Source organism: Vitis riparia, chromosome 19 (genome assembly GCF_004353265.1).
Source record: "Vitis riparia cultivar Riparia Gloire de Montpellier isolate 1030 chromosome 19, EGFV_Vit.rip_1.0, whole genome shotgun sequence".
Classification (NCBI taxonomy): Eukaryota; Viridiplantae; Streptophyta; class Magnoliopsida; order Vitales; family Vitaceae; genus Vitis; species Vitis riparia.
Genome location: NC_048449.1, coordinates 19,401,151 through 19,473,239, shown reverse-complemented (window position 1 = coordinate 19,473,239; position 72,089 = coordinate 19,401,151). Strand labels below are relative to the sequence as shown.

Genomic DNA, 72,089 nt, shown 5'->3' with positions numbered 1-72,089 from the left:
GGAAGAGGGGGATTAGGGAAAAAATCAGTAGTCGTTGTCCACAGCTGTGGCCTGTGGGGTGTAAGTATGAGGAGTGAATATGACCCCATCACTCTCCTCCTTCCCCCCTCCAGTCCTTACTCCTGAGTCCTGAATCCTGACTCTGAGCATGCCATCCTAATAATAAGATTACTATTTGGCCCTTCCAATAAACAATATATATATATAACCCTCTAGGCTCTAACCCACTCTCTCTCTCTTTCTATATCTGACTCTGCTTCTTGTCATTTGTCGTTTAGATACCGCAGCTGCCACCCCTTCCTATGTCCTTTCCTTCAGATTCTTCAGCTTTTCCTCTCTCCCTCCCCCCTCCTTTCTTATTCTTTTTTAACAGCTTAAAAAAGCTATTACAAAATGTTAAAACAATGTCTAGGGTATAAAATTTTTGGGCATGTGATTATTTTTGATCTTTGAAAATGTCACCTCAAGTGTATAAAGACGTGACATTGAATTGATGTGATAGGTCAATTACATGATTTTAATGAAACAATGTACTTATTATTTTTTATATTAAAAAAAGAAAAAGATAAAAAATAAGAAAAAAAAAAAAAGGAGGGAGAGAAAGAACATGTGAAGGTGTCTTGGAAATGAAATGATGCGTGGTTTGACCAGGGTCACGCCGACCTTGGGTTGGGGCCAATCCTTTTTTGTCCCTTTTAGGTTTTTTCCCAACATCTCCCTTCAATCATATACTCAGCTTTCACCAAGTTTAGTCCTATAGGATTATTCAACCAAAAAAAAGGGGATTGCCTAACCCCATGGATACACATTGGTGTTCTTTTTTATAATATTTTATTGATTTAAATTAATGAAAAATTAAAAGTAAGGCTATAACTTGGTGGGGTAGAAGGTTAACTTATGCCAAACAGGTCCCATGTGTTCATATCGATTGTCAAATAGAAAACAATTATTTGAGCTTATAAAATATAAGTCTTATTATGAAATAAAAAATTAAAAACCAAATACCTTAAAATCATAAAATAAATTATTAGACTACTTTAACATAAATAATTATTTATGAACTTAAAATTAAACTATCAAAGATACTTCAACAATTAAGAAAAAAATGATAAACTCAGTAGTCTAATATAATTAAAAACTAAAAACGATAAAGTTTTTTCTTGTAAATTTTATGTTTTTATATTTTAATAAAACAATATATAATACAATTAAAAATAAATAATATACAAATTTAGGTTTCGATCAATTGCTTAAACCTTCAACCTATGCAAACCCTAATATTCTCGAGTTGGTATTTTGTAATCCAAACTTGAGTCTAATCCATTCAAACCTTGCCCATGTCTAAGTTACATCTCTATGATTTACACAAAGGTTTTTTTTTTTATATTTAATAAAACTTTTTTAATATTAATATTATCTTTTATAAATTATGAATTTAGGTTTAATTTCAATTTGTATTTAAGCTTTGGCCCATACTCCAAACAATAAATAAGGTCTTGTTTAGAAATTATTTCTAAAAATAGTTTTCTATCTTTAAAAAACATATTTGTCAAATTTTTTATTAGAAACATTTTTTTTAAGAATTTGTTTGAAAATAATTTTTTTTTTTAGAAAGATTAGAAATATTTTCTATTTTTTTATAAAATATTTTAAGTGGATAGTATTTCAGTTAAAAATAATATATTGATTTCAATCAATATAACTAAATTAAATTTATAAAGAATAAATTCACTTTAATTATATTGATCCATATTACTTTTAGTTGAAAAAAAAAAAGATAAAATATTTTGACTTTTTCTGTTCAAGTAAAAAAGAAACATCACTTAAAAAAAATATTTTTTTTTATATTTAAGTTATCAAACAATGTTTTATTTCTAAAAATAATTAAATTATTTTATAAAACCGGTTTTCAGACCAGACATGGAAATAAAAATAAATTATATAAGTGGAAGAAGAAGATTAAATATTAAGAATTGGAGTGGCATTTGAAAAACTTCTTCCTTTTTTCCTTTTATTTTATTATAAAGGTGTCAAAAACAAAAATGATATTAAAATATTACTAAAAAAAGAAAAATGATAGGCAGCTTTGTCTGGTAAAGGGGATGAAGATGGAGAATGAAAAGTGTGAAGAGAGATTCCCCACTCAGCCATTATATAATCTTCACAACTCATCATATGCTCTATTTCCTGACTATGGATAAATATTCCTGTCCTCATCTTCTCACCCAACCCCACCTTTCTATGCATTTTTTGGTGCCTCTTCCCCCCATTAGCTGGATTGTATGTCTCTTCTTGTTTCCATTGATTACACCAACAAGGTTTGAGTGTTTCTATTATTTTTTAATATTATTACACCAACAAGTTAAAAAATATGCACAAGAAAGAATGTAGATATCCTGCCCCATAAGATGATATGTTTGCAGAATATGTAAGGTATGTTTTGAAAATTTTCTTTGAATGGTAATTTTTTTGTACAAATTTTGATAATTTTAGAATTATTTTTTTATTATGTTTTCCAATTTTTTTTTTTTAAAATAAAATGTCAGTGTCAATGGGCCAAAAGATTTCCTCCTTAAAAAATACCTCAATGTTTTGAAATTATAAATATAAAATCAAATGCACTATTTATGGTATAAATGTTTGAATGAGGGGTTTTTTTTTTTTTTTTTTTTAATCTAAAATAAGTTATTTTTCTTATTTTTAAAAAATGGGGTTATTTTTGTAATATAGAATCATATTTTAATCTTTTTGATCAAATATCCTTTTTAAAAGTGCATGTTATGAGAAAAACTTTCCCAAGTCAGTTGCCACTTGACTTTATAGCGGAGTGTATTTTCAAATTTTAATTTTATTTTGGGCATTATAGCCATTATTTAGAAGAAAAATTGGTCTTTCATTTCTTTTTATTTTTAATCGAGGTCCTAATAAGAGAATTGATTTGATGGAGTTTGAATGAACTTTTTGAGAAATGTTAGATCGTTGTTGGTAACCATTATCTCATCCACAAGTACTAATAGATAGATAATTTTAGATTGTGTTTGATAGTATTTTTATTTGAAGTGTTTTTTGAAAATGTTTTTAGGATAATTATTTATTGAGTATTTTTCTAAAAAACAATAAAAATGGTTTTTTAACACTAAATGTAATTTTAAAAAATTTTAAAAGTATTTTTAAAATTTTGTTAAATATCTGATTTTTTTTTCTAAAATATTTTTTAAATTAAAAACACTTTTTATAATCAATGTCAAATGGACTTGTAGTGTATCTTGAAAAGATGATAATCAAGTATCTGATTTGGAGTTTTAGAAGCCCAAGTGAGAAAGGAAACCTTGAAGATCTAGAAGCCTCTTGAAAACCATAGATTGCTTTTCATAGCCCATAGACATATTTGGGGGATTATACATCAACAAATTTGGGTGGTTGCACCATGAACACTTTTTTCAAAAAGGGTGCCTTGAAGAAAATCATTGTTAACATTAAGTCCATGAAGTGGGTAGTTTTTAGACATGGTAAGAAAGAATATCAAACTGATTATGGTAGCTTTGATCATTGGACTAAAGGTTCTATGAAAATTTATTATTAATTGTTGGTGATTGCCATTAGCAACTAGTCTTTTTATTTTATTTATTTTTATAGTATTAATAGTTGGTGCCATTATAGTTTCCCCTTGTACGAAATATCAATGTTTTCATAATCGGGTATGTCATTGAATTGGAAAAGTTACCTGTTTATGGTTCATTAGTCATATCGACGGTCGAATCGTGGTCGCACCGGTAATTTCATAAATATATATTTTATATATTATTAAAATTTAAAAAATTAAAAAAATTAAAAATTAAAAAATAAAAATAAAATTATATCTAAATTTTGACAGCATCTACTTTGTTTGTTGAGTTTTTTTCACAAAAGTTTTTACTTGTAAAAGTCATTAATCATCATATATCATATCTATAACACAAAATAAGATGTTATACATTCATAATGTCAATAAACTCAATATTTATTAAATAATCAAACCATTGCTATCCTACATTCAAATATGAGTAATAAACCAAGAATGACCAAATTATCAAAGAGTTGTTAACACATTATCCATAATAGATAATACAAATGTCAACCACAACACTTAAATTGTTACTCAAAATATAACATGTAAATGTTTGGGTATTCATGAAGATTTTTTCATACTAATATATATACAATTCATGTCTTCATTCATTTTGGAAATTTGAATATGGAGATTGGAAATGTGCATCCGGAAAACCAAAGTTCTCCACATCAAACCCTTCTATAGCCACACCACCTCATGGAAGGTTGAGCTCCTTGAGTATTTCTTGGTGTAACGTACTTATCCATTGTTGATTTTTTTTCTTTTCTCACTACTAGTTGCCATAGGATTTTGCATTTCTTGAACCTCTTATTCACCTTCTGCCATATCCCTTTCAAATTGTGACACATTAAGACCATAAAGATTTCTATATTTATACGCTTCTTGGGTTGTTTTCTTGGAATTCACAAACTCTTGCAAAGAATTTTCCGTTCAAAATCTAACACAAGGAGGAACCGATTTACATGAACCAATATCTTTTTTCACTTCAGCAAAGTGTTGCTTCATTTAATGAATACCTCCACCTTTTGCAACCTTTTTACAATACAAACAAATAAGAACTTTCATTTCATTTGTATATCTTTCTTTAGAAACATGCTCCTATGTAAGGTCAGTCTTGTTTCTAGTTGTTTGTGAATTGGTAGTTGAATATTGACCAAATGATGGGGTTAAGTTTGATTCAATTTTTATTTATTTCTCTATCAAATTGTAAAACAAAAATTACAATTTTAATCATAAAATTAAAGAATCAAGTCATCAACAATTTATAAAAACACCACATTAATTTAAAGAATCAAATAATTAAAAAATTTGCAATTTATTAAAGAAAAATTTTTCAAAATGAGAAATTTACTTTCAAATCAAATATTTATTTAAAATATAAAAATTAAAATTTTATTTGAAAATGAACAAATTATTTTAATCCTTAATGCTTTAACTTTTCAAAAATTTCAATAAATTAAAAATTCAATGTGCAATAAATAAAAAAAATTAAAAAATTAAATATTAAACATAACATCAAAATTATAATAAAAAAAGACATTAAATATAAAACATAAAAACTAAATTTTAAAAAATAAAAATGAAACCTTTTGGAGTCGTTGTTGCCACGCAAGGAAGGAAGAAAGGGGGGAGAGGGGGAAGGGGAGAGAGGGAGAGAGAGAGAGAGAGAGAGAGAGAGAGAGAGAGAGAATGAGGTTTTATACTTATCAAAACGACATCATTTTGTTGCTAGGAAAAAAAAATAGTTGGACCGTTAGCTCACCTAGTTTGATTTCAGTTCAACCACTTTTTGACCCAATTCACCGGGTCGGATCAGAATCGTGACTAGTCGGATTGGCTGGTCCAATCTGATTTTTAAAACCATGTGAAATATGACTTGAAGTCAACTATATTTTAAGATGAATATGAGGGAATAAGTTTTCATAGACCATTTTGTGCTAGATAATTAAACTTATTGTACATTACAATGCACTAGTGTGGTTGTATGAGAGCTTGAGAGGCATAAGTAGGTTTTCATGAGTTAAGAATTGGATGAACTGAGGTAAAGTTGAGATTCTTTGGCTTAAAAATGTTGTTGTAAGACTTAATGATCGTTGGATGTAACTTCGAAGATGGATTGGAAGCTAGTGGAGGAATAGAGGTTAAAGGCATATTATTGAAAATAGTTGGCTCCAAATCTTGGGCAACCATTGTCAGAGTTGATATGTTGGTAATGTCATGAAGTGGCAACAATTGGTTGGGGAGGCTTGCATTTGAAATTGATTAATATGGGATAGATACAAAAAATGTTAGATATGTGAAAGCTTTGATAACAATTTGTTGAAGTAATAGAGTTGAAAGAAAGATACACGCAATTACAAAGGAAGATAAAATTGAGTAGAATTAAACTTTATTTTATTCTACCACTCTATCTTATTTAAATATTACTTAATATCTTATTTATAGATACTTACACTTAACAAAATAAAAACTACTACTAATAATATATAAAATATTCTCCTTAACTTTTTAGAAACTAGATCTAATTGTAATATTTAGAAAGTTTCTAACTTAAGTTTACTTTCCAACACAAAAAGTGTGGCTTATGAGAGTGTAATGATCCGCACTAATAGGGGCCATCTAGGAGACAATGAGTGATTCGAGCCAAAATATGTGCTCTAATGGCACATATTCAATATGATTTGTGCACCAAAGGACATTCAAATCACCCAACTTGACCTAAATTGATGCTAAGGCCCTAGTCATGAGTTTAAGTTGTATTTTGGGGATTTATCTCATGTTAAAGGGAAGAAAAGGGTTCAAGTTGAATCATTTTAGATTTTGAAAGATTAAGAAAGGTAAAATGAGGAAATAAGTGAGTCAAGACTTATGGACCATGAGGAAAGGCAAGATGAGGATATTCTGAGTTTGGAAGATGAGAAATTACCATTATGGAGTAAGAAAGAAGGCAAGAAAATATGCCAAATAAGGCATGAAGCAAGATTCGGCTGCGTGGAAATTTACAACTCAAAATCTAGTAGTAACATCTACTTTGACTTTGAGGACAAATTTTGAAAACTTTTCGAAGTCCATTTTAGACATACTATATATCATTTTGACACTTGGGAAGTCAGAAGTCCAATAATTCAAATAATATGCAAATTGGATTTGAAATGAAGAAGTTATGACTATTTGAAGACAACTACATAAAGTTGAAGGACCATTTCGAAATTCAACTTATGAATTTGAAATCCAATTTGAAATGACCCCAATTAAATTCACCAACTGCCACTTTGATGTTTTGCCTCCTTTACCTCGGGAATTGCATATAGCTCCATCTGCCCTAAGTGGACCCCACACGACTAGAAATCACAATTTTATTATTTTTTAAAAATCATTTTTAGGTAATTTTTTTGTAATAAGTGGAAAATGAGAGTATGCCACATGTTAGGTAATTGATGATATTACATAAACTCTCTTAGTTTTAGGTTTTAGAGATCTTGGATTTTTTTTTCCAAAGACTTTGATATTGAAGGTGTAAGAAGACAAGAACTTTGGTTTGTTTTCTTTTTCTTCTTTATTAAATATTTTGTTTTTAGTTTCTTTTGATTAAAATTATATAAACTCTCTTAGTTCTAGGTTTTAGAGATCTTGGATTTTTTTTCCAGAGAGTTTGATATTGAAGGTGTAAGAAGACGAGAACTTTGGTTTGTTTTCTTTTTCTTCTTTATTAAATATTTTGTTTTTAGTTTCTTTTGATTCAAATTATGAATTTTTACCCTATTATGGATTGTGAATGTGACATCACCCTCATGAATCCAACTTGGGGCTTGAAGCATGAAAACCTAAGTCCTAGGAAACCTGTGGGGATAATAGGTAAATTATTATAACAATGAGATTAATTATTTGTTGGGTGACAATTTATTAATTTTTTTATCCTATCTTTGTGAGTTAGTTTAGGGAATGATACGATAGCTTATTATCCAATACTAGTGATTCTTGGTAATTCTTGATCATTAGTTATCCTCATATTCTCTATTGTTATTTGCCCCAAAACAAAGCTATAAAGAGTAGGAAGGATTAAAAAACCAAATCTTAAACTAGTAATCTATCTCATTCATTTGATGATTTTAGGAATCTGTTTTAAAGAGGAAAAATTAGGTTTTAGATCTAATTTTGAAAGTTGATCACAAGCGGTCAAGGATCCCAAAACCTTAAAACCACTTTACTTAAGAATCCCTTGTTCTCTCTATTTTTATACCTTAAGTTAGATTGTGGAAAGTTCCAAACTTGAATTGATTGAATTAAAAATCAATATTCACTTTGTTATTAATTTAGTTTCATTCACTCAATCCCATTTTATAAAAGATAATTCCCAAATTGTTTTTCACTTTAGGATTTAAACAAAAACAATTCATTTATTCTAGTATTGAAAATTTTCATAAGTCAGTCCCTGAGGACGGTACTCGAAGTACTACAAAAGTTGTAGTGACTCTTTCTCTAGTTTTTCTTGACTAAAGTTGTTACGTAAAAATGCAAAGTATTTTGGTACAACAGAGAAGTTTGATCAGTGAGCCCACTTTGAATTGGAATCTAAGGTGGAATTACCATCCTAACAGATATATGGAGTATAAAAAAAAAAATAAAACACAATTAGATAATACTAATAAAACAATGATTAAAAACAACTATAGTTCAATCAAGGTTTGTAAGATGAGTCACATGGTTGAGAATAACCAAAATGAACTAAAATACAGAATGAAAATAAACTAGCTATTCGATAGGTTTAACAAGGAAAGCATTAGAACCAGATGCCCTTTGAAGTTGATTTTATATCCTTAATAAGAATATGAAAGTCCTCACCTGAAAAACATTAAATCTACGAGGTGAATGCAAGGTCCAGTGAATAGTCACTATACACAAGTGTTAAGACAGTTAGTCCATATTAAAGATAATTCTAAAACATATTTATATATATTTTTTTGTAGTTGGAAACTATCATAAAATAATCATATTAGAATTTAAAGAATGTATGAGATGTAAAAAATGCAATAATAGGTTTGGATATATCTATGGTCAATCGATCGACTATACAAAAACCTACTGTTGCTTTGGGCTCTACCCTCTACCTTGACATCAAAACTCACAATCCTATTTTAAGGTCTCCCCTTAGCTATATAAGTGGTGTGAAGTCTCAAAACAAGATTGCACGAAACACCTTATTGGTGTATGTGTTATCATGCCCATTAGATATTAATGTCCAAAAAAATCTAACAATTTATTATATCGTAATAGGGTACATAATGTTCTTGGTTGTAAACATGTGTATGATATTAAATAATTTCTCAAAGTAAGGTAACATTCATTTTTGCAACTCAACATAAAATCATGTGCATTTTTAACCAAATCAAAATTCAACATATATCTCATGTCTTTAGAAAAATTAAACAAGTAGTATATATAACATATGCAAAAGATATTTATTTTATGAAAAGCTTAGCAAAGGTATGCATATCATACCTACTTATAAAAATTCTTGCAATCAAAATTATAGCAAAACTCACAGTATGATGGTTACATGAAGTCCTCCATTGACAAAAGAAAATTTAAGTGGAATAAGAGAATTGAAAATCTCATAAAAATAATAACTATAATTTTAAGGTTCTACTAACTTTTTCTTAATCAAACAACAATTTAACTAAAACATGTAATTTTCCTAAAAATGAATGGTTAGACAAATGGAGTTCAATTCAACTAAAACTTCAGCCAAAGAGTTTGTTGATAAGTCTAGAAACTTTAGAAATTAATTTTTAAGTAAAATTATCCTTAAAATACTATCTATTAAGCCTCAACATAAATCGGTTCTAAATTTGCCCAAAACTAATTATGTTGCAATGCTACTCACTTTCTTTATTTTTCTCACCAACCAAATAAGTTCCAAAAATTGTAGAAATATTTAGATCTAATATGTAATGAGTCTAGAAAATTTTAAAAATAATTTATATTAATAATACCAAAACTCTCAAAAATAAAAAGTGTCTTAGCATACCTAACTAAAATATTCATTAACATTTCCTTAATTTTTTCCCTATGAAAATGAATTTGGAATTACATGAAATTAGAGTCTATAGTTTCCTTTTAGATTCTAATAACATATAAAAATTATTAAGAATCATGATAATTAGCCAAAATATCCCAGAACTTTAAGAAACCTAAGTGGTTCAAAATTGTCTTAGTTGAACCACTCTATTTTCTTACCAATTTCTTTGGAATTTTTGTACTAAGCCATCAATGTCCAAATGGAGTCAAATTTATAGGACTATAATATTCTTTAGAAATAATTTAAAACATTTTGGAAAATATAATTGGTCCAAATTATACTTTTGAACCTCTTCTTTGTATTTCCTAATCTATTTGGAATTTTCTCATGGGGCAAATGTGGTCCAAATATAGCAAAACTTGAGTGATTAGACTCATTATTGAGTCTATTATTTGTAAAAAGTTTTGGGGTTTGAATACTTTACCATAAATTCCCAAAAACTCAAAAATACCGATTAGTTCAAACTTAATCTATTATACTAGATTGTTTGAGCCTAATTTGGGTCCTTCCAATGTTGAAACAAATTGAGGTTCACCCATTGTAGATTGAAAGATATCATCAAATTTCCCTTGAATAGTAGTATCATAGGATGTCATTCCCACACACTTTCCAACAATTTTTATGTGAATCAAACTTAAAATCACTTTCTTGGCAACCAAATGGTTCAAGAAGCAAGGAAAACTGATTTAAAATATTAAAAACTTAGTTTCTAACAACACTTTCTCAAAGAGTTGAAAAAAAAAGAAGAAAAAGGAAAGAATGAAAAATATAAGATGAAAATGTTTTACACTTAAAGAAAAAAAATCTCCACTCCTTGATGTTTTGTATCCAATTTCTACACCATTTTCTCTCAACAAATTTTTAAGAGAAGAGAAAGAAGGAGGAGGAACAACCCTAGGCAAATGAAGAAATGATGATTTTCTTTTGATTTTCCCTCCTTTTTTTCTTTTTAAATATGAGTTAACATATATAACTTTATTTACATTAGAATATAACCAAACTACCTTTAATTGCCACCAAAATTTCAGGTACATGTCTTGTAGTGACCATTCTTCATGTCTCTAAGTATGACATGTGGCAACCTTTAAGGGTGACTTGTTACACTTCTAATACATTCCCAATTTAATTATACTTATATATATATATATATATATATATATATATATATATATAGATATATATATATATAGTTTAATTAAGGTAATTATTTTCTATTTTGTTTGTACAAGTTTGAGGTTATTAACTTTTCTAATTGTTTTTAATTTAATTATTCCAAAAAATAAAATAAAATTCCTATATAAAAATTCGGGATGTTGTAGAAAGAGACATGTTTGCATGAGATAGCCATTGGGAAAGAGTTGCATTATGCATAATAGCGTTTTGGTAAAAACTTAAGATTGCACTAGATCTTATGAATTGACTTTTTGGAATGGACTAATGAATTAATTAGAGTACATTAAGATTAATTAATTAATTAGGACCTAAGTGGGTTGGATTAGGCGACCCAAGCTCAATTAAAACTCAAGGGAATGTAAAGATACTTTTGGCAAAGGCTAAGCAAAGACACACATATCAAACTAGAAAACATGGTGAAATTGCATGGGCAATGGGTGAGTTTGAAATTCGTAGTGAATTTTGACCTCACCTCCTAAATTTCAAAATTGACTATTTCTCTCACTTATGAGTTCAAACTTAATTTCAAACTGACTCCAATTTCGAACTCAACCATTTGAGATCCAAAACATGTCAAAAGGAGTTTCAAATGCCTTCATCCAAGTCGAAATGCGTGAAGTTCATTTAGAACTTATAATATTTTGTGTCTTTTAAGTTGTTTTTGGATTTTATTTGAATTGAGTGGTCAATGGAAGTGTGTCACATGTTAGGTTATATAAACTCTTTTAGTTCTAGGTTTTAAGGGGATGAAGGACGATGGAATGAAGAGAAGGAGATTGATCTCTTCTTTTGAAAGTCTTTAATAATGTTTTAGGGGTTTTTTTTTTCATCTTTCTATTTTATATTCTTAGCAACCAAACATGGGCTGTGAGGAGAAATCCTTCACCATATTTGGCTAACTTGATTGATTCATAGATGCAAACATGAAGTTAAAAAATATAATGGAGGAGTTGTAAGAAACAATAACATATTGAATGGTTTGATTATGTTTTCAAGTTTGAATGGGTAGGAATAAATCCTCTATGTTAGTTCCCCCTAAATAAATTATAGAGGATTTTTATCATACCAACAATTTTTGTGAAAATCTTGATGACTAGTTACTATAATTCGATCATACTATTAACGAATTTAAGGGCTGAATTTTCAAAGATGGATATGAGCTTTTGATTGAATAAAACTGAAATCAGAATTAACCATCATATTTAATTGGTTTAAGAGAGTTAGGTTACAATTTATGAATATTTGGGTCTATTATTGTGAGTTATATTAGGGAATGATACGATAGATTATTACTTGATACTAGTGATTCTTAGTGACTCTTGATTATTAGTTGTCCTGATCTTCTCTGTCGTTATTTGCCAAAGACAAAGCTATTAGGGGTAGGAAGGATTAAAAAGTCAAACCTTAAACCGATAATCAATTTTATTCACTTGATGGTTTTAAGAATCTATTTTTGTTTTAAATCTAAGTCTTGGATGTAATATGGGTCGTAGGATTCAATTTGGTCTTAGATTGACTTTGATCCTAAGCCTTATATTTTATAATGATCTTTCTTCAAGGATTTGGCACTAGATTGTAAAACTCTGCTGAACATTCCCCTTTATTTGATTTATTTCATTTAATATTTTAGGAAATTTCCATTTGTTTTTTATCTTTATTTATTTGATTTAAAGTTTGATTAACTTTAGTAAATAATTAATTCTTCAAATCCAAAAACAATTGAACATATTAGACATCATCCCAAAGGATGACAACCTAGAATATTACAAAGTCTTGACAACTTTATCTCTAATTTGTCCTAGTCACAATTATCACATATTTAGTCTTTAATATTTTAATTACAATAGAGATTTGTTATCGATATGCTTTGCTAATGGTTTTGTATTGGGAAATGTGTTGATTGTTTTGTCATACATTTTTGCTAACTCAAGCTTCCTCAAAACATCGTTCCCATTTAACTTCACTAAAATCCTTCAAGCACATAGTAGAATGAACAAATATCATATCTGTTTGTTAATCATAGTTTTAAATTGGGTTATGGCTTCTTTTGACTAATTTTATTACATAATTCTTTATTAGAAAGGAAAAATTATAAAGCTTTAGAGAGACCTAGGAAGTAATAAGATTTTGCACATTTTGTTATTTGTAATAAATGAAATAAAAGGGTTGTATTTTAGATATGTGCTAAGAATATCTCCTAAAATGAAAATATCAATTTTTGAGTTTTTTCATGTCACTTTCACTTTGCATCATATCATTTGCTTTAAGAGCATCTACTTGATTCTTGAAGAGTTGGCTTGTCCTAATCCTTTCCTTCTTGTAAATGTGAATTGTTATGTCTAGATGCTATTTGACCCTCTTACTTAGATATGAAAATATCAATTTCTTTATGTTTTTTAAAGAATTTAAAATAAATAATTTCTCTACTTTTGAGACATTTAATGAATTAAATTTAACAAATTTAAAATAAAATCTATTCATTTTTAAAAAAAATTTAAATTCATAATTTTATAAATTTAAAATAAAAAAACTAACTTTTAAGAATCAAATTTAATGATTTAAATTATAAAAATAAGAAACACTTAAACACGTAAAAACAATCACATTTAAACACATTAAATCCTTTTTTTTGTTAATTAATTAATTTGGGAGACGAAAATAAAATGTATATTAGGTATAATAATTTTTTTTAAATTGATATATTAATTTTTTTGAAATTTAAAGCTATATTTGGTTTTCAAAAAAAAAAAAAAAAAAAAATCACCAAAAAAAAAAAAAATTAAAATCAATAAATTATTTTCTATACTATTTCAAACTCCTCTCTCACTTATTATAACACTTAATATAAAAATTAAATAATTAAAAATTTTCACTATATATATATACAAATTCCCTTCGTTTGCTTCCGGGGGAGGGAAAAAAGAGGAGGTAAAAAAAAGTGTTCGGAAAGCAAGAAAATTGGAGAAACTAAAAAAGTGAAGAATTAGATGATACCAATCTCAGGTGAGTTTACCTTTAACTTCCCAAGCTATGATTAGTAAGATTATCAGTTAAATATTTGATAGCTGGGTAGTTGCTAGGCTTTGGATTGGTATTGTTGTTTGAATAACAGGAAAGTTTTTGGAAAAATTTTCTAAGTTCAGTTGTTCAGTGAATAGTTTGTATATAACATGCGTTTTCAATCTCTGCAATATGATTAAATTGCGTTGATGGATTAATTTAATTATGTCGTAATTTTTCATTTCTGAAAATTAGTTGGAGTTCTTGATTGATTTTTATGAGTGTGGATGATGTTTTGAAACTCGAAGTTGATTTGAATCGATGGATGGTAGCTAGTTACGAGAGAACGGTATATGTGCTGAAGAAACGCAGAGTTTGAAGCCCCGAAGTGTGAGAGCTTTTAAACGATATTCATTTTAACCTACCGTTAAGAATTATGTAATTGTTGATGTAATTAGGGTTTCCATACGGCTTTTCCTTGCAATTTCTTTGGAATATTTGTCGTTTTTTATATATAATTTCATGATTTTTGAGATGAATCGACAAAGATCAGACCTCATGTAAAATAGGCATTTTTTTATTTATTGAAAATCCCATCAGGCGATGGCTTTCAACATCACTTTTTCATTAAATTGGGGAATTGAAGTAGGCAGTTACTTACAAAACCACATAGTTTTCTACATTAATTCGGAGTTTGGTTTTGTATGAACCTCTGCCTACTAACCCCGAAGTTTTCATGAATTAGACTTGCTTAGTTAATATGCTACATTATAGGAACTGATCTTGGGTTGAATTGGGACTCCTCTTTAGCTCCTTTGCTGCCTGGTTGATTCATAATTTTGCCAAACATCTCCACTCCTTGTAGCTTGACCTACAATGTACCAGTTTTTAGTCCCCACTGGGTAGCCATAATTTCAGAATGCATTTATAGAGACTATGGGCTGTCTCTGTGATTGATGATCGTAGAGTAGTCATTCTGTTCCTCATTACCATTCTGTCTAAATGGGTGTCGGTTTGGTTGGTAGAAGTTAGTGCTGATAGAAAGACCCTTTAAGTAGAGATCACTGGCAGCAGAGGAAAGGATGGCTTTTTATGTATTTGTTTTTCTCATATAGTCTTGTTTCTTGACATACTGTTGTGACATGCATACTATCTATGTACTTGGGTTGTGTACCCATTTTCTCCACGAAGGCATCGTGGATTGTAGAGTTAGGCTATCTAACACTTAGGAGCCTTGGATGAATGGATTCCCACTTTTTAGGAACTGTCAATGATTCATTTTATGTCCTTTTCTTGAGCATCCAATCCAATCCAATTCAAAAACAATGCTAGGCTAAACTAAACTACGGTTTAGGCTTCCATAACTATGTTAGAAGGAAATTGGCCTTGGGTTCCATAAGACCACCAGCAACCCGATAAGAGTAAGGGCAGAATAATGCCTTGACTAATTCTAGGCAGCCTTGGGTAGTTACAAATTCCACAACTAGGTTTAGACCTCCTGATCAGCCATGCCAACAAGGCAGTAGAGGTAGTTACATGAGTGCTCTAAGATGGAACCAATTGTCTCAATCCCTGATGACTGGGTCTTGCTTTCAGCAATGCTGCATTGCAGCACCTGAACACCTTACTGTTTCTGCTGAACACATGGCTCATCCATTGCTTCACTTGCACCAATAGTGCTCGTGCTTGGTGGTCAACTGCCAAGATGCCAATCATTGCTTACGACTAGCTCCTGCTGCCTTATGACTTGTGCTGAACTTCTCCCATGGCATGCAGTGTCCCATGGCATGCTGCTGTTTTGCTTTAGCAGCAGAGTGCTACCCTGCAACTCCTCTCCCTGCATCTGCTGCAAAAAGAGTGTCTTGCCATCTGTCTATACTTGTATTTTTACTTTCATAGATGTTGATGTGTTCAAGTGCCTTGGAAAAATAGAATTATATCAGACTTGTACCTCCATTTGGAATCCTTAAAACTAACCATGACGTTTTTTATCTTACTGTATTGTCAATTATAATATCACACATTCTAAGAATTATATGCAAGACAATGGTTAATAACACAAGAATCTTGGAAATTATGGTACTTCCTGAATTCTACAAACTAGTCACTTCCACTGAGGTAGGCTCTTCACTTTGGACTATTTGCTGTTTTAGAGAACAACATTGTTTTAGGATGAACCCTTTATATCTAGTGTTCATTAGGATCAAAAACTCCAAGAATATGTTTGGTTCCTGGAAAATTTGAGGGAAAATGCAAGGAAAAGAAAATAGAGATGAAAAGTAAGAGGAAAGCAAAAGTGAAAATGCATAAATTCCTAACTAGTTTTAATTATATTTGATTTTCTTTGATATTTTTCATAGGACAATCAAACATGAGAAAATCATTTTCCTTAACATTTTTTTTTTCTTAATACTTTCCGGAAACCAAACATAACCCAAGAATCCTATTATTGGACTAACTAGAAAACCAAAAATTCATATTCTTAAACAGTCCATGGAATGGTTGTCAAGTCAACCATGTTTTTGGAAAAAAAAAAAAAAAGGAAAAGAAAAGAAAAGAAGAAGAAGCATTATCTGACATATATCTTCAGGCTTGGGCACAACGGTTCATCGTCTTAGTATGGTAGGATTTGTTCGATTTTACATAAAAGGATCAAAATGAGAACCCTATGTATGATTGCACTTAGTGTAGGGTGTGGGATCAAATACTTACATTAGGGGTGTGGCATTCAAATTCTGCATTTTGATATCAAATCACACAAGTATCCTTTTGGATGAAGATTTTACTCTGGACGTTCGAGATTTTGTTCTTTCAAAATTGTCTTCAATGGATGAAATAACTGTGTTGCTGACTGCAACCTTGCTCCAGAATTGTTCTATAAGGATCTAGGATTAACCCTTTACTGCCTAATAAGAAAACGTCGATGCTGTTTATCAGTGGACAAAACAACGCGTAATTGATTGTTGGAGCTGTGCTTAAGAGCTGCCAGTAGTTCAACTCCATTCTCTCTTCCCATAAAGAAGGTGCGTAAGTCCAGAGGCCAAAGTTTCCAACTGTGATAACGCTCTCCAGGCAATTTGAATGTCATAATTTTGAGGTTCTGCAAGTGGGCCATCACCAAAGACTTCGCTTCGTTTCTCCAATATATTCTTTCTTCAAAATCATCTGGCTTCAGAAACAGTTGGGGATCTGAATGTTCACAAGCCAAGAAATATCTTTAGAATTGCAATACAGATGAGTTACAATATATATGTTACCTTCGCTCCTTCACTGTTACCTGACTCTGTTTTGGGGCCATAACAAAACACAGATCCTCGATGGCAGAGCAAGCTTTGAGCATGTAGGTGACTCCTGGTAGTTCCCACCTCTGAAATGATGTATTTATTTCCAGGTTGGTACAAGAGAGGGATACCCTGCTCCTCGTCTTATCATAGACCTCAGCTTTATAAAGACTCTGCACAAAACATATAGTTTGTGAATGAAAGTTTGTATGGTACTGGAAATTCTGCAGAAAAAGCTATGATAAAATGTTTTGAAAGAAGCTGATACCTGAACACACCAATTGCAGATTCTGAGAACTCTGACGTGTTGAAAATGTGGAAGAAGATTGAGTAATACAACATGATATCTCAACGACAACAACTCCTCTCCCACTTCCTTCCACAAATACTCATGGGGCTGGTCGGATAGAGCAAAGGTAAACTCAAGGCAGTTTGATACATCCTTTACATGATATTCTCTCCTGGGTGAAGCATATAAGAAGACCAATTTTTCAACACTTGGTGCACAGATATCCATTCCAGTGGATCTAGCAAGATCAACCTTGGTCTCTATGATAGCCAGCTCTTTCAAGTTTGGACTTTCAGAGGCATCAATATTGAAATTGCGGAACCTACTGCAGTTAACCAAGCTCATTCGTTCCAGCAGTGGAGCCCTTGAAGTGATCTTTCTGATTGTCCTCCCATTTCTACTTCCAATTTCCATACGTGTGAGAGAAAGAGTATGAAGATTGGGAAGATAGATATAATCTGGTAACTCCAACACACAACCCTTGAGCGACAAAGAAACCAATGATTCACAGTTGAAAATGAATGGGGGTAGTATGTACAATGGATCATTGTCCCCTTTCATATCAAAGTCAAGTTTCAGATCTTCAACCTCCTTCTTAATAGCAAAACTCATCCATTCATTCACTTGATCTTCCTTGTTAGGCCTATACTTGAATTCTACATGGAACTTCTTTATCTTATTTCCCCGGTGAAGGGAGATAAAGTGGGTAAGAGATTCGATTTCTTTTCCTGTAGATTGCTTGAAAACCACATTGGCCAGGTATTTCCATTGATTTCTCCATTTACGGGATAAGAACCCAGCTCTAATGGCATCTTTCATTGGTAGTTCATTCAGTATATTGTGGAGATCTCTTTCATCTAGTCTCTCAAACATGTTGGTCATCTTCTTGGGATTCTTCTCAATCTCGGCCATGAATGACCAAAAAACTATGCTACTTAAAGCAAGAAATGAAAAAAAGATCAAATTATCAGAATGCTACTAAAAGCAAGGTAAGATTTACATAAAACCAATTGTTCTAATTTTTTCAGATAAATCATTATTAATGTAAATCTTTATTTAGAGTTTTGCTTGTGAATTTAGGATTATAGGCTTATGTTTTGTGGATTTTGTTTAAATTTTGAATTTCTAACTACTTTTCATGAATTTGATTTAATTTATATGCTTTGCTTGCGTTATGTGTTAGAAATTAGCAGATTGATATGTTTGGAGTCTGACAATGAATCTGCTAGTGGTATTGGGAGGGGAAATTTGAAGTAGAATGAAAATGAAATGATGTGTGTTGATTCTAATGTGCTGAAAGTTTCAGATTTGAGTTCTCAATTTTTGTTGAGCCTGCATGTTCTCCAGGTAAGTTTATCAGGTTCATTCGAGTGCCTTGATGTCTAGATTCATAAATGAGTTTCAAAGTTGTGAATTAAATTGTTTCCCTATCTTCTGGAGTTTATTTGTATTGTTCTGTGCTGCATTCTCATCAGGGTCTGTCAATAAAAATTGTTGTTGCTTTTGGGTTTTTCTAAAAATTGCAGTCGAAGCTAAAATCATTGTTTTCAAGGGGCAATCTTTGTATTATAGAAGTTGTACTAAAATCATTGTATTATAGAACAATGGCTGTTTTCCCCTGATTGAGTTTGATCAAATTTTCTTAGCATCCAAACACTACTAGGAACCCAAGTATATTCCAATGTTCAATTTGTTTAACTAAAAACCCTAATTAATCTTCATGATTTCAAGATTTGAAGTACACTAACCTCAAATGAAAGCCTCTGTGAATTCGCTTGTCACTTTCTTTCCTTTTCTTGACTTCCAAGCACTTCCTCAAATGGTGGACTCTATGCATTTGCCTGTCACTTTTTCCTTTCTCTCGTTTTCTTGAATTCCAAGAACTCCCTTTTTCCCTCCAAAAACAAAAATTAAAATTTTTAACCTAAAATATGTATTAATTAATTAAATTACAAATAGGTCCTTTTACTAGTTAAGAACTGATTAATTAACTACTTAGTCCTACTTTTACTTTAAGTAATTTATTATTATCAATAATAATACTATTCTTAATGCCGGCTTGTTATTATTATTGCTAATTAATCTATTATATTATCTATTTCTAAGATTATATTGTTAAGATATGTGGAATTTAATTATTATCTTAATAGTAACACTATTTTAAATTAGGGTATTTTGAGGATTTTACATTTGGTTATTTTATTTTTTGGGTATTGAGAAAGAAAAAAAAGGCAGAGAGACAACATTCCAACGTATATCATGTACAATCAATTAATCACTGAAGTTAATATGAAAGAAAATAAAATTTTATTAAAATTAGTTAAAAATGATATATTTTTAAATTATTTTATCAAATATAAAAATAACATTTAAAATAAATTCAAATTACATAAAATGTTTGTTTCTCCTCAAACTTTATAAAATATTGATTTCAATTCAAACAGAGAATTCCTCTATATCCCACTAAAATAACCCATTAGTAAATGAGATAAGATTTCAAATATTTGAATAAGTATTACCAATTTTCCACCTTTTTTTTTCCTTTTTTGACGAGCACCAAACGGAGAAAGGAAGGAGAGATTTTTTTGGAGATTCTATTGTTATTTTATTTGATCTTTTTTTTTTTTTCCTCTGTTGGTGGGGAGGAAGGATTTTTATTTTTTGGGAGAGGCTGCCACAAGAAAAACAAGGATCCGGAAAAGAATTGGAAGAATTTTTTACCTGAGGTATAACCTATTTATTCCTTGTATTTTATTTCTTTATTTTTTTCATTCTTATTACTATGATTTCGGTATTGTAAATGATCAGAGAGTGTTTGAAAATATGTATTCAATAGAATCACCTATCAATAATTAATGTTTTAAAATTTTAAAAGTGTTTTTTAAATTTTATCAAACAACCTTATTTTTCTTGAAGAAAAATACTTTTTAAGTTATAGCAGTTATAAATTTTATTTAAATACCTTATAATTTGTTAAATATTTTTTCAATAATGGGTTAATTTTGTTAAATAAAAAATATATCTTTGTCAAGTGATTTATATTTAATTATTTTCAAAAAAATTTTAAATTTATTAGCGAATTTATGGAAGTTTTAAAATTTAATTTTGTTATCCTTTGATAACCAATGTAAATAATTACTTCCTTTATTAAATGATATAGCTAATATTGAAAGCAATATCCATAAATATGGTATCCAAGAAGTTAAGTTCAAATTGAATTGGAGTTTCTTTTGGTCTTGAATTATATAGTGAAAGTAGGTCTATTGGATTCTTCTCTTAAATACCCCATTCTATTGATTCTACTTGGTGAATTCCTTATAGGGCAGGTCTATTGGAACAGTCATCATCTCTTTCGTTCTTGATATAAAAGAGGTAGAATGGATGATTATGGCAATGCATTGATGTGGGTAACCCACAATGAGAATGTGTTTGAAGTGGAAGAAATCCTCACCAACATTCTCTTAAGGCTTCCAGTTAAATCCCTTTTGATATGCAAGTCCGTCTGTCAATACTGGCGGAGTATAATCTCCCGTCCTAGTTTCGTGGAGTCGCATCTAATCCAATCTCAACACAATCCCACTTATGTTTTCTATCCCTATGACCCTTGGCACCACAACGTGTATTTGCTGAGAAAAACTGATGGAGAAATGACTGAAAGTTTGCCTGGTTGTGATGGAATTTACTTTAAAGGTATCATTTGTTCCTTTAATGGTTTGATCTGCTGCGTTAATTACTACAACGCCTTTCTACACGACATACGTATCTGCAACCCCGCCACTCGAGAAGTCTTATTACTCCCACAAAGCCGGGAATTAGAACATCCAGGCGAGGTTGGTGTTGCTTTTGGCCCTGGAATCAATGAATATAAAGTATTTCAGTTTTATGGGAGAACGCAATATTATGGATGTGAGGTATATTCTTCAATCACTGGATCTTGGAAATCCATAGGTAGGGTTGCACACACTCCTTATTCTTCTTTTTCTTCCAATCATGTATGCATTAATGGAATAGTGTACTGGTTCACCCGATCAGAAGAAGGCATCGGTTCCATCCTTGTAGTTAATAGAGAGGAAATTTTTAGCACAATTCGGCTTCCAAAGGAGAAAATTCTACATCCTTACTTGATCAATCTCGAAGGTTGTTTGTGTCTAGTGGTTGACAATGGACTTGAGGAATATAGATTTGATATATGGGCTTTGCAAGATAGCAAGGAGTCCCTTTGGACCAAGAAATGGAGTGATTATATGCCCTTTTGTAGCATTGTAGATATCATTAACCATGTTGTGGTTCGAAAAAATGAAATTCTTTTAGGAACTATAACTCATTTTTTTCTTTATAACATGGGGACCAGGACTTGGAGAAAATTCAACTGGGAACATGATGGTGAAGAAGTAGTGATTTGTCTTTCGGTGGCATACACAGAGAGCCTCCTCCCTTGTAAGTAACTTATGTTGTACCTTTCTTCCAAGTATGGAAGGATATTTCCTTTTTTTTTTTTAAGATTTTTTTTTAAAAAAAAAAAAACAGGCAATAGATGCGTTGATTCTTAAATCAATCAAGGACAAAACAAGTATGGTGTTGTAGTCTTTTTGGCTTGGCTCTCTAGTATTTCTTTTCATTATAGTAAAACTGTAGATGAAGTGATCAATGCTTTTGCCTCATCCTTACTATATTAAAGTTTTGCCACCTCACAAAAAACTTCCGAATTTTTTTTTGGTAAGTATGGTGTTGACCTCAATTTTTCATGGGCATCCTCACTAGGCTCACTATTACTTATGAAAAATGTATTTTTTTTTGGAAAGTTAAGAGTCACCAAAACTTGTTTAGTTTATTTTTTAAAAAGAAAGACAACTTGTGTCACTTCTTGATAAAGACATAACAAAATAAAAAAAAAAGATATTTCAAAAATTAGTTTTTCAAGAAATTCCAAAGGAATTTATGAAAAAAAAAATTTAATTAATAATTTCAATTTATTTATTTAGAAAAAGGTTTGGATTTCTTTTCAATAATTGATTTGATTTAATTTTATTTGTAAGAAAATTATTTACAGTCATTGCTCTTAAAAGAATTTATTAAAAAATTCAATTTGGTTTTTTTTTCAATAAAAATAATTTTTATTCATTTTTCTAGAAAGATAATGTATTTGTACAATTTTATTAACAAAATATTTCAATTCAAATTTTATTTGAGAAAAATATTTACACCTTATTTAGAAAAAGGAAATTATTTACTTATTTACATTCATGGTTGTTAAAAGAATCTATTAAAAATTTCAATTTGGTTTTGTTTACAATAAAAAAATATTTTTATTTATTTTGCAAAGAGAACGAACTTTTACAATTTTATTTACAAAATATTTCAATTCAACTTTTATTTAGATAAAAATTTACAAGTTATTTAGAAAAATATTTTTATAACTTTACCTATTAAAGATTTCAATTAAATAAATATGACTTTTACATTTTTATTTTAAAAAAAGTAGCAATTCAATTTTATTAATAAAAAAGTGAATTTTGTAAAAAATATTTATAAAAAATGTTTCAATCCATTTTTTTATTTACAAAAAATGATTTTTATTATTTGATTTTATTAAAAAAAGATTGATTAAAAAAATTTAGAGGAAAAATTTTGCAGTTTGATTAGGACTTAAAAATAATAATGATAATAATTCTATAATTTTTTTTTTTCAAAATTATTGCTTATCTTCAAAGATTTGGAATTTATATACAAAAAACATAAAAAAAAAAAAAAAAAACAATAATAAGTTTATCCAATTTTATTAAAAGAAAAGGTTTATCCACTTTTATTATAAAAAAATTGGATAAACTTATTATTGTTTTTTTTTTTTTTATGTTTTTTGTATATAAATTCCAAATCTTTGAAGATAAGCAATAATTTTATTATTTTTTTACAATTTTAACTAAAAGGAAAGAATCTTGATTTACATTTATTAAAAAAATAATATTTATTTACAAGTTTATTTAAAAGAAAAAGGAATTTTGCCTTTTTCTAAAAGGGATTTTTACAAATTTATCTAATAAATTTAAATTTAATTTACTTTTTAAATTTTTTTTCTTTTACAAGTTTATCTAAAAGGACATTTGCTTAAATTTTATTAAATTTTTTTTTCTTAAAAGGATATTTCAATCAAGAATTTATTATTTAAAAAATGACTTTGCAATTTTTACGAAGAGAAAGATTTTATTTTAGTTTTACATAGATTTGCTTACCAAAGATATTTCGATGCAAACTTCATTTTTAAAAAGGAATTTTACAAGAAAAGGAAAATTCTTATAGATTTATCTTGTAAAAATATTTCAAACCAAACTTTTTTCACAACTTTTTATTCAAAAAGAATTTTGCTTATTTTAAAGGAAAATCTCAACAATTATATATATATATATATATATATATATATATATATATATATATATATATATAAACAAAGTTTCATCTTTACGAACTTGTTTAGAAAAAGAATCTTTACAAAATTAATTTTATAAAAAAATAAAAAATTCTTGTTATTTTTTTTTTAGAAAAATATTTTTAAATATGATTTAAAAAAGATTTTGCACATTTATTTTTACCAAAAAAAGGAGGTAGTTCAATTTGATTTTTTTTAAGAATGATTTTTGCTTGATTTTTATAAGAAATTTACTTCCATAAAAAGTGATGTTCGATTTCTATGTACAAAAAAAATGGCTTAGATTTTATTGTTGAAAATAAATATTTTAGTCTAAAAAAGTTTGAATTTTATTTATAAATATAAAAAATTATTTGAGTTTTTTAAATAAGATAATTTTGGTTTCATAAAGTTTTCCATTTATTATTTATTTCTTTTTTTAAAAGGTAATTTATTAAAAAAAAAATGATTACTATTTAAAAAGAGCATATTTTAGGTAATAATTCTTATGAGTTTCACATCTTTTGAATAATAATTGTACCTAAAATACGCAATTAATATGTTGTTACCCTTGCAAGAGTTACTAACAAGTTTTATGAAGTTTTGGAGTCATTTCAAGGTATGATTTTAATAAATTAGTGACAAAAGAGATGAATTAAATTGAAAAAAACAAATAAAGTTGATGATGATCTAAATGAATAATGAAAGAAGTAATGTAATGCACTTCAACCAAGCTTTGGAGTTGATTTGAAGGTGGTTGAGGTGGATTCAAAAGAAATAAATGGAAGAAATGACAAAAAGGGATTGAAAAATTAAGTATTTCCATTTTGCATGATTATGCGAAAATTTCACACAGTCATGCGAAATGGATCAGAAAGCAATTTTGGCTACAACTCAAAGGGAAAATTAAAAATTGATTTGGCATGACCATGCGAAAATTTCGCACAAAATGCTCAAAAAGGTAAAATTAGTGCTGATGCATTTTCCATTTCGCACAGTCATACAAAATTGTTGGGACTCATGCGAAAATGCTGGATCTCATGCGAAATGGGCATTTTATTACTAAACTCCAAAGTTCTTGGTGAACTGGAAGACCTCTTAGATGATGCCAAGTGTCAAGTTCTTAGATGATGCCAAGTGTCCACTTGACATTGGCTTATAAATAGAAACTTGATTTTCTCATTTGAGAAGACTTTTAAACATTTTTTAATTATAGAATTTTCCAGATTTCTCTCTATAGAATTATTTATTTTCCTTCATTTTCTTACTAGTCAAACATGCCTTGTGAGACCAAATCTCCAAGCATGAGTGGCTAAATTTCGTTTTTCTCGGAGGAGGGAGGATCTAGAGGTAAGATCTAGGGTGAATTAGAGAAGTGAGCTTGAATTGCAAAGGTAATTTGATGTGAAAATCAACTAGAGTCTCAATGATATCCAACTCTTTCATATTTGAATTGGCAGAGGTTTTAATTTTAAAATAGGTTTTCCTACTACAATCAAATAAGAAAACTCGCTCCGACAGCTGGGTGCTTGAAGTGAGCTTTTTGAGCTCTTCATATTGAATTTTAATACTTGCAAGTGTTAGAGTTCGAAGAACAAGTAAATCAATAGAATCTAAAAATGTGGTCTTATAGCACTTGAGCCAGAGGAAAATCAAGTGTTGTAAGACCACATTTTTAGATTCTATTGATTTATCTATTCTTCGAACTTTAACACTCACAAGTATTGAAATTCAAGATGAAGAGCTCATAAAGCTCACTTCAAGCACCCGACTGCTGGAGCGACTTTCCTTATTTGACTGCAGTAGGAGAACCTATTTTAAAATTGAAACCTCTGCCAATTCAAATATGAAAGAGTTGGATATCCTTGAGACTCTGGTTGATTTTCAAACGAAACAATGGAGATTAATTTAATTTTATTAAAAGAAAAAGTTTATCCACTTTTATTAAAAAAAATTACATTTTTACAATTTTAACTAAAGGGAAAGAATCTTGATTTACTTTTATTAAAAAATAATATTTATTTACAAGTTTATTTAAAAGAAAAAGGAATTTTGCCTTTTTCTAAAAGGGATTTTTACAAATTTATCTAAGAAATTTAAATTTAATTTACTTTTTAAATTTTTTTCTTTTACAAGTTTATCTAAAAGGAAATTTGCTTAAATTTTATTAATTTTTTTTTCTTAAAAGGATATTTCAATCAAGAATTTATTATTTAAAAAATGACTTTGCAATTTTTATGAAAGAAAGGTTTTATTTTAGTTTTACATAGATTTGCTTACCAAAGATATTTCAATCCAAACTTCATTTTTAAAAAGGAATTTTACAACAAAAGGAAAATTCTTGTAGATTTATCTAGTAAAAATATTTCAAACCAAACTTTTTTCACAACTTTTATTCAAAAAGAATTTTGCCAATTTTAAAGGAAAATCTCAACAATTTTATAAAATAAAATAAAAAACGAATTTTGATCTTTACAAACTTGTTTAGAAAAAGAATCTTTACAAAATTAATTTTATAAAAAAAAAAAAGGAAAGAAAATTATTGTTATTTTTTTTAGAAAAATATTTTTAAATATGATTAAAAAAGATTTTACACATTTATTTTTACCAAAAAAAGGTAATTCAATTTGATTTTTTTTTAAAAATGATTTTTGCTTGATTTTTATAAGAAATTTACTTCAATAAAATTTGATGTTCGATTTCTTTTTGTCATTATACGTACAAAAAAAAGGCTTAGATTTTATTGTTGAAAAGAAATATTTTAGTCTAAAAAAGTTTGAATTTTATTTATATATATACAAAAAATTATTCGAGTTTTTCAAATAAGATAATTTTGGTTTCAAAAAATATATAAATATCTTATTCTATCTTCCAAATAGAAGATATCGTCCTTTTGATATAATTAGTTAAGGGCTAATTACCATTGCAATAAAACTATAAAGTTCTATCCAACTCTTTTTTTTTTTTTTATCTTTTCTTTCAATAATTCTTCTATTTATATAAAATTATAGATAAGAATACATTAATTTCAAAATTTAAATATTTATTTGAATATTAAATTTAAGTTTCTTATTAGTTTAAAATATACTTATTTTCACATTATGATAGGTGTCACAAAATGAAGGCCTTTTTTTTTTCTTTCCAAATATTTATAAATGCCCTTACTTTCATACTTAGTTTTGATGTATTTTAGAAGAAAATTAAATATATATATATATATATATATATATATATATATATATATATATATATATATATATATATATATATATTGTTTTATAAGAGTTAAAAATCTTATTTGAATAAGATTATTATTTTAGTTTTCAAATTTCAAAAAATAATAAAATATTATTTTTTATTAAATAATAAAAAATAAATTCAATTATGTATAATTATATTCATTATGATTAATTAATCAAATAAAAAATAATTAATTACTTTTTATTTAATATCTAATTTTTTTTTATTCAAAATATTAATATTAGAATAGACATGTCATATCCTTCTAATTTTAATATTTTCAATCAATCATTATATATTTGAGGTTACTAATAAAAAATAATAATAATAACAACAAATATATAAAATAAATAATAAATTTATTAAATTATTATAAGACTTAATTTCAATTTTCAATAAAGATAACTATTAATAAAAATAAATATAAAAAATAAATAAATAATTTATTAATTTATCATAAAACTTATTTCTAATTTTGATATGAATTGTACATCATTAAATTACAATTTATTTGAAACATTGGAATTTATAATTCAACCCGAATTTAATCATTTTAGTTCGGGTTGAGTGCTGGGTGGGTTGAGTCAGACCTCATCCAAGACTCTCAATCCGGTCCAACCCGCCGAATTGCAGCCATGCAAAACCACCAAATGGGAGGAGAGATATATCGGTATATTCAATATTTGAATTTTAAAAATAATAAATATGAATTTTGAAAGTATATAAAGTTAGAATTGAGTTAAGAAATATTTGATTTTATTGAATAAAAATAATTTATACATAAATATAATACATAAGAGATTGCAATAATCTTTAGTATTATAAGGAAGAGATCGATGTGGTTTCATTATATTGTTAGATGAAGGGAGTTCATTTTGTCGAAGACAATATTGTGGACCTCGCATTTCGGCTCATGCGTTTCCCACTCGATGGTGAGCTCGATTTTAAAATTTGAAAAATGATTTGATTTATAAAATCAAAAATGACTTGGAGTCGCCACTTATTTTTGTTTTATTTTTAAAAGGGTAAACAAAATAAGAAAGAAAAACCCTAAGTGTGACTCCTTATTTTGGAAAAGGCGGTCTGCGAGAAACCAAATCGGGTTCGGGGGTCAGGTTACTTATCGGGAAGGTACGGTACAGACTGTAACACCCCTTTAAGTCCCTAAAGTCGGGTCTCTACTATTACAATGAAACCGACGTGGCAATCAACGAGAAAGTCAATGGATACTCACCTAAATCATGCACGATATGAGAATCAAAACACGCAATAGAAATTGACTAGAATGAGAGTGGATGCGTACCTCGGCCACAAGCCACAATGCGCTATCAAGAAACGAGATTAGTACACAATTAACAAATACAAATTATAGCTCATGCATATCGGAGTGCAAAACGAAGATCAAGCAAAATATATTAAGCACAACAGTTGACAATCAACAGGGATCAAACATAGGGCCCCCCACCGAAGCCCAATTTATTATTCACGAACTAGTCTCACAAATTCCGTGTTTTAGAACTATGAAGAATTCACTATTGTTTATGTAAAATCAAGAAGATCAGAAGATTATTTAGGAACTGAAATGGAATTAAAACTATTCGAGTGAAAACTGGATTCTTGGAGTTTATTGGAAAATTGGAGATTTTGGGAATTAAATTTAAAATATTAGAGCTTCGATAATTAAAAATGAAATTTGCCAAAGGAAATGAGGAATAAACTTTTAGGAAATGGATCTGCGAGAACATGGGTTTTGAAAGTTGAATTTGTAATGATAACGATAATGAGAAATGAACTTTAGGAAATTAAACTGCGAGAATATAGATTTTTAACAATAATAATAATAATAATAAGAAATGAACTTCAGGAAATTGAACGACTAAAGTATAGATTTTTAATAATAACAGTAATAATAAGAAATAAACTTTAGGAAATTAAATTACGAGGATATGGATTTTTAATAATAATAATAATAATAACAATAAGGCTTTGAAATAATAATAATAAATAATAATAATAATAACAACAAGGCTCTGAAATAATAATGATAACAAAATTTTGAAAGTTGAATTAATAGCAATAATAATAACAATATTTTAAAAGTTTGAATTAATGATAATGATAATAACAATTATAAGATTTTGAAGGTTTGAATTAATAATGATACTAACAATAAGATTTTGAAAGTGTGAATTAATAGTAATGTTAATAATAATAAGATCTTAAAAGTTGAATTAATGATAATAATAATAATAGCAATAATAATAATAAGATTTCGAAAGTTTGAATTGATAATAATAATAATAATAATGGTAAGATTTTGAAAGCTTGAATTAATAATAACGTTAATAATAATAATAAGATTTTTTTTAAAAGTTGAATTAATGATAAAAATAATAATAAGATTTTGAAAGTTGAAATAACACTAATAACGTTAATAATAATAATAAGATTTTTTTAAAAGTTGAATTAATGATAAAAATAATAATAAGATTTTGAAAGTTGAAATAACACTAATGATAGTAACCAGATTTTGAAAGTTTGAATTAATAATAATGTTAATAATAATGGTAAGATTTTGAAAGCTTGAATTAATAATAATGTTGATAATAATAATAATAGTAACAATAAGATTTCGGAAGTTTGCATTAATAGTGATAATAATAATAAGATTTTGAGAGTTCGAATTAATAATAATAATAATAAATGGTCATAATAATAAGGATAAACAAAAGGGATTAAAGGGCTTTGAAATTAGACGGGCTTAGGGTAAGAAGGCCTTTGGAAATGGGCTTGAGACATTAGAAACGAATTGGGCTTTGGAATTAGAAGGGCCTAGGGTGATAATGATAGTGATAATAATAATAATAATAATAATAATAATAATAATAATAAGAATATTTTAATTGAATTAATAATAATAATAATAATCGTAATATTTTAAAAGTTAAATTGATAACAATAATAATAGTAAGATTTTTAAAAGTTGAGTTAATAATAATAATAATAATAATAGTGTGATTTCGAAAGATTGAATTAATAATAATAATAATAAGATTTTGAAAGTGTGAATTAATAATAATAATAATAATAATAAGATTTGGAGAGTTTGAAATAATAATAATAATAATAGGATTTTGAAAGTTTGGATTAATAATAATAATAATGATAAGGTTTTGAAAGTTTGAATTAATAAAAATGATAATAATAATAAGATTTTGAAAGATTGAATTAATAATAATAACAATAAGATTTTGAAGGTTTGAATTAATAATAACGATAATAATAATAATAATAATAAGATTAATGATAAGATTTTAAAAGGTTGGATTAATAATAAAAATAAGAATACGATTTTTGAAAGTGGAATCAATAATAATAATAATAATAATAATAATAAGATTAATGATAAGATTTTAAAAGGTTGGATTAATAAAAATAAGAATAAGATTTTGAAAGCGGAATTAATAATAATAGTAATAATAAGATTAATGATAAGATTTTAAGAGGTTGGATTAATAAAATAAGAATAAGATTTTGAAAGCGGAATTAATAATAATAGTAATAATAAGATTAATGATAAGATTTTAAAAGGTTGGATTAATAAAAATAAGAATAAGATTTTGAAAGTGGAATTAATAATAAGATTAATGATGAGATTTTAAAAGGTTGGATTAATAAGAATAGGAATAAGATTTTGAAAATGGAATTAATAATAACAATAATAATAAGATTAATGATGAGATTTTAAAAGGTTGGATTAATAAGAATAGGAATAAGATTTTGAAAGCGGAATTAATAATAATAATAATAATAAGATTAATGATAAGATTTTAAGAGCTTGGATTAATAAAAATAAGAATAAGATTTTGAAAGCGGAATTAATAATAATAGTAATAATAAGATTAATGATAAGATTTTAAAAGGTTGGATTAATAAGAATAGGAATAAGATTTTGAAAGCGGAATTAATAATAATAGTAATAATAAGATTAATGATAAGATTTTAAAAGGTTGGATTAATAAGAATAGGAATAAGATTTTGAAAGTGGAATTAATAATAACAATAATAATAAGATTAATGATGAGATTTTAAAAGGTTGGATTAATAAGAATAGGAATAAGATTTTGAAAGTGGAATTAATAATAATAATAATAATAAGATATTAATGATAAGATTTTAAAAGGTTGGATTAATAATAAAAATAAGAATAAGATTTTGAAAGTAGAATTAATGATAATAATAATAATAAGATCGATGATAAGATTTTAAAAAATTGAACAAATAATAATAATGACAAAGATAATAATAATAATAATAATAGTAATGATAATAATAATTAATAATAATAATAATAGCAATAATAATAATTAATAATGATGATATCCGTTAATAATAATAATAATAATATTTTGAAATAATAATAATATTTTAAAAGTAGAACTAATTAATAATAATAATAACAATGTTTTAAAAGTTGAATTAATAATAATAATAATAGCAATATTTTAAAAGTCGAAATAACGAAAGATAATAATAATAAGATTTTGAAATAATAATAATAATAATAAGGTTTTGAAAATTTGAATTAATACTAATAATGACAATGATAATAATAATAATAATGGTAATAATAATAACAATTGATAATAATGATAGCAGTAGCAATAATAATAATTAATAATGATGATATCCGTTAATAATAATAGTAATAATATCCGCTAACAATAATAATAATAATATCAGCTAACAATAATAATAATAATATCAGTTAATAATAATAATAATGGTAATAATAATATCCGCTAACAATAATAATAATATTCGTTAATTATAATAATATCCGTTAACAATAATAATAATAATACTTTAAAAGTTGAATTAATAATAATAATAATAATCATAATATTTTAAAAGTTGAATTAATAATAACAATAATAATAATATTTTAAAAGTTGAATTAATAATGATAATAATAATAATAATAATAATAATAATAATAATAATAATAATAATAATAATAATAATAATAATAATAATAATAATAATAATAATAATAATAATAATAATAATAATAATAATAATAATAATAATAATAACGATAAGATTTTTGAAATAATAATGATAATGATAAGGTTTTGAAAGTTGAATTAATAATAATAATAATAATAATACTTTGAAAATTGAATTAATAATAATAATAATAAAAGGAATTAAAAGGGCATTGAACATTGAGAGTTAGAAAGTTTCAACCAAATGGCCAGCTTTAGAATGAGGCTTTTCTTTCCTTCCCCTTTTTTTATCTTCACGTTTGGGCTTGGGCTTCATCACAAGCCCAAAACCACTAGCTAAATCAACTAAACCCCCAAGCCCATTAGCAATCACAGGCACTTCCCATGTAGCACTGCCACCTACCCTCCTCCTCGTTGCTGCCAGTGAAGAGCACCAGTTCAGCGTCACTAGTGGGGGTCGCCTCCGCCTCCTTTCGCCTCGCAGCTGCTACGCATGGTCTAAAGAAGACGACGCCGAACCGCTGCCGCCACTAGCACCATCGTCACCAAGAGCAATGTCACCGACGTGGGTATCGGTGATGGGAAGAAAAAAAATAAAAATTGGGTTTGATGGGTTAGAAATAAATCGATAAGGTAAATGGGGTATCAGCATGAAGGGCCTGGGCTGCAAACGAGAATGATGGCATGCATGGGTGTGGACGGTCGGACGGGTACGCGAGCATGGTTCCCATGCAGATGGGTAGGTAACGGATAGCCGAGTTGCAAGTTGAGCACTGAACCATAAATTTTCATCTCCAAGAGCATGAGTGCCAAAGTAGAACTCCGAAAATATATTGAAAACCAAGCTAAAAATCAACCATAAAATGAAGGCATGCTGGCTCAAAAAATCCAAGAACATCCAAGAACATGATAAAATCCACAATGCTTGCATTCATACATCAGGATGAATAAAAGGAAAGCAAACTAGCAAACCCGGAAATCATAACAAAATGGTATGAAAGCAAAGAGGTCCAGTTGAATAGAAACCATACCTGCCCTCTTTCTTCCTCGGGCAAGCTTCTCTTTAGAAGATAGCCTTGCGGACACCACCTTCCTTCTCTAGCTCCGACAGCTCGCTTGCCATTCCTCTTCACTCTCTCGCCACCCTCTCTTTTTCGCCTTCTTCCTTTTCTTCTCCTCTCTTTTCTCTCTACGACAGCCCAAAAAAAATCCAAAAAAGATCTTTTTTCCCCTCTGACAGCTTTTCCTCCAAGCTACCTCTCTGGCCGCCAGCAGCAGCTCCTCCATCCCATCCTATGGCCGCCTACAGCAACCCTGTTTACTGGGTGGTCAGCAAATATTCATGATGGAAAAAGGCCAGCTATCCGTCCTTAGGGGGGTCTACAAATATTTATTTTAAAAATTTTAAAATATTTTATAAAAAATATTTTATTATATTTTAAATGAAAAATTAAATTAATTTATATAAAATATTTTATTTGAAATTTAATTTTTTAAATTTTATTAAAATACATAGTATCAATTTTTTCTATTAATATTAACTTATTTAATAATCAAAATAAAGGTCCATAATTAATAATTATTTATATAGACCGAGGAAAATTATTGTCATGATTTGGTTTTTTTTTTTTTTTTATCTATACTAAATCTAAAAATCAAAAGGTTACCCACTCGGGCATCAAGAAGCCCTTTCCTGAAGTTTCCTCTGCCACTCTCAATCCTCGCAGGTGCTAATCTAATCATGTTATTATTAATTTTTTTGCAACCCCCGTTTGATTCCCAAGAAAATCCATCCCCCATTCGATTTCCGGGAAAATTCATCTTCGTTTGATTTCCGAGAAAATCCATGCAATACCCCCAAAGAAAACCAAAAAAATTGCTTTTCTTTTGCTTCCTGTGTTTTCTGGAGCTGCTGTGCCATTAGATTTAAATTTCACGAACCCTAAATCCACGATTTTTGAGCCAGGCTGAAAAACACAACCTTTGCCTGCAAATCATGATCAGATTACCAAATAGCATTTTATGTTTTTTTTTTTATAAAAAAAATTGGACAGATTTTGTATCCTGTGCGCGGGCTAGACTGGAAGGAAATGTCGGGAAATATCCCGAAAAATCGGTAAAAATATCGAAATATCGCCTATAAATTCCGATTTTTCAATCCATGCTTGCCACTATTGCCCTCCTTGCTCACGATTTCTTTTCTTTTCTTTTCCTTTAAACCAAACAGGCCATTAATTGTTTGTTTTTTCACCTTTCAAGCTCTCTGCGCATCTATTTGAAATAGAGGAGGAACAATCATCGGCAGTGATGCTGACGCGCGCTGGTGGTCTTTCCTTCTTCTTCGCCAAAACCCCAATACTTTGCCATGTTGGCCATACTCGCCTACGCCCGCTTCTCCACGGTTGCTCTCATCACCATTTCAAACCCACTACCTACAGTCCCTACATCAAAGATCGCATTTTTATGAACAAATCAGCGCATTTCTCGAATTTAGCTCTCTCTGCAACCAATAAATATATTCCTGAATCGTCAGCAGCAGCAAAAACAATGTCCAACAAAGCCAGGAAGAAGGCCAGCCGAGAATCGCCTGAAGGAGTGCTCAGATTTAAACTAGATATGTGTTCGAAGCGCGGTGATGTTGTGGAAGCTCTTCGCCTTTATGATGAGGCTAGGAGTCTAGGGGTTCCGCTTAGCCAGCACAATTACAATGTTTTATTGTATTTGTGCTCTTGTTCGGGGTCAAATGGGGATGAGAATGTGGTGAATTTGGCGTTGAAGAGAGGTTTTGAGATTTTTAAGCAAATGGGTGTTGATGGAATTGAGCCTAACGAGGCTACATTTACTAGTGCGGCGAGGTTGGCCTGTGCGATGGAGGACCCAGAAATGGCGTTTAGTTTGGTGAAGCAGATGAAGAGTTGTGGTATTCCCCCAAGTTGAGGTCGCATGGACCACCACTGTTTGGGTTTTGTAAGAAGGGGGATGCGAATAGAGCATATGAGGTTGATGCCCACATGGTGGAATCCGGTGTGGTTGCTGAAGAACCTGAGCTCTGTGCTCTGCTTGGGCTTAGTGTGGAGTCGCAGTGGGTGGACCAGGTGTATCAGATGATGCACCGCTTGCGAGCATCCGTGAGGCAGGTCTCAGAATCAACTGCTGAGGTTGTTGAACGATGGTTCAATTCCGAAGATGCTGCAGGAGTTGGGGAGGAGAATTGGGATGTGGGGAAGGTGAGGGAAGGGGTTGTCAAAGGAGGAGGGGGCTGGCATGGGCAAGGGTGGCTGGGGAAAGGGAAATGGAAGGTGGTGAGGACTGAGATGGATGAGGCGGGTGTGTGTCAGTCGTGTGGCGAGAAGCTTGTTGGCATTGATATTGATCCAAGGGAGACTGAGAACTTTGCTAGCTCTTTGACCAAGTTGGCTTGCCAAAGAGAAGTTAAGGCAGATTTTGTCCAGTTTCAGGTATGGCACCAGCTTTCTGCTTCCCCTAAGTTTCTGAGATTCATGGAGAATTAGTTATTTGTGGTGCACATGAATTTGGAAATGCATATATTTTGTTGATTAGATTATTAAATCTCTCTTGTTAGGTGCCAATCAACTTTTGATGCAACAAACAAATATTTGGATTAAGGCATCAATTTCCATTCCAAATCTATATAAGAAGTTTTGGTATATGGCTTGCAACAAATGCAACAAAGGCACTACTGTTGTATTTGAACAATCATTTACTTGTTGCCATAGAGTTATGCTAGAGATTGCTCTCCTTAACTGGGTTTGTATGGGGGACATCAAGGGGTATCTTTGATACGATGACTATATTCAGTTGATTGGAAGATATCCCAGGGGCAGAGTCTTGTGAGATTGTGCTACACAACTAACATTTGGATTATTTGGATCACCAAGATCTTTTAAGCAAGAGGAAATTGACTGATTAATATGGGATAACATCTGTGCTCAGTTTCTTTGTGGTTCTATTTCCTGAGAGTTCTCTAACATCCCTATTGGTGTCAATGGGGTTTTGAAACTTACGTGTCCAGTAGCTCAGACCTTGAATATGTTTTCCCCTTACTCTGCCTTGCATTTACCATCTCTATTCTTGTCCTTTTCACTAATGTCTATCACCTTTAATAAAATTTGTATCAATGTACAAACTCATGTTGGTAAAAACATTCTTCTATGATCTCCATTCATCTCTCACTAGGGTTTTGTAAAGTAGTGCGAGGAAATCCTAGTCCATGACTTGAGAACTGTTTTTAGGAAGTCAATTCTAATTCAGTTTTGATGAGTTGTTTTCTCTGATCAGACAAAAATATTCCTAGTTTTGTAGCAGTGCTTTGTTACCTAGGTTTATGCTAGCGAAACTTTAATGATTCAAGTTATCAATACTTAATTTTTATTTTTTTGGTCTTGTGATTAAGTTGTCAATAAAATATTCAGGTTTTATATTGACATGAGCAAACATTTTTAGCTTAGATATATTTCATTGGTCTAATTTAAGAGATCAATATACTCATAGTTCATCATGTTATTGTTGAAAATGTGTTTATTGTCATAGTCGATGGCCGATATTTGCTACTTGTTTATGCTTCAAGCAAGTGATTCATAAAAAAAATGCCAGTCAGATCCTGACTAATTTAGAGGTGAACTCATTCAGGAGTGGCTTCAGCGGCATGGTCCATTTGATGCAGTGGTAGATGGTGCCAATGTGAGCCTGATCAATCAAAAGAGCTTCAACTTTTTCGAGGTTAGCATTTTCTGAGTTTAAGCTCTGTGATGACAATTTCCTTTTTAGCAGCTTAATGATTTCATTTGGTTGCAGCTTAACTCTGTTGTAAATCGCTTACGTCAAATAAGTCCATCAAAGCAATTACCACTTGTTATCTTGCATAGAAGTCGTGTAACTGGTGGTCCTGCTCAGAATCCCAATAAAGAGAAGTTGATACAGAGTTGGAAAAAATCTGGTGCACTTTATGCTACACCTGCTGGTTCAAATGATGATTGGTAGGACGTTGTTTTTTCAAACACAAATGGTTTGCACAGTTTTTCCTAATGCAGTTTATTTTCTTTTGCTTTTATATTTTTGCATCATCTACATTCTGTCCTCTGTGGATCATGATGCTGGACTGAGTGGGTTCCCTATAAGGATTTGATAAATAAATATATTAATAAACAAAAGCTCAAAAGCAACCATGTTTACCCACATTGGAAAAAGAGAATTTGAAAATCAACATGTAAGAGAAATTAAAAAATCCACAAAAAACAATAATCATTCCTAACACATTGTTCTTTATCTAAAGAAGAATCTTTCAGAGTCAACATGTTTTGGCTTCAAAATGGAGAAGTCATTTTGTTCAGAAAGTTTATTGTTCTTGAACTGGGCTGGTTTCTCAGAAATTCAAAATTGATTACAAAGCTGGACAGCACAGCTATTTAAATAGATAGCTAGAGAATAGCTAATAATTCTGCCGCCTAGAAACTTGGAGACTTAAATCAAACTCAGCTAACAACCTAACGCCTAAAAAACCGGAGAAAGGATTTAAATTTAAACTCTAAACAATAATTTAAAAGAATAGTAGCTAACTCCTAGAATCTGATATAATCAGATTTATTATTTAAACAAAACAGAAATATTTGACTAACAGAAAGTATCTCCTAGATTTCCTACAGTTCCTCTCTTTGCATGCAAAACATGCGTGCACCTCTCCTAGTCCTTTTGTTCTCAGATTTCATCCACCACCCCACCACAAAATCATTAGATGTGTGAGGTACAATTCATCAAACTCCATAAATGGAGAACAAAAAATTCCAAAACTCCAAAGCTTCTCTACTATGTAGAAATTAGGGATGTACTTATTCCACCACTTCTTTAGATGTCACAATGTACCTATTTAGAGCATCTAAATAACCATTGAACGACGATTCTAAGTCCTTGCCACCAGCCATCTAAGAAAGTCACCTTCAGTGAAAATAAGGCATCTTTGAACTTTATGCATACCAATTATTTGAAAATACCTTTAATTCCTATCCTGAACTGAATTATTTAATTTTAGAGTTCGGTGTTGTCTTTGGTTTTCATTAAACAAATAAAAATAATTGTTCACTTTTCTTTTATCCAATCCTCAATTATCAATTACTAAAACTCTTTGATTTTCACCTATAATGCACTTAACATTCCTGAGGTCTCTATTTTTCCCTTTTTCCATATCCTAGCCAAAGTGTGTTTCTCTCAGTCTGCTGTGCCTAACTCGCATTAGAGATTATTTCATGCCTTAATGTAGCCTCACTAACTACCCCTTTGGACTATTGTTGCTCCCCTCATAAGCACATTTTCTCCTCTTCAAAGTATTGGCTGCATAGGCTATAAATGAATTCATTAATATGGTGGCTTAGTTGGCATTTTAGTGGATGTTTGCATGGCACCCATCTGGTGCATTTTCTGTGGTTTGATTTAATTTGTTGTGATTTGAGAAGCAATTATAGTTTTTTCTTGAGAGTTATTATTAAATATGTTTAATTTAATAATAACTCTCCAGAAAAACTATTATTAAATATGTTTAGTTACCCATCAAAAAAAAAAAAAAAATATTAAATATGTTTAGTTGTCAGTTTATATGGAGTTACACCTCTTCTGCTGTTTCTAGAAAATTTGTTTGTCTACCTTGAAAGCTGTTGCTGCATAGGAAAGACTCAGTATCCTATGTCACTGGATTTGTAACTTAATATCTATTACTTCTAGTATGGCCATTTCCAAAGAGCCATGTTAGTGCCTGACATGAATCTCTCTCTGAACTCCTGGATGTGTCAGATGCTCTTCAAATTTGTTCAAAATTTTATTTTATTTATTTATTTTTGTATGAATGGGCCTGCATGTGTCAAGAATGCAATCAAAGCGTCAAAGTATATACCTGTCTTAAACAAAGTAATATTGTTCTAATATATAAAACTCTAATGAGACTATGTAGTTGTGTATGCGATCACTATATTTGCTACCTTCTTCCAAGTATGCCATTGTTATTCTAAAAATTTAAATGAACTAGCCACCAACCAACTCATATGTTATTGCACATTGTTGTGCTCTTGCTGTATCCGTGTGCTGCTACACAAGGATTTGTCTTGTTGACATATACATATGGCATGTTTGTCTCCAAGCTATCTAGTTTTTGCTACATTATAATCTCTGTAAATATCACATTACTCTTTGTTAGGATATCTAGCAACTTGTGAGCCTTGCTTTCATCATTTATTCATTAATTTTAAAATTTTCAGTTCGAGGAAGAACACAAATCTTGACTTTTTATTTTTTAAAATTAATTTAATTTGTTGATTCTAGTGAATATTCAGATGAGTGTGAGTTATGTTTTAGAGTTTTAATTGCAGAAAGTGAATAATTAAGTGACTGTGAGTTATGTTTTGCATTTTTCATTGTAGAAATTTCATTTAAATGATGATAGTTAATTTCTTTCAATTTTGTTATATTTTAAAGAAATGAACTTTGAAAAAATATAGTAAATTCATTTCTGATCTAAACTTCATGATTTTAGTATTGTTTTCGTTTTTGAATGAGGAACATACAGAAATTTAAGGAGTTTAATTTTATTGCGAATTGGATGAGCTATTAGACAAAAATAGTGACTGCATGTAGTTGATTCTTTGTTTTGGTGTTAGAACTTTGTGGATTTATTTTAAATTCTTTCTTATCCAAATTAAGTGATTCTGATATCGGTTTCATTATTAAGTATTCTGTCAAAAAAATTAGATCTAAAAATTTGCTTGAGAAATAAGAGAGAAAATGGTCAATATGCCTATTATATTCAGGTTTTCTTGATGATAACTTTGCCAATTTATTATAAATTTACTTCTCAGTCAAATTACATAAAATTTTGATAGTTTGATTTATTTTTAGGTCAGGAACTAATATAATTTTTCAAAAATGATTTTGGCAATTGCAAAAGTTAAAGTTTGAAAAGATAAGAGAGAAAAAAAAATCAACATGACTTTATTGTCAGTGGTAACACTCCAATGGAGTTTTTATTGCTCAACAGCATGCATGAGTGGAGTAAAGAGTCTAAAGACTACAGCTTTGTTGTATAAACTAAACTATTAAATCTTTTTCATGCTTGAAAAGTTTCAGTTAAAGCTACAGTGGTTGAATGTTTGCAGCACCTCTTATCTTTTATGCATGCAGATGTATGTGTGCACTTATAAATTTTTCAGTAAGAATATATATAGTCTTTACACATATGTGAGCACATGTAAGTTAAATCTAAACCCTTCTCACAGCTCAAGTTTGCTTTCACCAAAAAAGTTTCGTTGCTATTTACAGGTACTGGTTATATGCTGCTGTTAATGGTAACTGCTTGCTAGTGACAAATGATGAGATGCGAGATCACTTGTTCCAGCTGCTTGGAACTAGCTTTTTTCCTAGATGGAAGGAAAAGCATCAGGTATTGCATCCCCCCCCCCCCCCCCCCACCCTAAGTTGTTTAGGTTTTAGCACTCTGGAGAGACTTCATACAAAGATGCATCTGCATGACCCTTTCCTTTGGATTTCGATTACTCCATTCCAGAGGAATGAAATGAAAGGGAGTCATTCCCTTTCCTTTGGATTAGGATTTTAGTGTGTACTTGTCTTTTGGATTCAGAACAGGTGTAGATCCCACCTTATTTTGAGGAAACCCATTCCTCTGAACCTGAGTTTAACCTGATGTACTAAGCTAAATCATTTTATTTTATTTATTTATTTCGTTATTTGGTATAACCTACATTTAGCAACCTAACGCACTTATGTTTAAGCCTCTTGAATTTAGCCCAACCCAAACTCTTTCTATCATCTTCAACCTTGGTATCAGTCATGAGGAATTCTAGGTAAACACTCTATTGGTAGTCTCCTTTATCATCTCTGGCAGCCTTTTTGAGAATTGCTTTGGAGATGTCCAAATCTATTTACCACATACCATGACCATGACTTTGAAAGAAGGCAATGTGTACAAATGAATTGTTGATTACCGACTTCCATCACTGAAGGTGAGCTTTTTGCCCTTATGAATCAACTCTCAATTTCTCTTACTCAGATGAAGTTCTCCATCTGCCAATCCTAAAATCACACACCTCTGTGGGTGATGGTGTGTAAATCACCACTAAACTCTTCATCCTGGAAGCTGTAGCAAAGCAATGAGCGAATACACCCAATCAGTAAGATTTGGTGGCCTTGTGGATATAATTGCTCAAGACTATGGATCAAAAATGCTCACTGGCATTATCCCTTTTTGATCAACAACACCCAGGCATCCTCCTTGAGCTGCATTGTATGACTTTAATCCCACCTTCCTTGCTGATGGTCCACAATAGTGTTTTCCTTCCTCTTGAGGCAGCCTATGAGGAGAACCGAATCAATCCAATCACACTACTACTCAGGGAAATCTCAGTGATTCAATCATGTCTTAACTCTTTTGTTTTTCACCTACTCTTGAAGGTCCCTTAGCTTTATTGAGCTCAACGTTTCAGAGATGAAACAGAGCTCTTTTGTCCTGGCAAAATGTGGTTGTTAATCACAATTAAACAAAATGCTTAATTGTGTCATTCTGTTGATATTTTCCAGGTTAGGCTGACGATGACTAGGCGTGGCCCTGTTCTCCATATGCCACCTCCATATTCAATTGTTATCCAGGTTTGATGAACTGAGAACGTGGTTTTCTGCAGTATCCCATCTATATGTATCTGACGTTGCTCATAAACTTTTTATGTAAAATGTAGGAGTCGGAACAGGGTAGTTGGCATGTACCAACTGTCATAGGCGACGACCTTGAGACCCCGAGACAGTGGCTATGTGCCACCAGAACTAGGAAAAACCATTGGCATCCTCAGCATTTAGAGTGAAGTCTGAAAAATGTGCATAAGCCAACTCTACACCCTTGAGATCCTCAAGGGAATGGTTAATGGTTATTGCTTCGAGGGCCAAAGAGAGGGGGCTTCCCGGGATTTCAAAAGACTGCAATTGAGTGAGACACTTCCATAACTTCTGCAGACTAAAATATTTCCATTTTAGTATGGTAATCTAGACTAAAATACTGCAATTGCTCTCAAGCATTCTTTGCTTCCTTTTTAGCTCAATTGTAACTAAAATATGTATTTTATTGTGCCATTATTTTATTTTAAATTCAAATTTAAAATTTACTTATTTGAGGCCCAATTATAGTATTTACAAACATGAGAATTAAGTCTTGTTCAAAGTGAAATGGTTTCAACCAGTGAATTTTGGGGTAAAATTGTCTCCTTAGCAATTTTGAGACAACATTAAAGTTACAAATGGATCCTTTAAATTTTGAAACCTAGATCTACTAATCTCACTCAATCCAATCCTCACTGAAAACTCATTCAAATCATCTCAAACTAATGTTCCAAATTCACTTTGCTTCTCTACACAAACTTATTATTTGAAGCACACTTAAAAAAATTGTTTGCGAAACAAGGTATTTATCTTTTTAAATGATCAATGAGGAAAAAAACAAAAAGAGAGAAAATAATATGTATCTCCCCCAATGATCTCCCTTTGATCATAAAAGCTTGTATTTGTATGCCCCTTAAGCTTGTATTTGTGTACCCGTTTTTGGCACAAAAATGACAAAGGTAGGAAGTATGGTAATCTATAACATCAATCCAATGCAATCATCCATCTATAACTGTTAGGATGAGATGATGGATGCATGCATCCAAAATCCTTGGGCTACTAGATCTAAGCATAAGTAGAAACAAATTAAAAAAAAAATCTTATATGTATGTGCTAGAGACATATCTTTGGATTTGGATGTTCACAAATCCTACCCCAGTTGATGCAAAGATCTCAAAAACCAAATGTCGTGCACCCAATAACTTTGTCTTGGATCCTTGGCATGTGTAGTGTGGCTACACAATCAAGAGGGAGAGAGACAGAGAGAGAGTCACTAGGCTTTTCTCTAGAAGAGTAGAGAACCAATAGGTGGATGGATGACTAACCATAAACTCTAAGAGGGTCTCTATAGCCTTCCTTGTGGGCTTAAGTGACTTAGGCCCGTTGTGGACTTAGGTCATTTAATCTAGTCTACTAGGTGCTAATTAATTAATTCTAATGAATTCTAATGAATTATTTAGACTAATCTAGAAACCTAAAATAACTAATCATAGTGCAACATTACATTACCAAAATGCCCTTATATATACATATGATTAATGGTTTTAGGCCACCCGGCAATGATAACCTAGCTTTTATTGATCTGCTCAATGATGCATTGGCTGCTTGGTCACCTACAGGTGCTTATATCTCAGCTGAAGCTTCAGCTACTTTCATAGATGTGGGTCTTGTTAGGTCATTGACTCGAACTCTCCGAGCATTGGACTTAGATCATGTTGATTCACCAAAAGCTGTTGCGGGGCTTATCAAGGCGCTGGAGGTGGTAACCAAAGAACATGTCCATTCTGCTAATTCTAATACAGGTAAGGGTGAGAATTCTACAAAGCCTCCCGATCACAATCAACCTGGAAGAGTAGATGATAGTGCTGATGTATCACAATCCATGGGAACTTCATCTCAACCTAATCATGATGTTACTGCAGCTGATTATGTTGAGTCTTTTAATACCACTCAAACCTATGGTGGGTCTGAGGCTGTTACTGATGATATGGAACAATACCTGCAGCCATCGAATCTCTGCAAGGAACAGATGTATCAAGTATGCATTCTCAATCTGTTGAAATGCAGTTTGAACACAATGAGGCAGCTGTGCAGGATGTTGAAGCAGTGAGCCAAGAAAGTAGTGGAAGTGGGGCAACACTAGGGGAAAGCCTTCGGAGCCTAGACATTGAAATTGTAAGTGCTGATGGCCATGATGATGGTGGAGAGAAGCAAGGTTCAGCAGATAGAATGCCTTTGGATGATATGCAGGCAACTCGAACAAGAAGGACCAATGTGTCCTTTGGGAATTCTACACCACTAGGTGGTAGAGATGCATCTCTTCACAGTGTAACTGAAGTTTCTGAAAATCCTAGCCAAGAAGCAGATCAGGTTGGTCCTGGGGAGAAGCAGCAAATCAATGCCAATGCTGATTCTGGATCCATTGATCCTGCTTTCTTGGATGCTCTGCCTGACGAGCTGCGAGCTGAAGTTCTTTCTGCTCAACAGGGTCAGGTGGCACAGCCTTCAAACACTGAACAGCAAAAGCTAGAAACTTTTGGGAATTTGAAGAACTCATTTGATTGTTATGGAAAATATTCTCATGGGAACACTGAAATTGAGAAGAAAGAGCATGAATCTGACCCTGAAATTAACAGTTACGAAGCTGTTAGTTTGACCGAAATGGAAATTAAGTGCCTAAATTATGATTATGTCTCTTCCAGTGATTGTGTCACTACAGATGCAAACAATTCAAAGCAACCATGTTCTGCAGTTTCAACTTCAAGAAGTTCAACAGTTGGGTTTGGAATAGCTGAATTTATCATATAATTATCTTGATAGTCAGTTTCTTACTTTGGAAAAGACGGAGAGATCGATGGTACTGGACTTATCTCACAATTCTTTGTCAGGTCAGATCCTAGAAAATGTTTCCGATCTAAGAAACATAATGAATCAGGGTATGTCAAGTGGAGGTCCAAATATGGAGGATTAGGGCAATATCCAGATTCCACCTTTTGGTTCGATCATGGTTTCATCTTCTTTGGATGATCAAGAGGAAAATGATTCTGCATCCCAACCTCGTGTTCTGAGTCGAACAAGCAGCGGTGATGTTTGAGCACTTGATGTATCTGCTGGTGAGTTGAAGTGGAGAATTGGTGACTGCCATCCTGGGGTGTTAGTGCTATTTCATGTTATACTGATGGTTCATGCATTTATGCTGCGAGAGCTGATGGGATGATTTCCCAAATTGATTCCAGTGCAGGAAACCTATTAGGGAAGTTTAGAGCTTCTACAAAGGCAATATCATCTATGTCTATTTTGTCAGCTGCTCAATTCAAGGTCCCCAATTCTTCTGATCGCAAGAAGATACAGAAGCTTTCTGGTCATCCTGGAGCTGCTCGCTGTATGATCTTTACTGATGATGGGGAGTACATCTTATCATCTGCTATTGGTGAGAGATATATTGCAGTTTGGAGAATTGATGGTAGCGAAAAACAGTCAGCCAGTTGCAATGGAGCACCCTGCTGTCTTCCTAGATAGCAGTGCATTGACAATGGGGATATGGATAAGTCAGGCTTATATGTCTTGGCTATTTCTGAAATTGGTGTTTGTTATTTTTGGTATGCAAAGAATATGGAGGACTTACGTAATACAAAAGCCCAATAAAAGCCACTCTTTTCGTCTCTGGAAGTGAGAAAACTGCAGGTATTTGATGTCCAAAGTTGTCAACTGATCGGGAAAGTTCCAGAAGAAGTCTCTAAGTTAACCGGTTTGACTTGCTTAAATACGGCGCAAAGCAGTTTAGAAGATGGAATCAAAATTTTTATACTCCAAGTTGCAGTAGCTGTTCTGATAACACTCAAACTCGAAGCATCATGGGATGTGACAGAATTGCTAGTAATGGAGATTTTGGAAGTGAAGCATTCTGGGATTGTCTTCGGAGAGAAGGAGCAGAACTGGTAGTACACTTGTTTGGAGAGAATTTTAGAGAGGAATAGCAACTTGAAGTCCAGTGATCGGATTAGAGACTGTCCAGGGTTACGTTGAGCAGAACAACCACAGAAATTGAAGTGTCATTTAAGCATATAGTTTGCAGCCAAGTTGCGTTCTTAATTGCACAAGTAGAGTTGCATGGATGAGGTGGTTTTGATCCATAATGATCTCCCTTATAGATAGAATTATCTTCTCTACCAAAAGAACTAGCTAAAAATTTTCCGGCTTCATTATCTATGCCTGGTAACGAAGTCGAAGACAGGATCTGCAATTTCTTTGAGTAAGACAATTCTTCCCAGGGCCACCTTCAATCTCAAACTGTGGGCGGGAGTTGGCCTGTAAATTATAATCAGTGGGTTGGAAATCAGATGCAGATTGGAGAAGCTATAAATTTCAACCTGAAGAATTTCAGTACAGCAATTAGATTCTGTGGTAGGACCTGGCAGTGAGTCTTTGCAAGTGTCATTTGATCAAAACCATGCACAAGTAACTCTGAGGCCTCAGTTCTCAAATATATGTTTAGGCACCAGAATCTGCAAACAAGGCAGAATCAAACAAAGTTTTTTGGGGGTGAAAATACATTTTACCAGTATAATCTAACATCGAAAGGGTTATCAAATCTTCAATTACAGCAGAAGAGTGTTTCTGAGGATAATCCTACTCTGACAACAAATTTGGAAAGTTCTGAAACTTGCTGATTATTTGTGGAAAAATCAGGGATTGAAGTTCTACTCAAGCTACTGCCATGGCCTAATTTTGCCCAGTTTTCTGAAATGATACTTATTGCTCTACACAATTCACATCTGATCTACCTTCTACAATATATTCTCCTCAGAAATCGTTTTCCAGTAATGGCATATTTTAATCCAGAGTTCGACTTGAAGGATTTCCGCATCCCTGATTATATTCTTGTTCCAGGATCAGAGGTTGAGGCTGTTTCTTATGTGCCCGAGTGTCCAGTGATAGTGTTCGTCAACTCCAAAAGCGGTGGCCAGCTTGGTGGGGATCTTCTTATAACATATTGTTCTCTTCTCAATGAAAAACAGGTGTTTGATGTGAATCAAGAGGCTCCTGATGAGTCACTAAGCAGAATCTATGTCAATTTAGAAAAACTCAAGTGCAATGAAGATGATTTTGCTTTTTAAAATTCAGGAGATATTGAGAATAATTGTCGCAGGTGGGGATGGAATAGCTGGTTGGCTTCTGGGAATTGTTTCTGATCTCAAATTGTCCCGGCCACCACCAATTGCTACAGTGCCATTGGGAACCGGAAACAACCTTCTTCTTTCATTTGGTTGGGGAAAGAAGAATCCTGGAACAGATTCTCGTTCTGTGGAGTCTTTCTTGGGTCAAGTAAAAAGGGGCAAAAGAAATGAAAATTGACAGGTAGCATATTCACATAAGGGTGAAAGCTTCTAAGGGAAGTCCTTGTGGTCTGTTTGCACCTCTTGAATTGCCGTATTCTTTGCATGCATTTCATCGTGTTTCTGAAACAGACTCACTGAACATAGAGGGTTACCATACATTTCGTGGGGGATTCTGGAACTACTTCAGAATGGGCATGGACGCTCAAGTATCATATGCATTTCACACTGAACGAAAACTGCATCCTGAAAAATGTACAAATCAGCTAGTTAATCAGAGTACTTATGATAGGCTTGGTTGCGCACAAGGATGGTTTGCTGCTTCACTCTTTCATCCTGCTTCCCAGAATATAGCTCAGGTTGGAAAGATAAGCGTCATGAAGAAGGCTGGTGGTCAGTGGGAAGGAGCTCTCTCTATCATCTCTTCTATCTGAGCTGAACGAAATTGGTGGAAGACATGGAATTAGGTGTATTGACATAATCGAAAATAGGCTTGTTGGAATGAAAAGCCGTCGAAACTATGAAACCCCTGGTGGAACCATCTTTTCACTGCTGCCCATGAACTGGAATCTCTAACACTTGCTCATGAATCAATTCAATGGAAAGACCCACGCGCTCTCAAATACGCAGAATTGGTGTGTGCGAGCAGGTGGTTTGACCCACTTCGCGAGTCCATAAGTGTTTTCATTAAGAAGATCATAGAAACTACAACCGGGTCTGTGAAACCACTGCCCTTTTTCTGTGGGTGCTGGCTTGATTTTCTCTATTCTCCAAATCTCGCCAATGCTCCTGCAAAACTCCATGGCATGTCGCAGCATCGAATCTTTTGGTGTGGGGCAGTCTTTAGGTAGTGGGAGATTACTTATTCCTCTATATCCACAGATAGCATAAGTTGCTGAATCTATCCCACATTCAAGTGGGATCTAAGCAAGTGGAATAATGCTTTGTCAGTAGCAACAAGTTCACAATCAGTTTCGAGTCCTACGGATGCTCAAGCTGTCTTTGAAACTCTGACAAGAAGGATTAGCTATTCAGACCGTCTCCAACAATACACCCAGTGCTGATGGTTTCTGGTGGATAACAGAGATCATTGCAAGGAAATGGGAGGGTGCTGCTGCTGTTCTTCTAAGGGAACTGAACTGAATGGCACACCAGCATACTATTATTGCCTAAGAGCATCAGAAGAACATGAACTCTTATCATCTCATCATGGAGCAGCCTCCACGCTCTCTACAAGACTCTTAGTTGATACAAATCTGGGAACATCACCTTCTGACACTTATAGACCACCCCCTGCACCAATTCCATACGATGTGGATTTAGGACATCCTCAAACTCCACCAGCTGCTGAAGAAAGCTGTGTTAACAAGAATGACACTGCTGAACTTGTGGCATCTTCTATTTATGTGGGGCAATTTGCTTGATTACTTGAGCAAGGAAATGCATTCACCATACAATCCCTTACAGACGACAAGTATTCCTGCTATGCTCTTGCAACGGGAAGAAATGGGTACAGTTGATAATCCGAAGCACAAATCCAGATATCCCAAAATCCCCTGCAGCTCTAAACCAATAGATGCAGAATTGTCAAACCGGAATATCAATAACCAAGCCAATTCTGGAAAGCATTGGCATCCTCTCCAACGCCAAGGCAGGCTATAAATTTTTGAAAAGCTTCTCGAAGTTTGATTACTTTCCGAAGAGATATAGTAGAGAAATGACAGATGGAGGAGTTAATGGCTCAACATGGCATTGGAAATCATCAAAATTCTGAACAGCAGAATGGCACGGAGGGTGCCAAAAGAGAGGCAGACGAACGAAGGAAAATGACTCTTAGCCAGATTTTATCTTCTGAAGCAAGGGAAAGGCTTGCTCGGATTGCTTTGGTGAAGCCTAAGAAAGCAAGAGAAGATTGAAGAAAATACTTTAGCCGATTCCTAAAGAATGTGGAACAAGGAATTGATACTTCTTCAGTTACAACGTTGAGGGTCAGAAGCTGGAGAATGAGCAACGGCATAAGAAATCCAAATCTGGAATTAAGACCTTGCCACACATCATATTCCTCCTAATGTTTCTTCTTCTTTTTGTGATCTTATACATCTTAAATCTGGATTTCAAAACTTTTTTCCGCTAAAAATAACTCTTGTTTTCTTTAAAATTCCTTAGGAGTTTCTAGGCATAAAATCCAGATTCTAACATACTATTTGCTGCCATTTTCCTTCCGGCATGCTAAGCTTGATGGTGCTAAGCTTTGATAATCTTAAATCTAGTGAAGAGGGTGGCCATTTGATTTGATTGAGGTATTTCCTATAGTTAGATTTCTTTAGTGTTCTCTTTTATTATCCTGGACCTGGTATATCTGACCTTATTATTCTTCTTAAATTGTGGTTTGATTCTATGCTCATCTGGTTCTTCCACAGTTGTCATGGAGGCAATGCCTATGAGGGGAAAGAGTGATTGTTTCGTGGGTGACTGTGAAGAACCAGCTACATTATATGTGACTACCTCAACAATGAACATAACATCATCAGGGTCTTGGATCTACCTCATTCTTTGTGAGTTTGTTACTTGTCCAGAAATTACCATAAATTTAGTGCAACCTTCACTTCTCAAATATTGGTCAGTTGAACTGGAAATAGGATGATTGTCATTATATCTTTAATCTCATTGCTTTGTAAGAGGTTCCCATTGGTCCCATTACTTTGTACTCTTACTCCTGCTCTAATGGAAATGGAAAGACAGGGTTGAATCTGGCCACCAACTCATAATGATAGTGCATTACCTTTTCTGCTTTTGGATTCAACTATTTTTTCTTGGAAAACATTTATACAATTTCCCTAATTTGAGGTATTTAACTGCAGTCCAAATTGAGAGCCACACTTATAACATGGTTCAGTGCAACTACCACCCAACTAAGGTGATTTCTGAGACAAATTTGAGCCTTTTGACTGGTGTTACTTCATCGGCCTACAAAGAAAACAGAGAGTTCTAGTAAATGAAGGTGAACTAAGTGTTTGATAGATTATCAAGAAATTTAAGACACAGGAATTTAACCCACTTCATGTTCTCATGTTTCCTGGTGAAATTGTATGGCCGATCTCAATGTTTTGTACATATTTTTCATTTTACATGAATAAACCACTTTCAATAAGAAAAATAAAATGGTTGAATAAAATTCTCTCTCGTCCTTTCCTGTTTGTCTTCTGTTTACGAAGCATTTGACTTCTTTGCAGGTTTAAAATGGGACCTAGCAAAAATGGGAAATCCAAAATAAGTCCCTGGGGGGAAGTGAAATGGTAAAAGAAGAAACAAAAGAACATTTCTTTGGCGTACTTCAATCAGTGTACTAGTTATCTCTACAGTGACATGCTTTAGGTTAGAAATTCCTCAGCTCTTCCATTTCCTAATCCTAGAATCTTCTGATAAAATTCATATCCCAATGTTCTTACTCACCTCCTTGCATTAATAATCTCTTCCTATGCTTTCTTGTTCACTTCTAAGGCATGAAGAGATGAGAAAAACTGACCCTTCAAACTTGACTCCTCACATCAAACATCAAGCCAGAAACAGCCCTCCTACCCACCCCTGAAAAGTATCCTAGTTCTTTTTAATTGGTTTTCACTCACTTCACTCTGAATACCCCCCATAAATCCTTACACCATTCCCCTTTCCATCCCCATATTTATTAGCAACCAATTTTATTTAAAGTCTATCTTCCTCCTCAATAAACCACAACCACTCACTCTGTAAAGTGCTGTTTTGAGCTGCGAAGTTTTTCAATACCCAAATGACTTGCCTTTCAAGGAGTACACACCAAAGAGTACTTCACAAAATGGGAAAGTCTACCTTCCTTTTGCCTCCATCCTATTGGGCCTTTCTTTATAGGTCTAACCTTTAGGCAAATTGAGGTTGGAGTTATGAAAGTGGACATGAAGTAAACCAACAAACTCGAAATAGTACTGCGAATACCGAATAAGTCTACCTCACTTGGGCAAATATTGTTGTTTCCATGACCTTAATCATTTTGCAAACTACTCAATTATTGGAATCCTTTTCTTTGATCTATATTTTGCTTGGAAGTGGACTTCTTATCCTTGCTACATTTTGTTGATTGTATGGGGTTTTGTTAGTGTGGCTTTTTATGTTCTTGCCCTTTAGCAGCCTTTGTATATCTCATTTGTGCATTGGGATGACCTTTTTTATGTGGCCTTTTTTTGTGATATTTATTTCACTTGCCTAAAATAAAATCTTGTAAGCGCACCTGCACACACACAAACACTCTATAGACCCTCCATTTTGTCCTTTTAGCACATGTCTTTTAAGTTCATTTCCAGTGCTCTACAGCAGTTCTTTGATGGCCCATTACTACTCATGTAGCTTCTCTTTTTTTGAGCTACCTTGGAGGTTTTAGTTGAGGGATTTGCCTGACCCCTTATTGTGACCTTGACCGCCTTTCGAGTTTAGATTAGGCCTTGTTTAGGTGCGTTTTAGGTTAGATTTCACTTAGTTCCCTCTAGGTTACTTAGGCACTTTTAGACTCATTCTTTAAATGACTTGCATGATTGCATGGCTTGCATAACTCGTGTGACTTGTATGGCTTTCTTTATTATTTTTATTTTATTTTATTATATTATAAGTTTTCTAACTCATATTTCTTGGCTTATCACCAGAATTTTGAAAAAGGGGAGATTTTATTTTTAGAGGGACAGCACATATATTATTTCCATGGGGGGATCGGCGAGAAAAAGGAAAAGCAGAGAGAACAAGAAAAAAGAAAAAGGAAAGAAAAAGAGAAAAAGAGGAAAAGAGGGAGGTTTTCAGAAAAGGAGGGACTGGGAGCACGCATTGAGAAGGGGGGGAGGGGGGAGAGAGAGAGAGGAAGAACAGGGAGATAGGTGGACAGATTCAAGTCTTGGAAAAGATTTCTCGGTCTAAGAAAGGTGCAGTGGCCCGAAGCCAAGCAATTGGAGAGGAGATCATGCAGGTATGTTTCTAGATATTTACTATATCACCGTTTAATTTCGATTTCTCCTCATTCCATGGCTGTTTCTGAAAGATTCATTTTTGCTACTTGATGTGAACGTCAATGCCCACTTGGTTGTTATGCTGAATCTGAGTTCTTTTTCTTTACATACTTTGTTTTGATTTTATAACTGCTCCCTTCGATTGATGAGTGGCTTATTATTCTTGAGTTGGATGTTTGTAAAATCAAGCCATTGCTCTCTGCTATTGACGCCTATTTTTAAGCCCATTGATGAAGTTATGGAATGTGGCTTTGTTTGATGATTTACTTTCTGCCTATCTTTCCTTTTTTTTTTTTTTTTTTTCTGGAGTTTTCTGTTTCTCTGTTCCTATTTGCATCTTTTCCTATTTTTTCTGGCACCCCTCCCTTGCTGCACGACAGTTTGCACATCTACTGGGTATTCGCCTTGGTCAGTGTGTTCTACTGTATGATCTGGGTCTCATCTAAGGGTGATGTTGTTGATGTAATCCTCTTGGGTTATTGAGCTTCTTGGTCGTTAGATTGTTTAAATAGCGAATTAGAAGTACGAGAATGTATATATGAGCGCATTCTGGTCATATGGAGGAGTTTGAGAGCTGAAGGACAGAACAGAGCAAAGACACAGAGGAATTGGCAGAGGACATTTTCTGAGTTTCTGGTGGATTCTGAGGTTCTTAGATTCGGTTTTGAGGAGTTTTCAAGGTCTAACAGGAAGAGTGAGACACATGCGATCTCTCTTTTCTCTGGGCTGATTTATAAGATGTGCAGAGGCACAGATTTTCTGCTCATAGAATTCTATCTGCCATTAACAGAACAAGTAGTTTTTCAATCATTAGCATGCTTTGGTAGGAGAGACCTGTGGTCGGTCCTTGGATAGCAAAGAAAGCCAAGTTGTTAGTTACTTCAGAGGATTCAAGGACCAGAAATAAATTCGAGAGAAAAAGTCATGAGTTTGCTTCTGTGAATACTGTGCATGAGTTTGCTTCTGTGAATACTGTGAAAGATCTGAGAGATTTAAATTTGTGCACACGACAAGAAATGATTCGGAGTTCCGCGTTTTCCTCCACCTCCGTCTATCACCTATTACTGTCAATCTGGGCAGTTCTCAGTACAATGATTTGCATCATCTTATAAATCGAGTGACAAATAGATTATTATGTGCAGCCTGTGATCTAGTCAATGTTAGTGAAGCAGCTTCTGTCACACAGATGTCAATCCTTGTGGAATGTGATTCAGCGGAAATTTTAATTAATCTGGATAGAGTGGAGAGTATCAAAGGTTCATTGCAGAGTGAATTACCTGGCTCATGGCATAGTCTAAAACTGAAAATTCAGAAGTTTGAGTTGCCATCTGTTTCAAATATTGGAGGAATTAAGGGTGCCAAATTTCTTTGGTTTGCCCATGGTGAAGGAAAACCATGAAGTTCTATTACGAGTGCTCCAGAACAAGAGCTTCGTTTGATCTTGTGTAGCAAATTCTACAATGAAATGTAGTGACAGAGAAGGTTTAAATAAATCATTATCTAGATTAGCTGGTTCTGATATAATATGCCTCTGGGATCCAGAGAGTGTCTACAGTTATACATCAATAACCGTCAGATGCAGCACAATTATTGCAGTAGGTGGACGCTTGGATTGGTTGGAGGCGATATCCTTTTTCTTCAGCTTGCCTTCTGCTGAAACTGGACATCCTTTGGTTCTTCTTTTTATCTTAACCTGGTGGATATTGGTTTGAGTTATGAGCCCTTCTTTAAGCATTTGCTAGGCAGTAGTGACGTTCTTGATTCTGACTCTTATCTCTTCTGCCAAATTATAAGGAAGAAGTGTATGAACGGTATGTTAGCTGCATCTTTCTTGAATCCTTCTAACACAACAGTGGAAAATTCCACTGATAATGAATACAAGATCTGGGGCTTCTCGTAGGTGCAGTGTCAGAGCCTGAGAATGTTGGTGGCATCTTGTAGTTTAGATTAAAAATAACTGCTAGCAACTTTTTTTTTTTTTACACTTTTTTGTGCATTTTTAAAGTTGAAAAAACAGGGTTTTGTGAAAGATGTTTAGAGTTAGAGTTGTAAGATTGGATGGATTAGAACTATCCAACATTGTATTTTCAACATCTTTATGGCTTTTGAAACTACTTTTTAATAACATTTAGAATTGTACGTTCGGACATTCTTAAGAATGTTTGGTACTAGACAGTCGCATAACTTTTTTTTATGTTTTTTAAAGAATTTAAAATTGTGAAAATAATTTCTCTACTTTTGAAACATTTAATGAATTAAATTTAACAAATTTAAAATAAAATCTATTCATTTTTTAAAAAAATTTAAATTTATAATTTTATAAATTTAAAATAAAGAAACTAACTTTTAAGAATCAAATTTAATGATTTAAATTATGAAAATAAGAAACACTTAAACACGCAAAAACAATCACATTTAAACACATTAAATCCTTTTTGGGTTAATAAATTAATATGGGAGACGAAAATAAAATGTATTTTAGGTATAATAAATTTTTTTAAATTGATATATTAATAAGATTATTTTTTCAAAATTTAAAGCTATGTTTGATTTTCATTTAAAGCTATGTTTGATTTTCAAAAAAAAAAAAAGTCATTAAAAGAAATAATAATAATAATAATAAATAAATTTAAAATCAATAAATTATTTTCTATACTGTTTCAAACTCATCTCATTTATTATAACACTTCATATAAAAATTAAATAATTTAAAATTTTAAAAATTTCACTTTTATATATATACAAATTCCCTTTGTTTGCTTCTGCATAGGAGGGAAAAAAAGGTGTTTGGAAAGCAAGAAAATTGGAGAAACTAAAAAAGTGAAGAATTAGATGATACCAACCTCAGGTGAGTTTACCTTTAACTTCCCAAGCTATGATTAGTAAGATTATTGGTTAAATATTTGATAACTGTGAAACGACCCGCATCCAATCATGTAGATATTATCCGCTTTGGGCCTAAGGGGGTCCTCACGGCTTTAAAACGCATCTACTTGGTTAAGAGGAGTCTCTACATATATAACGTCAGGATCTTTCTCCGTGGAACATCACAAACACCCCCTCATGTAGACACAACGTCCTCGTTGTGTCCCATGGGATTGGGAGGTCAAACAGACAAACACCCCTTATGGAGCCAAACAAACCCCCACATCGGGGTCAGGGATCGGCTCTGATACTATTTGTAACGACTCGCTCTCAACCGTGTAGATATTGTCCGCTTTGGGCCCAAAGGGGGCCCTCACGTCTTTAAAACGAGTCTACTTGGTTAAGAGAAACCTCTACATATATAGCGCTAGGAAATTTCCCCCTTATCCGATGTGGGATATCACATGCTAGGCTTTGGATTGGTATTGTTGTTTGAATAACAGGAAGGTTTTTAGAAAAATTTTCTAAGTTCAGTTGTTTAGTGAATAGTTTGTATATAACATGCGTTTTCAATCTCTGCAATATGATTAAATTGCGTTGATGGATTAATTTAATTATGTCGTAATTTTTCATTTCTGAAAATTAATTGGAGTTCTTGATTGATTTTTATGAGTGTGGATGATGTTTTGAAACTCGAAGTTGATTTGAATCGATGGATGGTAGCTAGTTACGAGAGAACGGTATATGTGCTGAAGAAACGCAGAGTTTGAAGCCTCGAAGTGTGAGAGCTTTTAAACGATATTCATTTTAACCTACCGTTAAGAATTATGTAATTGTTGATGTAATTAGGGTTTCCATACTGCTTTTCCTTGCAATTTCTTTGGAATATTTGTCGTTTTTTATATATAATTTCATGATTTTTGAGATGAATCGACAAAGATCAGACCTCATGTAAAATAAGCATTTTTTTATTTATTGAAAATCCCATCAGGCTATGGCTTTCAACATCACTTTTTCATTAAATTGGGGAATTGAAGTAGGCAGTTACTTACAAAACCACATAGTTTTCTACATTAATTCGGAGTTTGGTTTTGTATGAACCTCTGCCTACTAACCCTGAAGTTTTCATGAATTAGACTTGCTAAGTTAATATGCTACATTATAGGAACTGATCTTGGGTTGAATTGGGAATCCTCTTTAGCTCCTTTGCTGCCTGGTTGATTCATAATTTTGCCAAACATCTCCACTCCTTGTAGCTTGACCTACAATGTACCAGTTTTTAGTCCCCATTGGGTAGCCATAATTTCAGAATGCATTTATAGAGACTATGGCCTGTCTCTGTGATTGATGATCGTAGAGTAGTCATTCTGTTCCTCATTACCATTCTGTCTAAATGGGTGTCGGTTTGGTTGGTAGAAGTTAGTGCTGATAGAAAGACCCTTTAAGTAGAGATCACTGGCAGCAGAGGAAAGGATGGCTTTTTATGTATTTGTTTTTCTCATATAGTCTTGTTTCTTGACATACTGTTGTGACATGCATACTATCTATGTACTTGGGTTGTGTACCCATTTTCTCCATGAAGGCATCGTGGATTGTAGAGTTAGGCTATCTAACACTTAGGAGCCTTGGATGAATGGATTCCCACTTTTTAGGAACTGTCAATGATTCATAAATTGAGCATCCAATCCAATCCAATTCAAAAACACTGCTAGGCTAAACTAAATTACGGTTTAGGCTTCCATAACAATGTTAGAAGGAAATTGGCCTTGGGTTCCATAAGACCACCAGCAACCCGATAAGAGTAAGGGCAGAATAATGCCTTGACTAATTCTAGGCAGCCTTGGGTAGTTACAAATTCCACAACTAGGTTTAGACCTCCTGATCAGCCATGCCAACAAGGCAGTAGAGGTAGTTACATGAGTGCTCTAAGATGGAACCAATTGTCTCAATCCCTGATGACTGGGTCTTGCTTTCAGCAATGCTGCATTGCAGCACCTGAACACCTTACTGTTTCTGCTGAACACATGGCTCATCCATTGCTTCACTTGCACCAATAGTGCTCGTGCTTGGTGGTCAACTGCCAAGATGCCAATCATTGCTTACGACTAGCTCCTGCTGCCTTATGACTTGTGCTGAACTTCTCCCATGGCATGCTGCTGTTTTGCTTTAGCAGCAGAGTGCTACCCTGCAACACCTCTCCCTGCATCTGCCGCAAAAAGAGAGTCTTGCCGTCTGTCTATACTTGTATTTTTACTTTCATAGATGTTGATGTGTTCAAGTGCCTTGGAAAAATAGAATTATATCAGACTTGTACCTCCATTTGGAATCCTTAAAACTAACCATGACGTTTTTTAACTTACTGTATTGTCAATTATAATATCACACATTCTAAGAATTATATGCAAGACAATGGTTAATAACGCAAGAATCTTGGAAATTATGGTACTTCCTGAATTCTACAAACTAGTCACTTCCACTGAGGTAGGCTCTTCACTTTGGACTATTTGCTGTTTTAGAGAACAACATTTTTTTAGGATGAACCCTTTATATCTAGTGTTCATTAGGATCAAAAACTCCAAGAATATGTTTGGTTCCTGGAAAATTTGAGGGAAAATGCAAGGAAAAGAAAATAGAGATGAAAAGTAAGAGGAAAGCAAAAGTGAAAATGCATAAATTCCTAACTAGTTTTAATTATATTTGATTTTCTTTGATATTTTTCATAGGACAATCAAACATGAGAAAATCATTTTCCTTAACATTTTTTTTTTCTTAATATTTTCCGGAAACCAAACATAACCCAAGAATCCTATTATTGGACTAACTAGAAAACCAAAAATTCATATTCTTAAACAGTCCATGGAATGGTTGTCAAGTCAACCATGTTTTTGGAAAAAAAAAAAAGGAAAAGAAAAGAAAAGAAGAAGAAGCATTATCTGACATATATCTTCAGGCTTGGGCACAACGGTTCATTGTCTTAGTATGGTAGGATTTGTTCGATTTTACATAAAAGGATCAAAATGAGACCCCTATGTATGATTGCACTTAGTGTAGGGTGTGGGATCAAATACTTACATTAGGGGTGTGGCATTCAAATTCTGCATTTTGATATCAAATCACACAAGTATCCTTTTGGATGAAGATTTTACTCTGGACGTTCGAGATTTTGTTCTTTCAAAATTGTCTTCAATGGATGAAATAACTGTGTTGCTGACTGCAACCTTGCTCCAGAATTGTTCTATAAGGATCTAGGATTAACCCTTTACTGCCTAATAAGAAAACGTCGATGCTGTTTATCAGTGGACAAAACAACGCGTAATTGATTGTTGGAGCTGTGCTTAAGAGCTGCCAGTAGTTCAACTCCATTCTCTCTTCCCATAAAGAAGGTGCGTAAGTCCAGAGGCCAAAGTTTCCAACTGTGATAACGCTCTCCAGGCAATTTGAATGTCATAATTTTGAGGTTCTGCAAGTGGGCCATCACCAAAGACTTCGCTTCGTTTCTCCAATATATTCTTTCTTCAAAATCATCTGGCTTCAGAAACAGTTGGGGGATCTGAATGTTCACAAGCCAAGAAATATCTTTAGAATTGCAATACAGATGAGTTACAATATATATGTTACCTTCGCTCCTTCACTGTTACCTGACTCTGTTTTGGGGCCATAACAAAGCACAGATCCTCGATGGCAGAGCAAGCTTTGAGCATGTAGGTGACTCCCGGTAGTTCCCACCTCTGAAATGATGTATTTATTTCCAGGTTGGTACAAGAGAGGGATACCCTGCTCCTCGTCTTATCATAGACCTCAGCTTTATAAAGACTCTGCAGAAAACATATAGTTTGTGAATGAAAGTTTGTATGGTACGGGAAATTCTGCAGAAAAAGCTATGATAAAATGTTTTGAAAGAAGCTGATACCTGAACACACCAATTGCAGATTCTGAGAACTCTGACGTGTTGAAAATGTGGAAGAAGATTGAGTAATACAACATGATATCTCAACGACAACAACTCCTCTCCCACTTCCTTCCACAAATACTCATGGGGCTGGTCGGATAGAGCAAAGGTAAACTCAAGGCAGTTTGATACATCCTTTACATGATATGCTCTCCTGGGTGAAGCATATAAGAAGACCAATTTTTCAACACTTGGTGCACAGATATCCATTCCAGTGGATCTAGCAAGATCAACCTTGGTCTCTATGATAGCCAGCTCTTTCAAGTTTGGACTTTCAGAGGCATCAATATTGAAATTGCGGAACCTACTGCAGTTAACCAAGCTCATTCGTTCCAGCAGTGGAGCCCTTGAAGTGATCTTTCTGATTGTCCTCCCATTTCTACTTCCAATTTCCATACGTGTGAGAGAAAGAGTATGAAGATTGGGAAGATAGATATAATCTGGTAACTCCAACACACAACCCTTGAGCGACAAAGAAACCAATGATTCACAGTTGAAAATGAATGGGGGTAGTATGTACAATGGATCATTGTCCCCTTTCATATCAAAGTCAAGTTTCAGATCTTCAACCTCCTTCTTAATAGCAAAACTCATCCATTCATTCACTTGATCTTCCTTGTTAGGCCTATACTTGAATTCTACATGGAACTTCTTTATCTTATTTCCCCGGTGAAGGGAGATAAAGTGGGTAAGAGATTCGATTTCTTTTCCTGTAGATTGCTTGAAAACCACATTGGCCAGGTATTTCCATTGATTTCTCCATTTACGGGATAAGAACCCAGCTCTAATGGCATCTTTCATTGGTAGTTCATTCAGTATATTGTGGAGATCTCTTTCATCTAGTCTCTCAAACATGTTGGTCATCTTCTTGGGATTCTTCTCAATCTCAGCCATGAATGACCAAAAAACTATGCTACTTAAAGCAAGAAATGAAAAAAAGATCAAATCATCAGGGTCTGTCAATAAAAATTGTTGTTGCTTTTGGAATAGCTTGTTGCTTTTGGGTTTAAGATTCTCTAATCAATTTAAGAAGCTTGTGTGTAGTTGATTGTCAAGGAAAGCAGAAACCAAATTGGAGGTGCCAATTTGAAGCTAAATAAATTCCAGTCCAGTGATAAGCCTTTTGGATAGTAGAGATTAAAATTTGTTTTGCCATACGAAGGCTTCGTTTGGAATAGCTTCTTGCTTTTGGGTTTTTCCAAAAATTGCAGTCGAAGCTAAAATCATTGTTTTCAATGGGCAATATTTGTATTGTTGAAGTTGTACTAAAATCATTGTATTATAGAACAATGGCTGTTTTCCCCTGATTGAGTTTGATCAAATTTTCTTAGCATCCAAACACTACTAGGAACCCAAGTATATTCCAATGTTCAATTTGTTTAACTAAAAACCCTAATTAATCTTCATGATTTCAAGATTTGAAGTACACTAACCTCAAATGAAAGCCTCTGTGAATTCGCTTGTCACTTTCTTTCCTTTTCTTGACTTCCAAGCACTTCCTCAAATGGTGGACTCTATGCATTTGCCTGTCACTTTTTCCTTTCTCTCGTTTTCTTGAATTCCAAGAACTCCCTTTTTCCCTCCAAAAACAAAAATTAAAATTTTTAACCTAAAATATGTATTAATTAATTAAATTACAAATAGGTCCTTTTACTAGTTAAGAACTGATTAATTAACTACTTAGTCCTACTTTTACTTTAAGTAATTTATTATTATCAATAATAATACTATTCTTAATGCCGGCTTGTTATTATTATTGCTAATTAATCTATTATATTATCTATTTCTAAGATTATATTGTTAAGATATGTGGAATTTAATTATTATCTTAATAGTAACACTATTTTAAATTAGGGTATTTTGAGGATTTTACATTTGGTTATTTTATTTTTTGGGTATTGAGAAAGAAAAAATGGCAGAGAGAAAACATTCCAACGTATATCATGTACAATCAATTAAACACTGAAGTTAATACGAAAGAAAATAAAATTTTATTAAAATTAGTTAAAAATGATATATTTTTAAATTATTTTATCAAATATAAAAATAACATTTAAAATAAATTCAAATTACATAAAATGTTTGTTTCTCCTCAAACTTTCTATCTTAGTCCTTAACAAAATATAAAAATAAAATAAATTTGAAAATTTTAAGATAAAAATAAAAAGAAGTTAAAAGGATAAAAAAAAAAATATTGATTTCAATTCAAACAGAGAATTCCTCTATATCCCACTAAAATAACCCATTAGTAAATGAGATAAGATTTCAAATATTTGAAAAAGTATTACCAATTTTCCATTTTTTTTTCCTTTTTTGACAAGCACCAAACGGAGAAAGGAAGGAGAGATTTTTTTGGAGATTCTATTGTTATTTTATTTGATTTTTTTTTTTCCTCTGTTGGTGGGGAGGAAGGATTTTTATTTTTTGGGAGAGGCTGCCACAAGAAAAACAAGGATCCGGAAAAGAATTGGAAGAATTTTTTACCTGAGGTATAACCTATTTATTCCTTGTATTTTATTTCTTTATTTTTTTCATTCTTATTACTATGATTTCGGTATTGTAAATGATCAGAGAGTGTTTGAAAATATGTATTCAATAGAAAAACAATAATTAATGTTTTAAAATTTTGAAAGTGTTTTTTAAATTTTATCAAACAACCTTATTTTTCTTGAAGAAAAATACTTTTTAAGTTATAGCAGTTATAAATTTTATTTAAATACCTTATAATTTGTTAAATATTTTTTCAATAATGGGTTAATTTTGTTAAATAAAAAATATATCTTTCTCAAGTGATTTATATTTAATTATTTTAAAAAAATTTTAAAATTTATTAGCGAATTTATGGAAGTTTTAAAATTTAATTTTGTTATCCTTTGATAACCAATGTAAATAATTACTTCCTTTATTAAATGATATAGCTAATATTGAAAGCAATATCCATAAATATGGTATCCAAGAAGTTAAGTTCAAATTGAATTGGAGTTTCTTTTGGTCTTGAATTATATAGTGAAAGTAGGTCTATTGGATTCTTCTCTTAAATACCCCATTCTATTGATTCTACTTGGTGAATTCCTTATAGGGCAGGTCTATTGGAACATTCATCATCTCTTTCATTCTTGATATAAAAGAGGTAGAATGGATGATTATGGCAATGCATTGATGTGGGTAACCCACAATGAGAATGTGTTTGAAGTGGAAGAAATCCTCACCAACATTCTCTTAAGGCTTCCAGTTAAATCCCTTTTGATATGCAAGTCCGTCTGTCAATACTGGCGGAGTATAATCTCCCGTCCTAGTTTCGTGGAGTCGCATCTAATCCAATCTCAACATAATCCCACTTATGTTTTCTATCCCTATGACCCTTGGCACCACAACGTGTATTTGCTGAGAAAAACTGATGGAGAAATGACTGAAAGTTTGCCTGGTTGTGATGGAATTTACTTTAAAGGTATCATTTGTTCCTTTAATGGTTTGATCTGCTGCGTTAATTACTACAACGCCTTTCTACACGACATACGTATCTGCAACCCCGCCACTCGAGAAGTCTTATTACTCCCACAAAGCCGGGAATTAGAACATCCAGGCGAGGTTGGTGTTGCTTTTGGCCCTGGAATCAATGAATATAAAGTATTTCAGTTTTATGGGAGAACGCAACATTATGGATGTGAGGTATATTCTTCAATCACTGGATCTTGGAAATCCATAGGTAGGGTTGCACACACTCCTTATTCTTCTTTTTCTTCCAATCATGTATGCATTAATGGAATAGTGTACTGGTTCACCCGATCAGAAGAAGGCATCGGCTCCATCCTTGTAGTTAACAGAGAGGAAATTTTTAGCACAATTCGGCTTCCAAAGGAGAAAATTCTACGTCCTTACTTGATCAATCTCGAAGGTTGTTTGTGTTTAGTGGTTGACAATGGACTTGAGGAATATAGATTTGATATATGGGCTTTGCAAGATAGCAAGGAGTCCCTTTGGACCAAGAAATGGAGTGATTATATGCCCTTTTGTAGCATTGCAGATATCATTAACCATGTTGTCGTGCGAAAAAATGAAATTCTTTTAGGAACTATAACTCATTTTTTTCTTTATAACATGGGGACCAGGACTTGGAGAAAATTCAACTGGGAACAAGATGGTGAAGAAGTAGTGATTTGTCTTTCGGTGGCTTGTCTTTCGGTGGCATACACAGAGAGCCTCCTCCCTTGTAAGTAACTTATGTTGTACCTTTCTTCCAAGTATGGAAGGATATTTCCTTTTTATTTTTTTGGAAAGTTAAGAGTCACCAAAACTTGTTTAGTTTATTTTTTAAAAAGAAAGACAACTTGTGTCACTTCTTGATAAAGACATAACAAAAATATGCAAATGGATTTATTTAAGTGAAAAAAAAAAAAGATATTTCAAAAATGAGTTTTTCAAGAAATTCCAAAGGAATTTATGAAAAAAAATTTTAATTAATAATTTCAATTTATTTATTTAGAAAAAGGTTTGGATTTCTTTTCAATAATTGATTTGATTTAATTTTATTTGTAAGAAAATTATTTACCGTCATTGCTCTTAATAGAATTTATTAAAAAATTCAATTTGGTTTTGTTTATAATAAAAATAATTTTTATTCATTTTTCTAGAAAGATAATGAATTTGTACAATTTTATTTACAAAATATTTCAATTCAAATTTTATTTGAGAAAAATATTTACACCTTATTTAGAAAAAGGAAATTATTTACTTATTTACATTCATGGTTGTTAAAAGAATCTATTAAAAATTTCAATTTGGTTTTGTTTACAATAAAAAAATATTTTTATTTATTTTGCAAAGAGAACGAACTTTTACAATTTTATTTACAAAATATTTCAATTCAACTTTTATTTAGATAAAAATTTACAAGTTATTTAGAAAAATATTTTTATAACTTTACCTATTAAAGATTTCAATTAAATAAATAGGACTTTTACATTTTTATTTTAAAAAAGTAGCAATTCAATTTTATTAATAAAAAAGTGAATTTTGTAAAAAATATTTATAAAAAATGTTTCAATCCATTTTTTTATTTACAAAAAATGATTTTTATTATTTGATTTATTAAAAAAAGATTGATTAAAAAAATTTAGAGGAAAAATTTTGCAGTTTGATTAGGACTTAAAAATAATAATGATAATAATTCTATAATTTTTTTTTCAAAATTATTGCTTATCTTCAAAGATTTGGAATTTATATACAAAAAACATAAATAAAAAAAAAAAAAAAAACAATAATAAGTTTATCCAATTTTATTAAAAAAAAAAAAATTACATTTTCACAATTTTAAATAAAGGGAAAGAATCTTGATTTACATTTATTAAAAAAATAATATTTATTTACAAGTTTATTTAAAAAAAAAAGGAATTTTGCCTTATTCTAAAAGGGATTTTTACAAATTTATCTAAGAAATTTAAATTTAATTTACTTTTTAATTTTTTTTTTCTTTTACAAGTTTATCTAAAAGGACATTTGCTTAAATTTTATTAAATTTTTTTTTCTTAAAAGGATATTTCAATCAAGAATTTATTATTTAAAAAATGACTTTGCAACTTTTATGAAGAGAAAGATTTTATTTTAGTTTTACATAGATTTGCTTACCAAAGATATTTCGATCCAAACTTCATTTTTAAAAAGGAATTTTACAAGAAAAGGAAAATTCTTATAGATTTATCTTGTAAAAATATTTCAAACCAAACTTTTTTCACAACTTTTATTCAAAAAGAATTTTGCTTATTTTAAAGGAAAATCTCAACAATTATATATATATATATATATATATATATATATATATATATATATATATATATATATATATATATATATATATATATAAACAAAGTTTCATCTTTACGAACTTGTTTAGAAAAAGAATCTTTACAAAATTAATTTTATAAAAAAAAATAAAAAATTCTTGTTATTTTTTTTTTAGAAAAATATTTTTAAATATGATTTAGAAAAGATTTTGCACATTTATTTTTACCAAAAAAAGGAGGTAGTTCAATTTGATTTTTTTTAAGAATGATTTTTGCTTGATTTTTATAAGAAATTTACTTTAATAAAAACTGATGTTCGATTTCTATGTACAAAAAAAATGGCTTAGATTTTATTGTTGAAAATAAATATTTTAGTCTAAAAAAGTTTGAATTTTATTTATAAATATAAAAAATTATTTGAGTCTTTTAAATAAGATAATTTTGGTTTCATAAAGTTTTCCATTTATTATTTATTTCTTTTTTTAAAAGGTAATTTATTAAAAAAAAATGATTACTATTTAAAAAGAATATATTTTAGATAATAATTCTTATGAGTTTCACATCTTTTGAGTAATAATTGTACCTAAAATATGCAATTAATATGTTGTTACCCTTGCAAGAGTTATTAACAAGTTTTATGAAGTTTTGGAGTTATTTCAAGGTATGATTTTGATAAATTGGTGACAAAAGAGATGAATCAAATTGAAAAAAAACAAATAAAGTTGATGATGATCTAAATAATGAAAGAAGTAATGTAATCCACTTGGACCAAGCTTTGGAGCTGATTTGAAGGTGGTTGAGGTGGATTCAAAAGAAATAAATGGAAGAAATGACAAAAAGGGGTTGAAAAATTAAGTATTTCCATTTTGCATGATTATGCGAAAATTTCACACAGTCATGCGAAAATTTCACACAGTCATGCGAAATGGATCAGAAAGTAATTTTGGCTACAACTCAAAGGGAAAATTAAAAATTGATTTGCCATGACCATGCGAAAATTTCGCACAAAATGCTCAAAGAAGGTAAAATTAGTGCTGATGCATTTTCCATTTCGCACAGTCATACGAAATTGTTGGGACTCATGCGAAAATGCTGGATCTCATGCGAAATGGGCATTTTATTACTAAACTCCAGAGTTCTTAGTGAAGAAGCCTCTTGAGACCTCTTAGATGATGCCAAGTGTCCACTTGACCTTGGCTGATAAATAGAAACTTGATTTTCTAATTTGAGAAGACTTTTAGACATTTTTTAATTGTAGAATTTTCCAGATTTCTCTCTATAGAATTATTTATTTTCCTTCATTTTCTCACTAGTCAAACATGCCTTGTGAGACCAAATCTCCAAGCATGAGTGACTAAATTTCGTTTTTCTCGGAGGAGGGAGGATCTAAAGGTAAGATCTAGGGTGAATTAGAGAAGTGAGCTTGAATTGCAAAGGTAATTTGATGTGAAAATCAACTAGAGTCTCAATGATATCCAACTCTTTCATATTTGAATTGGCAGAGGTTTTAATTTTAAAATAGGTTTTCCTACTGCAGTCAAATAAGGAAACTCGCTCCAACAGCTGGGTGCTTGAAGTGAGCTTTTTGAGCTCTTCATATTGAATTTTAATACTTGCAAGTGTTAGAGTTCGAAGAACGGCTAAATCAATAGAATCTAAAAATGTGGTCTTATAGCACTTGAGCCAGAGGAAAATCAAGTGTTGTAAGACCACATTTTTAGATTCTATTGATTAATTAATTCTTCGAACTTTAACACTCACAAGTATTGAAATTCAAGATGAAGAGCTCATAAAGCTCACTTCAAGCACTCGACTGCTTGAGCGACTTTCCTTATTTGACTGCAGTAGGAGAACCTATTTTAAAATTGAAACCTTTGCCAATTCAAATATGAAAGAGTTGGATATCATTGAGACTCTGGTTGATTTTGAAACGAAACAATGAAGATTAATTTAATTTTATTAAAAGAAAAAGTTTATCCACTTTTATTAAAAAAAATTACATTTTTACAATTTTAACTAAAGGGAAAGAATCTTGATTTACTTTTATTAAAAAAATAATATTTATTTACAAGTTTATTTAAAAGAAAAAGGAATTTTGCCTTTTTCTAAAAGGGATTTTTACAAATTTATCTAAGAAATTTAAATTTAATTTACTTTTTAAATTTTTTTCTTTTACAAGTTTATCTAAAAGGAAATTTGCTTAAATTTTATTAAAATTTTTTTTTCTTAAAAGGATATTTCAATCAAGAATTTATTATTTAAAAAATGACTTTACAATTTTTATGAAAGAAAGATTTTATTTTAGTTTTACATAGATTTTCTTACCAAAGATATTTCAATCCAAACTTCATTTTTAAAAAGGAATTTTACAACAAAATAAAAATTCTTGTAGATTTATCTAGTAAAAATATTTAAAACCAAACTTTTTTCACAACTTTTATTCAAAAATAATTTTGCCTATTTTAAAGGAAAATCTCAACAATTTTATAAAATTAAAAAAAAACGAAATTTTGATCTTTACAAACTTGTTTAGAAAAAGAATCTTTACAAAATTAATTTTATAAAAAAAAAAGGAAAGAAAATTCTTGTTATTTTTTTTAGAAAAATATTTTTAAATATGATTAAAAAAGATTTTACACATTTATTTTTACCAAAAAAAAGGTAATTCAATTTGATTTTTTTTTAAGAATGATTTTTGCTTGATTTTTATAAGAAATTTACTTCAATAAAAATTGATGTTCGATTTCTTTTTGTCATTATACGTACAAAAAAAAGGCTTAGATTTTATTGTTGAAAAGAAATATTTTAGTCTAAAAAAGTTTGAATTTTATTTATATATATACAAAAAATTATTCGAGTTTTTCAAATAAGATAATTTCGGTTTCAAAAAATATATAAATATCTTATTCTATCTTCCAAATAGGAGATATCGTCCTTTTGATATAATTAGTTAAGGGCTAATTACCATTGCAATAAAACTATAAAGTTCTATCCAACTCTTTTTTTTATTTATTTATCTTTTCTTTCAATAATTCTTCTATTTATATAAAATTATAGATAAGAATACATTAATTTCAAAATTTAAATACTTATTTGAATATTAAATTTAAGTTTCTTATTAGTTTAAAATATACTTATTTTCACATTATGATAGGTGTCACAAAACGAAGGCCTTTTTTTTTTTTTCCAAATATTTATAAGTGCCCTTACTTTCATACTTAGTTTTGATGTATTTTAGAAGAAAATTATAATTAAAAAATATATATATATATATTTAGTTTTATAAGAGTTAAAAATCTTATTTGAATAAGATTATTATTTTAGTTTTCAAATTTCAAAAAATAATAAAATATTATTTTTTATTAAATAATAAAAAATAAATTCAATTATGTATAATTATATTCATTATGATTAATTAATCAAATAAAAAATAATTAATTACTTTTTATTTAATATCTAAATTTTTTTTATTGAAAATATTAATATTAGAATAGACATGTCATATCCTTCTAATTTTAATATTTTCAATCAATCATTATATATTTGAGGTTACTAATAAAAAATATAATAATAACAACAAATATATAAAATAAATAATAAATTTATAAAATTATTATAAGACTTAATTGTAGGGAATTAAACCGAATTCCCAACCCGTGAGAAACAAAAAAAAAAAAAGAGAAAACAAACGTCAAAGAAAAACAATCACACGCACAAGACAGTATTTACGTGGTTCGGCAATTTGCCTACATCCACGGAGTTGCAGGGATATCACTATTATCAGGGAAGAATACAGAGTACGACCTGACGGTTACAATATTCTCTCTATATATATAACACGGCAACCCTACCACACTAAAAAACCCTAATTACAAAAGGTGGTTCTACAATGGGCTAAACGGGCCCAACAGGCCTCAATAAATCTCCCATTAAAAAGCCATGCAATATTATTCGGGTCGGGTTGTCAAACCGGATCAAACAAAACTAGGCTCCACAAAGCCCAACAAATCTCCCACTTGGAGACTAGTTCAATCACCAACATCAAACCACTATCCTCCAAGAAACAATCCCTCATCCCTGCAACTCATCCTCCTGTCCTCAAGCTAGAAGACCAATTGAAGCTGCGCACAACTTCAACTTCTCAATAGTGACACCCTTAGTCAATATGTCTGCTGGGTTCTTAGATCCCCAAATCTTCTCAACTATTACCAGTTTATCTTCAACAAGGTAACGGATAAAGTGGTATTTTGTTTGTATATGCTTCGACTTTGAATGAAAAGCCGAATTTTTGGCAAGAAAAATTGCACTCTGACTGTCACTGTGTAGAATGCCCATCTCCTGCTTCTTACCCAATTCATCTAAGAAGCCATGTAGCCAAATCATCTCCTTTCCAGCTTCAGTTGCTGCAACATACTCAACTTCTGTAGTAGACAAAGTAACAATCTTCTGTAGATTTGAAACCCATGATATAGCTGTACCACCTAGAGTAAAAACAAACCCAGTAGTACTCTTTCTACTATCAATATCACCAGCAAAATCAGCATCTACATAACCCTGCAATTTCAAACTTGCACCTGTGAAGCAAAGACATGTATCTAATGAACCCTTCAGATATCTTAGAATCCACTTGACTGCCTCCCAATGTTGCTTTCCAGGCCTACTCATGAATCTGCTCACAACTCCCACTGCATGTGCAATGTCTGGCCTTGTACACACCATAACATACATCAAGCTGCCAATAGCTGAGGCATAGGGCACCTTGCTCATATGGTCCCTTTCTTCTTCTGTCTTCGGTGATTGTTTTTTGCTTAGTTTGAAATGGCTCCCCAAGGGTGTGCTCACTGGTTTAGCTTCATTCATGTTGAACCTGCTGAGAACTTTCTTCACATACTCTGATTGTGAAAGCTTCAATATACCATTAGCCTTATCTCTAATGATTCTCATACCAAGGATTTGCTTTGCAGCTCCCAAATCCTTCATTGCAAATTGTTTGGACAATTGCTTCTTCAGATTATTAATCTTCTCAATGTTAGACCTTGCAATAGGCATATCATCCACATACAATAGTAATATGATGTAAGAATTGTCAAAAGACTTAACATAGCAACAGTGATCAACTTCACATCTCTTGAACCCAATTCTATGCATAAAACTGTCAAACTTCTTGTACCACTGTCTAGGAACTTGTTTAAGGCCATACAAGCTCTTTCTCAGTTTGCAGACTAGACTCTCTTGTCCCTGAACAATGAACCCTTCTAGCTGAATCATGTAAAGGTCTTCCTCCAAGTCACCATGAAGGAATGTTGTCTTCACATCTAACTGTTCAAGATGTAAGTTTTCTGCAGCCACCATTCCAAGCACAAGTCTAATTGTTGACATCTTCACAACTGGAGAAAATATCTCTGTGTAGTCAATGCCCTCCTTTTGCTGGAACCCTTTAACAACTAATCTGGCCTTGTAACGTTTGATACCATCATGCTCATTCTTTATTCTGTATACCCACTTGTTGTGCAAAGCCTTCTTTCCTACTGGCAATTCAGTTAGTTCCCATGTCTGATTCCCCAACAGGGAATCCATCTCATCCTTCATGGCTAACTCCCACTTGCTTGAATTCTCATCTTGCAAGGCTTCATCATAACACTCTGGCTCACCACCATCAGTCAACAAGAGATAATTTAAAACAGGTGAATAACGCTGCGGAGGTCTAATGTTCCTGGAAGATCTGCGAACTTCAGCTACAGGTGTACTCAAATCTACCTGTGAATTTACATTCTCCTTATCTTCTTCACCCCCTTTTTGGACAGTACTTTCAGTCAATTCATCTAAGTTGACAAACTTAGATTTCTTTTTATCTATCTCTATAACATCTGACACTACAGTTGACCTGTCCTTGTACATAACCTGTTCATTAAATATCACATTTCTACTTCTGATGATTTTCCTGTTTTGTTCATCCCAAAACCTATAGCCAAATTTCTCATCACCATAGCCAATGAAAAAACATATTTTTGACTTTGCATCAAGTTTACTACGAGCATCAGAATCAATATGAACATAAGAAACACAACCAAAAACTTTTAAATGTGAAAACTTCACCTCTTTACTGCTCCAAACCTCCTCAGGAAGTCTGAACTCCATGGGAACTGATGGTCCTCGGTTTATCAGGTAAGCTGTAGTGCTAACAGCATCAGCCTAAAAAGTTTTTGGTAGTCCAGCATGCAACCTCATACTTCTAGCACGCTCTTTGAGAGTTCTGTTCATGTGCTCAGCCACACCATTCTGTTGTGGTGTCCCAGGAATGGTCTTCTCCATCCTAATTCCCTGTGCAGCACAGTACTCACTGAACCCTCCATCTATGTACTCTCCTCCATTATCTGACCTTAGACATTTTACTTTCAAGCTTGTTTCTGTCTCAACCATGGCCTTCCACTTCTTAAAAGTTTCAAATACATCATATTTATTTTTCAGAAAATAAACCCATACCTTTCTACTTGAGTCATCAATAAAGGTGATGTAGTACCTTGAACCTCCTAGGGATGCAACCGGAGAAGGCCCCCACAAATCAGTGTGTACTAGTTCCAATTTTTCAACCTTCGGTGTCCTGCTAGTTTTCAAAAAGCTCACCTTTTTTGCTTTCCTAAGATGCAACTTTCACATATGTCAAAATCAATGGACTTTAATTCTGGTAGTTTTCCTTTTGACAACAACATCTTCATCCCTTTCTCACTCATGTGACCAAGTCTACGGTGCCATAGGCTTGTATCAATACTTGCATCAGCAACTGCAATTGTGTCTCTTGGACATGAGGTCATATACAGAGTACCAGTCTTCTTTCCACGAGCCAATACCCTAGCTCCCTTTGTAACCTTCCAAGTACCACCAACAAATAGTATTGCATGTCCTTCATCATCAAGTTGTCCAACAGAAATCAGATTCCTCCTCAGGTCAGGAATATGTCGAACCTTCTCCAGTAACCAAACAGACCCATTGGGCAACGATATCCGGATGTCTCCCAGACCCACAACATCCAAGGCTGAACCATCAGCCAAATACACCTTCCCAAAATCACCTGCAACATAATTCTGTATGATTTCTCGGTGTGGAGTGGTATGAAACGAAGCTCCTGAATCCAAAACCCAATCATCAAGTGAACTGTCTACTGCAAGAAGTAATGCATCTTGTACCTCTTCTGTTACAACATTAGCAGAATCATATTCATTCTTCTTCTTAGGGCTTTTGCATTGCCTTTTAAAGTGACCTGTTTTCCCACAATTCCAGCATTGTACTTGTTGGCCTGCTCTGGATTTGCTTCTGTTCCGATTAGAATTTCTGGAATTTGATCTACCCCGATTTGAATTTCTGTCATTACCTTTGCCTCTTGTCTCAAG

The 72,089-nt window shown here is 31.8% G+C and overlaps 5 protein-coding genes and 1 pseudogene across 5 annotated transcripts; 4 read left to right on the top strand and 2 right to left on the bottom strand.

The window, feature by feature from the left end:
• Positions 1–16,761: 16,761 nt before the first annotated feature.
• LOC117908298 (FBD-associated F-box protein At1g66320-like) lies at positions 16,762–19,307 on the bottom strand. The gene is made up of 4 exons (XM_034821907.1): positions 19,181–19,307; positions 17,412–18,363; positions 17,140–17,316; positions 16,762–17,031 (listed from the first exon to the last, which is right to left on the bottom strand). Exons 1-4 carry the CDS (start codon positions 19,267–19,269, stop codon positions 16,762–16,764), a joined length of 1,488 nt encoding a protein of 495 aa, XP_034677798.1. The 5' UTR covers positions 19,270–19,307.
• Positions 18,407–21,877, top strand: LOC117908297 (putative F-box protein At5g52610). Its single transcript, XM_034821906.1, has 3 exons — positions 18,407–18,421; positions 20,082–20,158; positions 20,754–21,877. The coding sequence occupies exon 3, from the start codon at positions 20,810–20,812 to the stop codon at positions 21,875–21,877; it is 1,068 nt and encodes a 355-aa protein (XP_034677797.1). The 5' UTR covers positions 18,407–18,421; positions 20,082–20,158; positions 20,754–20,809.
• Positions 21,878–34,246: 12,369 nt separating this feature from the next.
• On the top strand, positions 34,247–42,257 carry LOC117908891 (proteinaceous RNase P 1, chloroplastic/mitochondrial-like). Its single transcript, XM_034822711.1, is given in 7 exon segments — positions 34,247–35,007; positions 35,010–35,542; positions 36,735–36,824; positions 36,900–37,081; positions 40,404–40,524; positions 41,679–41,747; positions 41,834–42,257. Coding segments are annotated over 7 exon segments (1,734 nt in total). The 5' UTR covers positions 34,247–34,391; the 3' UTR covers positions 41,957–42,257.
• Positions 42,054–48,188, top strand: LOC117908896 (annotated as a pseudogene).
• A 9,720-nt stretch (positions 48,189–57,908) lies between these two features.
• Positions 57,909–59,815, bottom strand: LOC117908296 (FBD-associated F-box protein At1g66320-like). The gene is made up of 3 exons (XM_034821905.1): positions 58,883–59,815; positions 58,611–58,787; positions 57,909–58,522 (listed from the first exon to the last, which is right to left on the bottom strand). The coding sequence occupies exons 1-3, from the start codon at positions 59,813–59,815 to the stop codon at positions 58,232–58,234; spliced, it is 1,401 nt and encodes a 466-aa protein (XP_034677796.1). The 3' UTR covers positions 57,909–58,231.
• Positions 59,816–62,060: 2,245 nt separating this feature from the next.
• Positions 62,061–63,198, top strand: LOC117908895 (putative F-box protein At5g52610). Its single transcript, XM_034822726.1, has one exon. It carries the CDS (start codon positions 62,081–62,083, stop codon positions 63,137–63,139), a length of 1,059 nt encoding a protein of 352 aa, XP_034678617.1. The 5' UTR covers positions 62,061–62,080; the 3' UTR covers positions 63,140–63,198.
• Positions 63,199–72,089: the final 8,891 nt, after the last annotated feature.

What these genes read in the sequence shown, in the direction of transcription:
- LOC117908298 (XM_034821907.1), bottom strand. Translation starts at nt 19,269, where the DNA reads ATGCATAGAGTCCACCATTTGAGGAAGTGCTTGGAAGTCAAGAAAAGG. An exon ending in TCTGCAATTGGTGTGTTCAG is followed by an intron (nt 17,317 to 17,411) that starts GTATCAGCTTCT and finishes TGTTTTGTGCAG; the next exon opens with AGTCTTTATAAAGCTGAGGT. An exon ending in TGGCCCCAAAACAGAGTCAG is followed by an intron (nt 17,032 to 17,139) that starts GTAACAGTGAAG and finishes CTGTTTCTGAAG; the next exon opens with CCAGATGATTTTGAAGAAAG.
- LOC117908297 (XM_034821906.1), top strand. Translation starts at nt 20,810, where the DNA reads ATGGATGATTATGGCAATGCATTGATGTGGGTAACCCACAATGAGAAT.
- LOC117908296 (XM_034821905.1), bottom strand. Translation starts at nt 59,815, where the DNA reads ATGGCTGAGATTGAGAAGAATCCCAAGAAGATGACCAACATGTTTGAG. An exon ending in TCTGCAATTGGTGTGTTCAG is followed by an intron (nt 58,788 to 58,882) that starts GTATCAGCTTCT and finishes TGTTTTCTGCAG; the next exon opens with AGTCTTTATAAAGCTGAGGT. An exon ending in TGGCCCCAAAACAGAGTCAG is followed by an intron (nt 58,523 to 58,610) that starts GTAACAGTGAAG and finishes GTGAACATTCAG; the next exon opens with ATCCCCCAACTGTTTCTGAA.
- LOC117908895 (XM_034822726.1), top strand. Translation starts at nt 62,081, where the DNA reads ATGTGGGTAACCCACAATGAGAATGTGTTTGAAGTGGAAGAAATCCTC.